This window comes from the organism of the source record quoted next, unplaced genomic scaffold, assembly GCF_019419815.1.
Source record: "Pyrus x bretschneideri cultivar Hongxiangsu unplaced genomic scaffold, Pyrus_bretschneideri_v1 Contig26, whole genome shotgun sequence".
In the NCBI taxonomy this organism is placed as follows: Eukaryota; Viridiplantae; Streptophyta; class Magnoliopsida; order Rosales; family Rosaceae; genus Pyrus; species Pyrus x bretschneideri.
The window spans coordinates 2,601,932-2,674,020 of NW_025999568.1; the positions used below are offsets into that span (position 1 = coordinate 2,601,932).

Sequence of the window (72,089 nt, forward strand, 5' to 3'; positions counted from 1 at the left end):
CAGGAGTAATCCGGATTAATCTTATGAGATGGAAATGATTTGAGACAGGGATCAAGTATAGATTCATTGTTATGCAGTGTCTTCCTCTTCTAGAAGTGAATCCTATGAACCGAGTAATCTGTCTTGCTCCACGCTAAGACAGATTGATTGGTTATTCGTCAGTGTACCGGACCATCCAACAGGGGCGTCTAAATCGTCCAACAAGGGTGGCACATCCTCCAGGGATGTTGACTCAACGTCTGTTAAGTACATCTATCCTTACAGGCATGTTTGTTGTTGGTATATGATCTCATCACTTTTAGCTAGATCAAAGGAATGCGTTTGGAGCAACATTCTGAAGCTAGAATTCATCGCATTTGCTTATCACACTTGTGCGGCATGGGGATCGAGATGAGACATAGTGGGTGACGTCCATGCAAATTTGCATCATTCTACAGGAATGTTGACATTCTTATCTCCCCCTAACGGCAGGAAAACTATCTCATTGAAGTGACAACCCGTAAATGAGCTGTAAAGAGATCGCATGCAAGGCCTCTAAGAGAGCTAGTGTGAAAGAGAATCATAATTGACAAAGATTCACATCCTTCTTTGAGGACCCATGTTGGTACGTTATGGCGGCACAACTTGGCACATGAAATGCACATCCAAATGCGCAAATACAAAAAAACGTCAGGTTCATACCCAATAACCAACTGTAACGTCAAAATGGTTGGGTGGCAACGGACCTCAAGGAAGACCAACATAACTGCGTACAAGATTGCATAGCCTTAGGCAGAAACTGAAAACTTGGTAAGTTTACCAAAATCCGGGTAATCATTGAAATTGCGCTTTATGATCGCTAGGCGAAGCTATTTAGGGTGAACATGAGAATTCAATGTTCAAATATAAACCCAAAAGACATGCAATACTTTATCGAAAACCGTCGATATAAACTCTCCGGCATTATGCAGTCTCTCAGACTTTATGGGATAAGTAGGATGGTGAGCCCTTAATCGGCTAGGGGGTTTAGCAACAATGTGTGTGGATAAATATGTGACTAGTTTCTCGATTCATCAACCAAAACCATAAGTATTTATATGGTTTGCATTTTGGTTGGATTAGTCCACATATATTCCCTTGTATCCACTGTGAAAAGATGGTCGTTTCGTATCTTTGCGAGGGATGAAATCAATTTCCCTAATGAGCAGGCTTGAAAAAGTGTGCTTGTAGGCACAAGATCCTTACTTCGGGTAAAAAGATGTGTTTTAGCACCATTGTTCAACCTAAGTGCCCCAAATAGTCGTGTCAAAGCAAGTAAAATGCTCAATCACCAAGCTCCAAGCCAAGTGGTAGAAGTGTATGTAGATTGTTGTGGCCTATTTTATATGGCAAGGGGAAGAGGATTGGCAGCAAGGAAGGATTGTAGAGAGAGATGTGTTTGTAGAATGTGCAAAGGGATGTGTGTAGATGATGTGTTATCCCCTTACGCAGTGCTTTTATTTATAGGAAAACTAATGAAAAAGGTTTGAAAACTTTGAGTTTTAATGATAAGGACAAAATAAAAGGTAAAGTGAATAGTAGCAGGATTGACTTTTTAGTGTAAAAATGTGGTTTTTCGTTAAAGTGAACAGTACCGTAAACTTTTCGTTAAAGTTCCCTTTATTTATAGTAATAAGAGGAAGAAGAAATCCTTCATCCTCAAGGAATACAAGTTCATATAAGAAAGAATAACTAGAATCAAATCTAATCTAGATGGTGTGTTCCCAATTAGGAGACAACCCATTGGCCCCAAATTAAAGCTTGAGGCTCATTTTTGGAGGTGGTGCAAAGATATTTCACTCTATTTTCTATAGTGGTTTCATTCATGATCATTGTCATCTCGAATATATCCTTAAGAAAACTTATTGATGTTCTTCCGGAATGGATAGAGTATAAGGTCTCTGACATGGTAATTCAATATCATTCATACAACGAGGAACGTGCCAATGCTCTTCATCAGGTTAGATAGACTTGAAGTCATTGCTAGAAATGTGATTTAGGTGTAAAGTTAGTGTGTGTAGTGTCGCATTCATCCAGACAACTAACTTTCCCCACATTCGTACCTAATCACGTGCTTAATTGAATTCAGTCACATAAAAACAAGAAACATGATTCAATTAACTCGTATTCGAGGACAATATCAATAAAATTATCCACAACGAAAACAAACACCAAACATGAATCCAAGAACATAGAAAAATGTTCACAAAGTAAATGGTTTACTAAGGGGATTCGACCAACAAGGCCATCCATGTCAAAATTCTGCTCTTCCAACAATGATCGGTGGAGCAAAATTAGTCTCACATATTGACTACGAGAATGGTACTCCTCAACGACATTGGTAGGGGCATAAACAGGTGCATAACCAATAATCTATTCCATCAAGACGGAAGTAGATTATGCAGGGTTAAGGTTCGGGAACACTATCCTTTATTCTTGAAGTTTTAGGTCTTAGGTGCCAAGGGTCACATTTCAGGCATGATGCCACACCTTGGCAGGCCCTGATTCTACCATATGTTGTAAAAAAATTAAAAAAAAAAACTCGAAATTGGATTATAAGAGACAAACCCAAAATTGGATTTAGTAGGCTCCAACTGAAGCTGAAGGGGTCTGTTCGGTAGGCCTCTGCCGAAGCAGAGAAGTACCATTCGGTGCACCTCTGCTGAAGTAGAGTATGCCCTTCAGTGCATCCATGCCGAAGTAGGGCATCATCGTTCTGTAGGCTTTGACCGACCTAGGTCAAGCCATTCGATAAACTTTAGCCGAATTTAGTCTATACCTTTCTCTCACGTTTGTGGTAGTAATCTGATCTGAGAATTTGGTAGACTTCCACTTTCTACACTGCTACTTCAGGAGTGAGTTGGAAACATGGAAGGATGAGAAAAGTATTCTCCAATCAAAATTCGATTGATTTATAAACTTTAGAATTGTACTTATTCAGGGACGTAATCATGGTGTGCTTCAGGCAATGTCTTTCATGATTAAACGGTATGTATGAGCAAGTCAAAAGGCCATGGAATCCTCGTTTGAGAGGTACTTCCGTTTGTAATGCTTCAAGCATAAGTTTTCGAATGAAGATCATGGCGGAAGCTGATTCAGCTCTTCCTTTCCATTGTTAGCTTTAATGGTTTCTCAGCTTCTTGATAGTCAAGTGAAGATTCATGTATTGTACCCCACATACAGTAGTTTATATTAGAAACGTCCAAATAAGGGAAATCGAACTTGTGACAGTTCGACAATCCACTGAATTAGAGGGAACAAGATTGTGATTGGTGCTATGGGAATGAATCATCCATAAGCATCAAAGTTAGAACACTCGGGTTCTAAGACATGGTTTACATGAAAAAGTCGGGTTTTCATGGGTGTATTGTTTTATGAAAACTTCGAGTTTCAAAGGCACTAAATTTGAAACTATAGGTTCAATTTAGTTTATGAACGTTTAGTTCATAAAAGAGAGGTTCCTGCAAGAACACATAATGCAATATGTTGATTTAAGTGTAGTGGATTTGAGTTGCTTTAGGAACTCAAGTGTGAGCGTTTCAGGACTACGAAAGGATGTCAACGGTTCAAATAATAGAAATAAATTATTGAATCGATAATGGCCAAAAGTGATCTTCAGATCAATAATTTTGGATTTTTTGTTAGATTAAGGGATTGCAGGTCACTTCTAATTAATTCAATAGATCGGGATCATTCGGGATCGATTGTAGAAGCAAAATAATGACATGTGAGTCTTATTAGCTTTAATTGGCGGCGGACCAAGTAACAATTGAATTATAGCTTAATTAGCGTTAACCAAAAATGTCCCAAAAAAATTATGTGTATGTTTATGAAACGCAGATGCCAATACATGGCATCGGGTTGAAGAAAAAATATAAAAGGACACAGTCCAACACGCTTGGGCTAGCTACAAAGTGATAGGTCAAGTCCTTACAGCTGTTGGGCCTTAGGAATATGGCTGCAAAGTAGCCCAACCTAACTGTAGGTCAGCGGGCTAGGGAAGGGGGTTAGAGCCCAGCACCCTAGGTTTGTTGGCTTTAGGCTAACGCGTGAAATAAGCCCAGCTTTCGCTGGCTTCTGGTTAACGCTGGAGCAGACCCAGTCAGCATAAGGCTTCTATCTTTGGGCCAAGATGATGGATTGCTTCAGGCGAGCCATATCATGGAGGAAACCCAGCAGAGCTGGTGTTGAATTTTGGGCCAGGAAACAGAAGCCCAATAGGGCTAGCTTCTGGTGAGGCATGCACAAATTGAGGCTGCAAGCCAAATCGTGAAGAACCCAAGCAATCGTTCATACATGGCTCAACGCAACTTCGAGCTGCAATGTTCCCATATTCTTTTCGAATTCTTAGGATTTGAAAAACCCTAATTACTTCTAATTTCTTTCAATTCTTTGACTCACATATTCCACATAGCAAAAATTGCATAATGCATGAAACATGTGTGTGTGTGTGTGTGTGTGTGTGTGTGTGTATTGACAAATATATGAAACATATACACAATATATATCGGAAGGTACATATAAATGTAAGGAGTTCATGCATCATGAGGAATGTTTTCATGCTTCATGGTCGTTTCAAATATCTTACTTTATTTTAAGCGTATATGATTGGTAGAAAACAACAAAATCCTTTGAATTTGTAGAAGATCCTTCTCGGAAAACTAGAATTGCATCTCTAATGTGTTGTATCACATTCAACACAGAAAAATTAAATTGAATCAATAGCATGTAGATCAATAATAAATTAATAAATTAATCATAAAAAGAATGATTAAAACGTAATACTCTAATTGAAGATCAAACTCTCTTTAGCGCAGCTTCAAGAGAGTGCTGATAACATGTTGTAGGCATAATTTACTAAATAATTATGAAGGCCTTAGAGAGAGGGGTGCGGTAATAGTAGAGAGAAAGAGAGAGATGTGTACTTGTGAGGTGTGTTATATTTCATCTCATTGTGCCTTTTATTTATAGTAGTAGGATAGGTAAAATCCTTATCCTTTTAGAATTACATCTCTAAGAGGAACTAGACTAATAAAAGGAATATAAAAGATATCCCTAGATACACTAGGATTTATACAATCACATTTCTAATCTAATAGGACTACAACAATAATAACTTAAATAAGTATATTGGCATAATGTTTTGTTTATACATGTTTTTTCATTTGATTAATTTTTTAAACTAAAACCAGAAATTATAATCACGAATAAATCCTTTTCAAAAAATGTAGGTTCTAGTAAAAATTATAAAAACGAGTTACCAAATGACAAGAAGACCGCATAGCGCAGTGGATTAGCGCGTTTGACTTCGGATCAAAAGGTCATGGGTTCGACTCCCACTGTGGTCGCTTCAAACAACACTTTATTTGGACATTTACTTAATTTTTTGTTTCATGGAAATAGCAGCTGCATGTCACTGTTTTTTAATAGCATTTTGTTGTAACCGTTGGATCAAAATTCAACGGCCGTGTTATTGGTTCAGAAGAATTCGAACCCCCTGCTCAGGAGAGGATCCAAATCCAACAACTCCAACCTGTGGTCGCTTCAAACAACACTTTATTTGTACATTTACTTAATTTTTTTGTTTCATGGAAATAGCAGCTGCATGTCACTTTTTTTTAATAGCATTTTGTTGTAACCGTTGGATCAAAATTCAACGGCCTGTGTTATTGGTTCAGAAGAATTCGAACCCCCTGCTCAGGAGAGGATCCAAATCCAACAACTCCAACCTTTGTTTTGTTTTATCTTCCACTAGAAGGGATCACTTTGCGTTATCTGTGTGCTTTTATTTTTTATTGGCTTTTTAGCCAAAATGATTTCAAAGATTTACCTAATTCCTCATTTTGATTTTTGAGATTTGAAATCAATAGAAGTGCTCTGAGATTGTCCATCATCAATCATTTTGGTCCCTCGTTGAAAAATTATGTTAAATAAGGATCAAAATGATAAAATTACCCTCAATATAATAAACAATGCCAAAATTATTTGACAAAAATTAAGGGTATTTTTGTCATTTTATTCTTATTTTATGGAGGTTTTTCATGGAATGACCAAAATGATTGATTATGGACAAACTCAGAGACCAATTATATCGATTTCAAATCTCAGGGACTAGAGTGAGGAGTTATGCAAATCTTAGGAACCATTTTGGCTAAAAAGCCTTTTTTATTTTTATTTTTTTTTGAATTTTTTTTTTTTACCCAAAATGGTATTTGAGATTGACATAACTCTTCATTTTGGCATGACAATGAAAATTGATAGGAATGTGCCTTGAGTTTGTCCATCGTAGAATATAACTTTCACTTTAGCATGACAATGAAAATTGATAGGAATGGTACTTGAGTTTGTCCATCGTAAATTATTTTGGTCATTTTGTTAAAAAATTGTTAATATCTTCATTAGGTAGAGGAGTTGGTTTGTCAAAAATACCCTGAAAAATGTGGTCATATGGTCGTTCACGGAAGGACTAAAATGATTTGCAGTGGACAAGCTCATAGGACCACTTCTATCTGTTTTTATTGTCAAATGACCAAAATAAGGAGTTATGCCAATCTTAAAAACCAATTTGGTAAATAACAAAAAAATATAAACTTTTGTGAATTACCTACAGTTCAGTTTAATCACCACCCACTTTATTCTCACATGATTCAATTTGTGGATGTAATTATTTCCATTGGATTTTAATTCCGTATCTCCAGAATCACAACACAGCAGAAACAGTTCGTAATTTTCTGGGGTTTGAGGCATTGAGCTGCCTAGTCTAGAGCATAATGTCAAATAAGGAAAAACGAAAACAAACAATCGTGCATTGGATGAGTAGGGTTGTGTAGGGATTTTCAAGTTAAACACAGATAATCCGAGAACCTCGTCCTCAAGTACAATCTATTCATACAGATACTCAATTAGAGATGCAGAAACTTGTAAGAACATATTGAATATTGAATCTTCTATAAATCCACTCAACTCCACGATCGATACTATACACTGAACATGTGTGTACAAGGAAACACATTCAGACTCAAGATCTGTGTTACATACAAATCAACTTCACTACTCCCTCAGCGTCCTACTTGTATAATGCATTTGATATCGGGGAAAATTTTTGAAGTCCAAGAGGAAGAGAGCCAAAGAACAACTGGCTTCAAAGGATGATGGTACAGGAAGATTCAAAATTATCGGGAAAAGAAGATTACCGCAATTAAAACAGTTCACTATCTTCACTCGGCAGCCTTTTTCCTCCTACCACCACGTCTTGGAGTAACAGTGACAGGCTCTTCAGCCTCTTCCGGTGGTTGCTGATTATTTACAAGATCTTTTGACAAATTCATTTGACTTCGTAGCCGCAATATTTCACCCTTGGCAGATGCCAATTCCTCTTCCAATTTTTTGCTTCTCTTCTCCAGACCCTCCCTTTCCTCGCCTAGTCTCATGACAAGATTATGGACATCTTCCATGTTTTCTCGGGCCTCTTTGGACGCAATCTTATGCTCTGTTAGGGAATTGTAAACCACCTCTTTCTCATCTTCAAGGCTAGAAATTAGAGAATTAGCCCTCTCTAAATCTTGGGAAAGCACCATTGCATTTCGGTTCATCTCATCCAGTGCTTTGGTAGCCTCTTCCAGGTCTGTTTCAAGAGATTTCCGAGACTCCTTATCCTTCAAAATCTGTTTCTCCAAAGCTTTAACTTCTTTTTTCAAAGAAGAAACTAGCTCCTTTTCTTCTTTTAGATCACTTGAAGCTCTTTCAGCTTTTTTGTAGACATCAACCAATTCCTCCTGCAGACTATCACGTTTTTCAGCAACAACTGTTAGTTCATGGGACAGAACTTGCAGCTCCTCATTTGTATTCTTCAGAAGTTCTTTTGCTGCAGAAAGCTCACCAGCAACCGCATCACCACTTAACGTCACCTCATCAAGGGTCCTCTGCAGCGATTCCCTAACTCCAGTAAACTCGGTCCGAACCCTAGAGATCTCAGCTTCAAGTTCCGTGTACAAAGTTTTTGACTGTTTTAATTGATTTTCCAGATTGGAAGCTTCACTTCTTGATTTTGCAAGAGCTTCCTGAGTGCTTTGGAGTTCATGTTTCAAATTCGTTTCAATTTCCAGTTCTCTATCCAGAAGTTCCTTCAAGTTTTCCTTCTCTCGGGTCAAATCAACAATTACTTTTTTGTTTCTACTTGTGTCATTCAGAGCAAGTTCAAGCTTTTCCTTTAGCTGCTGAAATTTCTCTTCCTTTTCTCCCAAAAGCTTAGCATCCAAATCTGCCTTTCTACAGGAGGATGTTTTCAGATTATTGTATTCCTCCTGAATAGCATCAAACTCCCTCTTCGAATCATCTAATTCAGAAGTTAAAGAACTAACTGTTGCATTCAGTTCATCGAGTGAGGAATTCTTCAATTCTAATTCCTTTTGATTTTTCAGGAGTTCATCTTTCAACATTTGACTATCTGAAAGTGCATTCGTTAGTTCATCCATCCTTTGATTGTAGGTAGCTTTCAAGTCCCTCAACTCCAAATCTTTTTCGGCTAGAGAAGAGCCAAGACTTCGGACATTATTTTCTTTATCCTTGATTTCTGAATTGAGCAAATCAATCCTTCCCTGTAAGACTTCAATTGAGTTTTGCTTTTCCTTCAAATTTTCTTCAAGTAATACCTTTTCTTCTCCGGCCTTGGAAAGGTTGGTTTTAAGACTGTCAATTTGAATTTTTAGCCCCTCAAGCAACTTCTTTTCACCATTTAACTCCTTTCCTAAGCTTGCAATTGTACTTTTTGCCAAACTCAGTTGGCTTCTTAGAGAGTTCTGCTCTTCCTTTGCCTTTGCGAGTTGCTTGCTCCGTTCTTCCTGTTCACCTAGTAACTTTGATTCATAGCTCTTCCCCAATGAAACAATAGCAGCTTCCTTTTCGTTCAGCTTGGTCTTCATCTGTGCATTTTCAACCAAATTAAATGTGGGTTAAATCAAACAAAGCATCTAAAAGTATTTACTTGAATAGAACACAAGATTGGGAAACAAGTTAAAAGACGCATTATTTTTTTTGTACATTTTGAAGTTCCTTTTCAAAGAGACTAGACTCCCGTCAGCATCTGTGGTATGTCTGTGTTGTCTCAGCATGTAAAGAAAAGCTTTTTCTGTGGAATTGAATAGGGACTTACAGATTCGACTTTGGCATCAGTGGCTTTCTTTTCTGACTGAGTCAATGCATAGAGCGCACCAAGGACACCAGAACTGAAAATACCAATGCCATTCAGGAGAGACAAAACGGGAATTGGTGCTGCATTTGTTTGAGGTGCTTCCTGTTCAATGAATAACTCACTTTAGAACATGAAGCCTTATAACAAACAATTAACAAAATAAAAAGGAAAGATATTAAATACAGATTTTTTTAGTGAGTCTAGTAGACATTCGTAGCTTCTTCGTACCTCTGTGTTTTTACTCCCGTCTGGTGTCTTTAGCTCACTTTCTTCTGGAAAAAAAAAGGAAATAAAGGAACTAATGCATAAACCGCATGAAACGAGATGGAAACTTGTCACAAAACATAATAATTTATAATAACACCCGTCCATGTTAAGGAAAAGAACTAAAAATGCAGCACATTGTAAGAATCTTCCTAAAAGGAATATATAAAGAGAAGGTTTTGTAAACACCCTAAACTACCTTTGAAATATTATTGCCTAATTAATAGGATCCGCACATATATCCCAACTTTGCATATTTAAAGGATATGAACTGTGTTTTGTGGAACTCTACTTAAATTCTGCTTGTCTGCATCCCCTTCCCTTAGTTTGGTTGGCAAAATGATGAACAAAGAAACTAAAAATCCAACATGACTACCCATACCAATCCACATATTGCAGACACTCGACATGAAAGATGTCTTTTAGGCCCATTAATGCCCCACTTAGTATTCAACCATTAAAGAAAATGGACTAAATTTGGGATATCATCGAATTCTCACTTAAATTACCTGGATGACTTGGGGCAGGACTTGTGCTGTGCCTAGCTAATCTGCCAAACTACGCAAATTCTGCTGCTATTTTGAGTTGCTAAAAGAAGAAACTGACTCGCAGAACAGCTGATCCGACAATAAATTTATGTAGCTGGCCTGGCATTAAGTTTAACTAACAAACTAAACAAGCTTTAAACAACCTAGAACATGTCAGATTTTCATTTTAGTCCTGATTAAGCATTCAAAGTCACGAATGATGGGTAGAACTTACCCTTACGAAACCATCTTCTAAGGGAAGGGTGTCCAAGGGCTTATAAACTATCCAACGATACACTATTTGTTTCAAACTTTCAATATGGCGCATTTGGGACGAGACAATCCATAACACTAATGCACCATACATCCTCGTTTACCTGTGTTTCTACACTCATCTACCACCCTAAACCCTAAACCCCAAGACAATCTTACAGATTACAATCACTTATGTTTACAAGTAGAAACTTCCCACTTGATACAGTGCAAAGGAAATACACCATAACCATTCTAGAATCTAGCTAGAATTGCCTAATCACAATCAGATTTTCAATCGTTATTGGCAATAGAAACCCTTAAACTTAAACTGCATTATCAAAACCCCTAATCCATTTACAGAATCTTGAGTCAACACTCACCAGTCACTTCGAACAGAAAAATAATATCCTTTTGTAAAGAATAAGAAGAACTCATTCAAATTCTAATAAGTTTCTTAAAAGACTATTTGCAACAAACCCAAATCTTTAAAATGGCAAACAATTAACAAACCCAATAAGCTTTTTGCCTTAAAAATACGATTACAATGAAAATTTTCCAATTTCCATTTCCCAAAAATTTTATATTCTCCAATCCCACCCATCAAGAAGAAAGAAACCAATTTGAATCACAATGACAGTTCAACTTACTAGTGGCCAAGCCTTCAAGAGCAGTGGCCCTGAGCTGCAAGAGTGGAAGAACTGAAATACCCACAAACAGAATAGCCCTCCTCATGCTACACACGCCGTCGTTCGAGTCCTCGTGGCGCAGGGACGCCATTGGTACCACCGTCCTCCTCCTTGTCTCTGCACTCCTAGAGGTGGAACACAGGAAAATGGGGTGAGAGGAAGAACAAGAAGAAGAGGGGAAAGGAGAGAGGGAGAGGGGAGAGTGCAAAAAGCAAGAGCTCCCCATCAGAAAGCCCATTGCTTTTGTTTCTTGATTGATTGATTTGTTTGCCTCTGGCCTGGTTGGATTAAAGGGATAGAATGTTGAGCACTCAGAGGCAGAGCTTTTGCTCTTTTTTATTTCAGTTTTTCGGTTTCAGGGGTGTCTTTATGGCTGATTTGTAAATTAAGTGAATTGCCACTAATATGAAATAAATACGTTAATTAACAATGAAGTAATAATCTAATCATCAACAATCACTTCATATTAGTTTATAAAATTCAATTTAAAAAGATGATTTTCCTAACATTACCCATTTTTAATTTTATTATCATTTTTTAATATAAAACAATAATTTTTAATTAGGCTTAAATGCTATAACGGTTCATGTGTTTTAGTCATTAAGTCAATTTAGTTCTTTTGTTTTCAATTTGGCCAATTTGGTCGGGAGCTTTACATATAGAGACAAAAACTTTTACTATATTTCAAGAAACTCCACTAGTTTTTCGAACATGTCAAGAAGAGACAAAAACATAAAAACAATTATAGCCTAACCCAATAACATAGAAACAATGTTTTAAAATATCAGTCATACCTCTAAGGCTTTAGGGCTATTAATAAAACTCAGTCCTCATAACTCCAACAAAATTAATGTGCCATAAGCTTAACTCGTCTTCGACTATTTCTGCAGAATCAGTTTTGAAATTATATGCAGAATCAGTTTGTATCCTTTAATACTATAATCAATTCAACCCATCCTCGACCATTTTTGCAAAATCAATTCAATCATTCATTGACCATTTTTGCATAATCAATTCAACATGTCATCAACCATATTTGTAGAATTAGTTCAACCCGTCGTCGACCATTTATGCAGAATCAGTTCAATTAGACCCGACGTTTTTGCAGAATCAGTTCAACTCATCTTCGACCGTTTTTGTAGTATCAATTCAACCCGTCCTCCTACAATTCAACCCATGCTCCTCCAATTCAACCCATCCTTGATCATTTTTGCAAAATCAGTTCAACCTGTCCTTGATTGTTTTTGGAGAACCAGTTCAACCCGTCATTGACCATCTTTTCAGAATTACTTCAACCCGTCCTTAACTGTTTTTGCAGAATTAGTTCAACGTAGTTCAACCCATCCTTAACCATTTTTGCTAAATTAGTTCAACCTGTCCTCCACCATTTTTTCAAAATCAGTTCAACGTTTTTGCAGAATCAGTTTACCTCGTCCTCGACCATTTTTGCTGAATCAGTTCAACGTTTCTACAAAATCAGTTTAACCCTTCCTCGATTATTTTGCAGAATCAATTCAACCCATCATCGACTGTTTTTTTAGAACAGTACCCATCTTTGACCATTTTTGACGAATCAGTTCAACTCGTCTTCGATAAATGTCAATGTTTACAAAATTTCCCTAATTCATCTTTTGGTTTATTAAGTCGTAGGTGTGTTCAATAAATTTTCATTTCCAAAATCCAGTTCTTGTATTATTTTTTTCATCTTACAAATTCAAATTTAAAGAAAGGTAAAAGGTCTTCTAATTTGTTTGATTTGAAACTCATCTTAAATTGGTCAATGGAAGGTTATTTGTGATAAATCGGTTTGATTTGAATATCATATACTATAAAGCAGCAAGAACATCCTTCAATCCAATTTCAAGGCACATTTAATTTGAAAAGAGAAAAAAGAAGGGAATTATACCTTGTCTATCAAATAATTAAAGCTAGATGGGAACTTTAATTGTCCAACTAGGAATGGGAATGAGATGGTAAACCAGGTAGAGGTCGTAGATCCACAAGTTCATTCATTCATTTGAATAATTAAATTGAATAATTAAATGGAACCAATATTCCTTGAAGAGAGAAATAGAGAGAAAGGAGGAATGGTTGAAGAGATATAAGTGTGAAAAAAAACTTTTTCCTGTAAAGGGTAATTTTGTAACCTACACTCTAGAGAAAAAAAAAAAGGCAATGGTATCATTTTTGGATTTGGATCATCGCCAGATCCCCTCCCTGGGAATCCTAGGGATCAACGCATGTGGACCGTTGATAAAAAATCGTGCGGTCACAATTTTGTTCTTTTTTATATTTTTCATGCAAAACGAGGCTAATTTACTTTTAAAAATATAAAAAGCATTTAATTGGGGCCACATGATTTTTGATCAACGGTTCACGTGTGTTGATCCCTAGAATCCCCAGGGAAAGGATCCGGCGAGGATCCAAATCCATCATTTTTCACATGTATTAACTTTGTCTCTCCTTAAAATGTGTAAAAAGTGTTGCCTCAATATACAATTAAGTATTAAAGGCATACTCTATGTGTAATTTTTCCTATTATAAACTTATTTGTTAGGTTATAATTTATTTGATTTAAAATATTTAAAATGAAATAAAATTAAAATTAAAAAAAAAATATTCTCCTTCCAATTCTCCAACTTCCTCCCTAACATTTTTACCCCCTCACTTTTCTATGCCACAACCTTAATCATTTTTCAGATTAGAAGTTTTATTTCTTATATGTATTATTTCTCATTGATTTGTATATTTCTATAAAGAGAAAGGGTAATTATTTCTTGACACACCCCAACCGAGGCCAGGGCATGCTGGCCGTCACGTGGAAGTGACGTAGCCATGTGCACAGTGCGGAAGCTAAAAACAGTAATGTAAAAGTACGAATAATTTAAAAACTAGCAAATAAAATGTAATAAAGTATGTGCTAGCGTAAGTAAGTCGCTGAATTCAGAGCCTAAAGTCTACAGCAGTCCAAAAGAAACGATACAACAATAGTGCACCGAAGGTGACCCTACATAGGTGAGTGTCTGTCAGAAATGCCGGGACGTCCCTTGGGAAAACCACCGAACCCGCTAAGCTACTAGAACCTGGAGGGGCGCAAAACAAAAGTGTGAGTGGGCAAAAACAAATTCTTTGAAAACCATTTCATAAAATATTCTAACCCCTCGCCGTAAAACCTGTATACTTCCCAGTAAATAACCATATACACGTATGTATAAATATGCCAATCATGTTTACTAATATGCCATGTCAAACCTCATAATGAAATGCAGGTGCTCAGGTATAAATCACATCAATATCATAACATCTGACAGCCGGAGTCCCCTAAGTGACCTGTACGGCTGATTCTAGAGCTCAAATCTCAAATTCCATAACTAAACCTGCTCACGAGTCGGAACCACCTAAAGTGGTCTGTACGACAGGCCTGGGTGTAAAACATATAAACGCTCTAGTGCTACGATCACGTGAAGGCTGTGCGAATAATCGCGGGTCACCTACGAGTCGGAACCACCTATAGTGGTCTGTACGACAAGACTGTGCACCTAACTTGGATTCAAGCTGAGCGTGTGGTGCGGGAGGTGAACAACACGTGAAGGACTGTGCCCTACTCTGGGCGGGAGCACTAACACCGGGGGTGCAGGTTATGAGCTCTCTAAGCATCTCTAACCACTATTTAATGCAATCGTTAAATAACGCTTACCTGGCACTTACCTATGCCTCCACAGCACCAGTATATATATATATATATATGACATATGCATAATTGAATATATAATTAAACGTATATGCCACTAATCATGCCTAACCACCAATTGAATAAAAGGAATGGCATATAACGAAGCATTTAAACTAATTTCTGGGAATTAATGTGTATATAGGTATATACGGAAAACAAAAGCCCACTCACTGGTATGTGGAAGGGTCGTAGCCCCCCTGCCTCGAGTGTGCACGCTCGTCCTCGGGATACGTGTCACCTATATGCGAATTAACTATAAAAACGTTAACTTTAAAGCACATAACCGTCCGTTCAAAATAACTTCTCATACATTGCTCAAAATGGACAAATGAATATACCAACATGATCTACACAACCTCAGGATCACAACCATATTTTTAAAATATTTTTTGGACCTCTCACGCGCCCCCACGCGCCAAAACAGGCACGGACCCACGCGCCCCCACGCGCGGCCACGTGCCATGCACACTGACGGCGTCAAGTGACGCCGTCAGGAATATTCCGTTAAACCAACGGAATATTCCATTAACCCTAACTGACGCCGTCACTGCCGTTAGGAATATTCCGTTAAACCTAAACGGAATATTCCTGTTTCTTCTCCGATCAGTCACCGTCGCCGGCGCCGTCGCCGGAAAACCTGCAAATCGCTATAACTCACTCGTTTTTCCACCTTTTTTCACGTTTCTTGCACCAAAATCAACCTTAGAACTAGTAGAACATGATCCTACAAGTTTTAAGGCCTAAAACTACAAGATTATACCTGTCCAAATCTCCAAAACTCGGCCAACTTCGAACCAAGCTTTCCCGACGTCCAAATTTGTCCAACGAAGCACTCCTAAGCTCCTGGGAACCTCACAAACACAACTACAAGCTTCAAAATCCCAAAAACAAGCTAGAATAACTTTGCATGAACAGTGTTCAAAACGGACATGGCGATATCGACGTGAAAACGTCGAAGTTCTTACTTGAAAATGGCACCACTGGACTCCTCTCAGCCTCACAAGCACGATGGTGGTCTTGGTTCCTTCGATCTGTGAAGATTTGGTGGGTTTTGGGTTTGGTCCGTACGTATATGGTGAAAAGGAAGGGGAAAGGGAGCACGAGAAAGAGAGAGAGAGAGAGAGAGAGACAGGGAATGACAGTGAGAGGGATAGGGATAGGGTGTGTGTGTGTGTGGTCCAACTCTGGCCAACACCACACAAAACAACCAAAAACATAACAAAAACAAACTAGGGGTAAAATGGTAATTTCACATGTACGTTTCGATAATTCCGGGACGGGATGTCACATTTCTCATATGATTTTTCTTATGAATTTTTTAAAAGAGATTGAATGAAATATCCTTCATTGGCTAATAGAGACAAACACGAGGACTAAATTAGCCAAATCGAAAACACGGGGATTAAATTTTCCATATAGCTATAACATAGGGAGCATTTTGACATTTAAGCCTTTTAATTATTTATTTATGACGACATAGTTAGTGTTATCGTCTAGAACTGTTCTTATTAACTATATGTGATTCTTGAACCATAAGAGGGTTTTTTTTTCTTTCCCCTTTCTCCCAATAAATAATGTATATCATGATAGAACATTTGCAATTGTAGTGATCTTGGGAGTTTATGTTAGTAAACAATCATGTAAGTTTTGTTTTGTTCATTTCCTTCTTCAGAAAAAGTAATAATTTGACAGCATTGTGTAACATCCCACATCGCCCAGGGAACTGATCCTTAAATGTATATTCCCATCCTACCTAGCACGAGGCCTTTTGGGAGCTCACTGGCTTCGGGTTCCGTAGGAACTCCGAAGTTAAGCGCGAAGGGGGCTAGAGCAATCCCATGATGGGTGACCCACAGGGAAGTTGCTCGTGAGTTCCCAAAAACAAAACCGTGAGGGAATGGTAAGCCCAAAGCGGACAATATCATGCTACGGTAGTGGAGCGAGCCCGGTAAGTAGTGCCACCCGGGCCGGGATGTGACATTGGTATCAGAGCCAATCCCTGGCCGGAAATGTGCCGACGAGGACGTCGGGCCCCTAAGGGGGGTGGATTGTAACATCCCACATCGCCCAGGGAACTGATCCTTAAATGTATATTCCCATTCTACCTAGCACGAGGCCTTTTGGGAGCTCACTGGCTTCGGGTTCCGTAGGAACTCCGAAGTTAAGCGAGAAGGGGGCTAGAGCAATCCCATGATGGGTGACCCACAGGGAAGTTGCTCGTGAGTTCCCAAAAACAAAACCGTGAGGGAATGGTAAGCCCAAAGCGGACAATATCGTGCTACGGTAGTGGAGCGGGCCCGGGAAGTAGTGCCACCCGGGGCGGGATGTGACAATTGCCTGCTGTAGTGCAGTGATAACAAGTTTGATCCTAATGAATTTTGAATTTTGCTATATTCTAGATGCAATAGTCTATCTCATGAAAAGTGAGGTTGGAAGTCCACCCGTTTTGTCATGATAAGTGACAAGGGAAGGCTAGGGTAGTTACTATTTACTTTGTAGGTGAACCGATGAGAAAATGCCAAGTAGGAAAATCTTCAATTCTGGCAACTAAATATTCAATATCTTCATTTCCTGTCACATAAGAGATTTTTTTTCTTTTGCGCACAGAACTACCAATGCGACTAGTAAGGGAGCACCCTCTCTTTGAATCGGATACAAGCAGCACCATTTTCAAAGAGAAACTGCAAATAAACTAGTTAGTGACCACTCCTATAAAGACTATGCACACAAAACTGCCAATGAATATGTCAAGTACATAGAGATAAGATCGCACCAACTTTATCATGAGACACCAACAAAAGACGTAAACCCACAAGAAAAAAATTTGACACGATTAAAAGTATCACTAACATCTAGAAAACCCACAGCTAAGCCATCCCTTTTCCAAACCTCGAGAAAATGACATTTTTTTTTTCCAAATTTCCGAAGTTGGGAAAAATTTCAAACCAAAAATGGGTAAAAATCAAAGGCATATTTGTCAATATGCCCCCTGAACTTGTATAGAGCTGTTAATTTTTCCCTTGAACTTTAATTTTAGCCGATTATCTCTCCGAACTTTTATAAATAGTCAATTCTCCCATTGACGCTAGATTTTAAAAAATTTCATCCAACTTTCCATCTATTTTCACCACGAGACAACACATGACAATTGTATTGGGGCAATAATGAAAAATTGGATGAAAATTTTTAAAATCTAACACTAGGGGAGAAATTGGTTATTTATAAAGTTTTAGGGGGTAATTGCCTGAAGTTAAAGTTCTATGAGAAATTGGCCAATTATAAAAGTTCAGTAAAAAATTAGCTAAAAGTAAAATTCTGAGAAAAAATTAACAACTCTATACTAGTTCGAAGAGAAACCGACGAATACCTCAAATCAAAATAATAACTTTACTCACAACTACAAGAAGCCCAAATCCGCAAGGCCCAGCCCACCTGAATACAACAATAACGGTTCTGCACCGCAGGAAAAATAACGTACCAGGCAGTCAGGCGTGCCGCGTGCAGATGCAGTGACCTTCTTTAATCCCCAAATCTTTTACTCCCCTTCTCTCTCTGCCTTCTTGTCTTTCCCTTCTTCCCATCCCAGTTTCCCCGAAAGAGACACAATTGATTGCAAATTTTTAGCAGATGTCGAGTTAAACCTCTTTAGGAAGCTTCAATTTGGCTTTCCACCCAACAAATTTCGGGGGAAGTTTGGAATTTGAGGTAAGAGCTAAGGGTTTCATTCATTTCTCGTTTTTGAAACTCCTGGAATTTGAATTTAGCTCAAGAATCTTTGAAAGTTGAATCGTGGGTTTGTTTTTGTTTTTAGATTTCATGCGTTTGGGAAAATAAATTAGGTATATTTTAACTAGAAGGTTGATGGGGTTTAGGTTTACTTCCCAATTTTGTTGACCTAAGTGTGTTATATATTCTCTGATTGTGAATTTCTTTGGGCAATAGGCTGTTTTGAGGAAGATTTTGATGTGGGGTTTGCTGTTTTCGTGTTTTTTTTAAACGAAATGCTGATTTGGAGCTAGTGGGGTTTGCTGTTTTCGTGTTTTTTTTAAAACGAATGCTGATTTGGAGCTAGTGGGGTTTGCTGTTTTCGTGTTTTTTTTTAAACGAATGCTGATTTGGAGCTAGTTTAGTTCTATGAAGGAGAAGTTGTTGGTTGGATTTAGAATCCAAAGGGGAAAAAGAATAATGGGGGTGTATGGAGCTTAATCCCGAAATGGCAAAACTGGTTGTTTCGAACTAGGAACTAGAGTCTTTCTAGGTTATCTTCTTTGTGGTTGTTTTGTTGTTAATCTTGAGTTCGTGCTGAAATGGATGACACCGAAGATGACACAAGGTATCCTCCAAACCTGTATGGTGGGAATCACCAGCAGGGCTATGGTTCTTCACAACGCCAAAAGCTTCCTGCTCGTGGTGGTGTTCCATATCCTAGGCCAGTCGGTAATGACTATGCCGATGATGAGGAGGAAGATGAGACTGATGACGATGAAGAATTGGGCGAGGAAGAAGAAGATAACAATGGTCAAAATGGCTATCCTTCTGTTCATAAAGGTGTTGGGGATGATGATCACGAGGATGATAGTGATGATGAAGAGGATGAGGATGATGAAGAGGATAATAAGATGATGGTTAGAAGGCTGGATGATGATGATTTGAAAACGCACCCAAAGAAGCGTAAGTTAAAGAGTTTGATTTCAAGTTATGAATTTGCTCCTCGTTTGCCAGCTCCTCCTCCTCCTGCTGCTGCACCCTCTGCTCCAAGACAATCAATTGGTGGTCGGAATGCGCTTACAGATTGGACTGAACGTGAGACTTTTGTGTTACTAGATGCTTGGGGTGACCGGTTCCTTCAACGTGGAAAAAAGAGCCTTCGCTCTGAGGAGTGGCAAGAGGTTGCAGAGAAAGTATCAGAGGTGTCCAAGATTGAAAGGACAGACACACAATGCCGCAATCGGTTGGATACATTGAAGAAAAAGTACAAGAAGGAGAGGGCCAAGTTCGCAGAGTCTGGTGGTGCCACTAGTAAGTGGGTTTACTTCACAAAGATGGATATGTTGATGTCATCGCTACAACAGCAAGCCGGCCTCTCGTGTGGTTTGGACTCAGGGGAGTATGTTTTCATGAACCCTAAAGTGTATTTAAACCGTGCAAATGGGTTGGATGAGATGAGGGATAGTCCAGAGAATTCTGAATCATCTGAGGGAGGGGATGACGATTCAGATGGGCTACCACCCAAGAAGAGAAGGTATGGAAGGGAGAATGGTGATCGGGGTTCCTTTAGATTGCTTGCTGATTCCATTCAAAAGTTCAGCGACATATATGAGAAGATTGAAAAGAGTAAAAGGAAGCAGATGGCGGAACTAGAGAAGATGAGGATGGATTTCCACAGAGACTTGGAACTGCAGAAGAGGCAGATTATGGAGAGAGCGCAGGCTGAGATAGCGAAAATACAGCAGGGCGATGACGAGGAGAATGATAACTCTGCCGAAAATGCTAGCGGGTAATATCGGTATCTATCCGTAATATTAATGGGTTATGTTAACTGCAAGCTGTTGTTGTATCAATTGGGGAAGACTTTATCCCCTTGTATTTCTTTTGAGGAAATAAGTTGTTGATTTTGTAACAGATATGGTAATTAGAAACTAAATATTTCGAGTTACTACTGGGTTGCCTCCTTTGTTTCCCTTTTGTTCCAGTTTGAGTTGGAAATCATGGGATTGGAGTGATATGATAAGTGCCCATCGAATAACAATATCGTTTTTAATTTTTAATTTTTAGTTTTCATTCGTGTTATAGATACATGGGAGAGAGAGTGACGGTGAAAAAATGTGAAGGGAACGTGTATGTAATGACGCGAAAAATTGAAAACAACTCATTCTCGAGTGTTCGTTTTCATATAATGTCTTTCATTTCTCCCCTTCACCACCTCCCGGCCTGTTCTTCTTACACTCCTCGGGCAGCCGGCTGCACTCCACGCTTGTGAGAGCACAAAAAATTGTAAACATTTAGTTGGGAGTGTAGATAGCTGGAATACGAAATTGCAAATACTCGGTTCGGAACGTTAGATGGCTTGATGAGGAACATCAAAATTGCTACCCTTTTCAGCAGTAATGGGCTGAATTTGTCCAGCTCCTGGATACTCATTTGCAGAGGAAGAGAGACGAAAGGTCAATCAAGAAGCTATATATACTTGGCAGATGGAGCTCTGGGAAAATCTAAACGGACGTGGGGTTTTGCGACGTGGCCTCCCTCTAAAAATATAATTTACCTGCTCCTCTTAAGAAAGTCGCTACTAGAAAAGCTAAAATTACCGAAATGAAATTTTCTGCACTTATTTTGTATGTTACCCGCTCCTTTTATGAAAGTCGCTACTAGTAATGAGATCATATTCAAATCCTTTCGAATCCCTTTCATCAGCTTTGCAGCCTCTTCAAGCAAACCAGCTCGGCTTAGACGACCAAGAATAGTGTTATAAGTAACCGCATCCGGTTCGATCTTAGAATGCTTCGTTTTGGCAAACATTTCCAAAGCCTGATTTGGGCCACCCGTCCTAGCCATGCCGTTAAAATGTTATTATGTGAGTTTAGGTCGGGAATGCAGCTGTTTTTCTTCCATGACTGCAAGCAAGGAATGTGCTTCATCTGTCATATCAGCCCTCATCATCCCTGACATGAGTGCATTATAAGCATACACGTCTGGAGTGCATCCGATTTTCTTCACCTCGTGAAAAAGATCCATCAAGACGCCCACATTTCCCAAAATGTTTAATCATCACACCATACACCCTAGCACTTGAACGACCACAGTTTTCGTTCAATTGTTGGAATAACTCATTTGCACCTTCATACCGCTTTGCTTTTCCAAGACTGTTGATCAGGCTGCAATAGGCAGCTGGACAAGGAGGAAAACCCTTCTCAGCCATCTCTTCGAGAAGCAAAAACGCGTTCTCAACTCTATTTGTTTTGCAAAAATCGTCAATAAGAATTGAATAGGTAAACGAACTGGGAGCAATGCTATTAAACCTTCATCTTCTCAAACCATGTAGCTGCCTCCGAAGCTGGAGCTCTGGATTCAAATAATGCTTTGATTACAGTGTTATAAGTCACCACATTAGGTGTGCAATGCAAAGATGACATCTCGTTGAAAATCTTAATAGCATCTTCTATACGACCTTCCTTTCCCAAACTGTTTATCAAATTGTTCATGAGCACAACATCAGGCTTACAACCCTTCTCTCAGAAGGTTTTTGTATATAGCATAAGCATCGCCTACCCTCCCCACTCTGCCCAGCCCCTTTATCACTTCCGTATAAATAAAAACAGTAGGCGGACACCCCTTCTCTTTCATATCCTGAGCTAGGCTTAAGGTGGACACCCCTTCTCTTTCACTTCCGTATAAGTAAAAACAGTAGGCGGACACCCCTTCTCTTCCCAGCCCACTTGAAAAACCGAACCTTAACATTCACTTCCACATCAATCTGGAGGACCGCAAGAACCAATCGATGATCCACTCTGAGCTTCAGAACTTCCAGCGCCTTTTCTGCATCAGGTCCCCACTTGAAAAGTTTCAAAATCTTTGTGAAACTGAAGGGTCTTTCCTTGACATGTTTCTACTTCATGGGAAAGTTTCGCTCTTCCCCAGATGCTGCTCTAGGCAACTGGAACATTTTAACTATCTCACTTTCTGCTTAATCACAACACAGAAACAGGTTATCACACAACATTCAGTAAGTGTATTCAATCAAAACCCAGTTGCACCAAAGTTCAAATCCCCCTCCTCGTATTTTAAATGAATTTAGAGTAGACTATTCCATCGTTTGTAAAAACAAAACCCAGATGCTAATTTAGAGTAGACGAATTCGCAACCAATTTTACCATAATGCACGATGTTTTGCAGCCAAATTTACACCTCCGGATCAGAGTGGATGATTCTACTCATGCTAACTAGTGCAATGATTCGTGTAAAATAATGTTGTTCCGGACGGCCTTCAAACGAAAATCTTGCGACAGGAGCTGCGGTTTCGGAGTTACAGGAAAGTAGCAATTGCGCCGGTGTCGTTTGAACAAGGACAAGAGAAGGACGGAGGAGGTAGGAAGGAGTGAAAGCAGAGAACGGAAGAGACAGGAGAGGGAGAGCGCCAAGACAAGACAATGGGAACTGCCGTTGCTTTTACCTTTGCTGCCGCTCTCTAGTCCCAAATTACTTTTAAAGTGATTTCAATAGTGTTATGCAACGGTAGATCACTACCACCATCACACCATCACCACCCCCTGGACCACCATCTTTGACACCACCACCTCCCCACCACCGTTGTCGTACTACCATAACCGCCATCCCTCTAGCCAGCATAGCCCGTCACCACCATATCCACCATCTTAGCATGGCCACCATAACACGTACCTCCGCCACCACCATCATCACCCCCCATACTATCTACTCCACCACCACCATCATCACCCCCCATACTATCTACTGCCTTAACCCGCCACCATAGTCATCACCACTTCCACCGTCTCACCATTGTAGCCACCACTGCTGTCACCATCTCGCACCACCATCACCAGATTCACCCATTACCCTCAACATGACCGCTACCACCTCCGCCATCATCCCCACCTCTCAACCAGTATTTTTACAACCATCCCTTATAATCATTGTTAATACAACCACCATCTACCGCTATAATAGTTGAGTTTCAGAATGAGCGTTCCAATTGTATAGGTAGCCCTGTCTCTATTATAGAAGTGTGATCACCGACTTTTGATTAAACCTACTTGTAACGATGAATCTTATCTCTATCACTAGCATCCACTACGTGCTCCATCTTCAAAGTTCCCGTTACAATTCTAATCTCGTCACTCAGTACTACAGAAATCATCTTTGCCGGTGAGAATGGAAATCCAAAAGCCAGGCTCAGACCTAAACCTACACTTCCACCAGGCGACAACGAAAGCGCACTGAAGGTTGCATCGAAGAGAACCTTGACGCACATATTCGCATGCCAACAAAATACCACCATAAATTTCAAAACCTGTCCGCAAGAGCATCAATGCAAAATTCGCAGAACAAAATCGAGCAATTTTGGAGATAAATTCAAAGATATAGGAAGAAAGAGTATCAATGACACATGAAAAACAAGATTAGAATGAAAAAGTATAAGGTCTAATGGTCTCCATCCCATCATAAGAGGCGAAAGAGACCCCGAGGGTAAAATTTCTCTTCAAAACCCTTCACAAAAAATCCGGAATTCTAGAGACCAATTGTACGGTACAATAAATAAAAACTGACAGACCACAAGCAGATAAAAGGCTTTACACCTAGAGGTATATCATCCATTTAGCACACCACGGGCCTCTCCCTCTCCGTCCAAACTGCGTTTTAAGGCTCAAAATGGAAGTGTATTATGCTAAAGAATCAAATCCTGAAACGCCATAAAAACCATAGAAAGGCAGGTACTCTACAGAACTACGCAGAACTTTGGGGAGCTTCTGGCTTGTCGGTTTCCATTGGTTCTGTAGAAGCCTGTGGCACCTCATTGTCGCCGTCAGCAGGATTCTCTGTGGGGCCCGGATTGGCATTTGCATCTCCGCCCTGAGGTTGCTCACTTCCCTGAGGAGGTGGGGTTGGCGGAGTTTCAGGAGCAGCTGGCTTGGCTGGTGCTGGTTTGGGTTTCGTCATTATCGGTCTGCAGAACCTGTCAACAAAAGCGGATAAAAGAAAAGGTTACCACTGTCAGATATCCCAAAGGCTTCCAAAAGACTTTATGAATAAGCAATAGGCTCTTGTTGTCTAAGACAAACAGTTCGTCAACTAACCAAAGAAAACAAATATATCAATGCAAGATATAGTACCTGTCAACTGCTTCAGCCTTCCGTCTCACATCAGCTGATAAGAGTACTGGGTTGGCATATTTGGGAAGCAAATCCTGTTGCTGCTTTTTCTCTCTTAACCAGGCCTCGGCTTCAACACACTCATTCAATACCTAAACAACACAGAAAGAATATTGTCAGTTGAAATGGTGGAGACTGGGGCAAGGGGAAGTCGAGTCCATTACCTTCTGTTTATCAGCCAGATCTATGTGTTCAAATTTTGCATCATTTGATGCTGCAGCTTCTCTGTAACTATTGACACAGTAAGCAAGTTGATCAATCACTGTTCCCCTCTCCGCGTGCTCCTTGACCCGCTCTTCAATGGGGTCACCTTGCTGCAATTTGAAAAAATCACCAATGCTCAAAAGAATCAAAACCAACAACATCAAGTTGGACAAGAGAAAACAGAGAACTTCTCACCAAAACACATTAAAAGAAGAAAATCCTCACCTTCTTCAGATCCTCAAGTTTGGCAATGTAAACTCCTTTGGTTTCGTCTTCACCATCTTCATACAGCCAGTCCTCCACCTCCTGAAGTCTAGCAATAAACGCTTCCCTCTCGGATTCAGTGACAAATTCATGATACTTGTCATTGAGCTGGCAATACAAAAGAGAAATTTAGCAAAAAAATATGGTAAAATAAAAATGAAAATGCATCACGAACATACAAGCAAACTACCTTGCTTCTCATGTTATACACGTATGCCTCAACAGCATTTTTCTTGTCTTTTGTTTCTTCCATAACACGGTCTTGTAAGGCCATTTCAAACTCCTTCTCAATTGCCTTCTGCAATTCATTTGGTGGCATCCCTCCATAAACTAACTCTGTCACAGGAATGTTTGTTTTCCTTACCTTTATCTTTTTAGCATCAGCCTGCATCGCAAAAACCAAGACATTAAGAGTGCAGTCCCCACAAACAGAACCAAATAAAACCACTGATAGTATTTAACCATTCCAAAACTGAATTTTTAAACAACACTTAGTACAGTCCATCATCCCTTCTCTTCTCTGTAGTGACATTAAATGTAGATTATACGAGTTAAAAGATTATGATGACTTTTGAAAACCCTTCCCCATAGTTAACGTAATTGAACATGAAAAGAATGTTCACCCAAAAGCTTAGCACAAGTAGACTATATCAAAGCAAAGCATAGAAAGTTAGGCATAAGTTATTCATCTCCTTAGTCCACATATAGCTGACTCAAATTGGGTAGCTAAACACTATTGCCCTCCCACGGTCCAGGAAAATAACAAATAACAAATGGAATAAACACATGTGAATCATGACGACTGACCTTCGCATCAGTTTCCATTTGCGCAGGCTTGTCCCCGGACTCGGGAACACCAGTTTCAGCACCCGGAGCATCAGCAGTGTCCTTAGCATCTTGCATGTTCACATCAGTCTCTTTGGTACTTGGGGGAGCCGCATCACTGGGTGCCTCATCAGTCTCCATCTTAGCAGCCTCCTTTGTTTGCTCTTTTGTGACAGGAACCTCAATTTCTTCTTCTTCCAAAAGCTACAGCATGTGAAGAAAAGCAAATAGAATTAGAAAGAAGATAATCAACCAAAGACATCTAGAAGCACAAAATGCTTTTAACTTTTAACAATCTTACAGTTGCTGAGTCTACAGACACAATCCCATGCAGGTTTAGGCGAGCTTTAACCTTTAGTTTTGCCCGCTCACTTTTAACGGACTGGAAAGGACCAATCTGCACATGTATAGTGTAGTAGAATGTTAGGAAATATCTGGCAGATAACCTAATAGCGTTGAGAGAAATTAGAGCGCACAAGTTTAAGATCCAATATTCAATTTGCCACTCACCGTATATGTGCTGATTTTTGCAGGTGCCTGCAAATCACTAACATCAGCATACTGCACATCAACTGAAAAAGTGCCCGATCTGTAAAATGTAAGGGCCTTGATACTCGGGATAGGATTTCCCTTGGGGAAAACAAGGGTATTTTGGTTGTTCTCAGCTGCTCCGTTCTGAGCGTCTGGACCAGAACCTTTCCAGGACAAGGAAATTGAAAATGGGAAGCTCTCATTAACCTTCATATTAAATGGGATAGCATTAGTTAATAACAAAACATAATTTTTTGCAAAAGCCAGCAGGTTAGACAACATACAGATTGGTTCTACTAATGGAAACAAATTCACATACAAAGCAAGAGTTAAACTCACCTGAAACTCTCTAACTTTGAATGTTGGACTAAGAATTGCACATTGCAAAGCACAACCCCTGGCAACGCACTCACTTGCATTCATAGTTCGCCTAGGCTCCTTGTTGAAGAAATCTGTCAATATCTTGATTATAGCAGGAACACGAGAGCCTGAACCGACAACCTCAACTGTGTGAATGTCCTCTATTGAAAGCTGTGCATCAAGAAGGGCCTTCTCCAAAGGTCCCTTCACACGTTCCAAAATAGGAATACTGATCTGCTCAAATTCATCCCGCTTAATAATTCCCCTAACATCCTTCTCTTCCATTAAACACTCTATATTCAAAGGTACCACAGGATTTGCACTAAGCATCTTCTTCAACTTCTCACAAGCGGTACGAAGGCGAAGGCATGCCCTTGCATTCTGTAAAACATCAATTTTGTACTCTTCCTTGAATTTTGCTGCAAAATGGTGGAACAGTACTTCATCAAAGTCCCTACCTCCCAAAGACTGGTCAAAGGAATGAGCCAATATTTTCAGCTGCCCCTTCTTAAAACCAGCAATGCAAACTTGCATGCTAGCATGCCCAATATCAACAAAGGCAACATTCAATTGGTCATTTTCTGGTAAATCCGTCTTGTAAATACCATAAGCCAAAGCAGTCGCTGTAGTTTCATGGAACAAGCGAAGAGGGTTCAATCCAGCAATTTTTGCTGCATCCATAACAGCTCTTCTTTGGAGATCAGTGAAATACACTGGAATCCCAATACAGCAATCGACAACAGCTGCATTGAGATTCTTCTCGGCTATGATTTTCAGATCAGAAAACAGCATTCCAAGAACTTGGGTAGGTGTAAATGTCTTTGCTTCTCCCAGATAACGGGCATGAATCAATGGATATCCATCAGGCCCTTCAGAAACAGCAAAGGGCAATGATTTGATATCCCTCTGCAACACAGGATCAGAGAATTGCTTACCAATCAAGCGCTTAATCTGGGAAATTGTGTTCTTAGGGTTCATCAATGCTGAAGCAGCCCCAGCTGTCCCAATGAACCGCTGCTTCTCACCAAAACAAACAAGGGCCGGAGTTTCACGCTTGGACTCATCATTGAGCACAACGTCAATACCCCTCTGCCTGGCTACGGCCACAATGCCGCTCTCATTGCCAAAATCAAATCCCACCACGCTCATCCTTGCAGAATTTTAAATCTGGAAAATAAGTAAGACCCACATTTAGTAAACAACCGAAACTAAAATTCAAAATCAAGTAAGAACCCACATTCACTAAAAACAACTGAAACTGAAATTCCAAATCAAGCAAGAACCCACATACACTAAACAACTGAAACTCGTGGAATCAACAACACCAGTTCAAACAAAGCACAAGGGAAACCACCATTCAATCATAGAAACAACCAAAAATCGGATGATGAATATCTTCACCGTCCTCACGGTGATTACAGTATCAGAAATAAATAATACAGTAGCTAAAGGAAACAGAAAAATAAGTCCGCAAATTACACCTCCGCAAATCTTGGATAAAAAAACCCTCCATCCCCATTCAAACTGCATAACATACAAAACAATAATCTTTAAAAAAATTAAAATTAACCGATCCTAATTGCAAATTCCAACCAACGCTAATCAACCAAGCAGTCAATAAACCCCATGATTATCTAATCACCTGAATCTGCTCAAACTAGTGTAATCGTACATTCACCGAATCTAGCTCAAACCCAAAAATAGACACCCTAAAAGATATAAGCAAAAAATTGAATCGCAGCAGAAAGTGAGGCAGTTCAACACTTAAATTAATCAAAACCCCTTAAACCACCATTCAATCATAGAAACAACCAAAAATCGGAAGATGAATATCTTCACCGTCCTCATGGTGATTACAGTATCACAAATAAATAATACAGTAGCTAAAGGAAACAGAAAAATAAGTCCGCAAATTACACCTCCGCAAATCTTGGATAAAAAAACCCTCCGTCCCCATTCAAATTGCATAACATTAAAAACAATAATCTTTAAAACAATTAAAATTAACCGATCCTAATTGCAAATTCCAACCAACGCTAATCACCCAAGCAGTCAATAAACCCCATGATTATCTAATCACCAGAATCTGCTCAAACTAGTGTAATCGTATATTCACCGAATCTAGCTCAAACCCAAAAATAGACACCCTAAAAGATATAAGCAAAAAATTGAATCGCAGCAGAAAGTGAGGCAGTTCAACACTTAAATTAATCAAAACCCCACCGAGGCTAAACCCAGCGTAAAATATCCAAATCGGGAAACGGTAAAATCTACATCAGATCTAACAGCATTTTCACATAGAGATCTGATCCGATGCAAAGTCTAGGGTTTTAGGGAACGTACCTCGAGGGAGATCCACAGAGAGTCTAAGGACGGGAGGAGTGAGAAGGAGGAGAGAGAGAGAGAGAGAGAGCTTCGGTAGGGTTTCTCGAAGCCTCTGCGGGAACGCTTTTGTGGAGAAACAGAGAAGGTTGCAAGAGAGACCTAATGAGGTTTTTTTTTGTTTGTATAATTTTCGCATGTTATATATATATACTTTTTTTTTTTAATTTAATTTAATTTAATTTAATTTATTTTTTAATGTTAGGAAGGTGCTGGAGGCGTTTAGAGAGATACTTCTTGTTCTTCTAGAAAGTTCTTTTGGACTAGCGAAATTAGAGAGAAAGGTAGAGGAGTATTCTCTCTGTATCGTTGTGGGAAGTGTCATGTATGCACGTACTTGTGGCAGATCAGACATCAGTTTTGCAGTTGAATCCAAGATGGATCACTCGAAAGCTGCAAATAAAGTGATGCTATATTTGCACGGAACAAAATACTATATGATCACATATCGGAAATCTAATAACTTACAAGTTATCGGTTATTCATATTCAGCTTTTGTTACATGTGTTGATAGATCAACTCTTGGTTACTTGTTCCTCTTAGTTGGAGGAGTGATTTCTTGGAAGAGGACATTAGCACATAAGCACAATGCATGACTACAAATCCATTGACAAAATGATTGGGGCCAAAGACATTTAATGATCATGTTGAAAGAATGGGTCTAGGTAACCATGATGATTGTCATATTTTATTTTGTTGTGAAGATTTGTTGTAGTGACAATATTTTGGTTCCAACATACAACTATAGAGCTTGTTTAATCCTTCTGTAACTCCTTCTGAGAAGTTCATTGGCACCTGGGCGATTGAATTCATGCACCAGCATTAGAGGTCAGAGAGGCACTTCAAGTAAGAAAGGACGAAGAGAGTTTGAGAATTAGTTTCTTTTCGTTACTTTTTTCAAGTTCTTACATGAGCATATATATTAAAGCTCTCTAACTAACTTAGATCATTAACGTTTAATTGAATACAAGGTCCCCTCACCTGTGCAGGTTGCCCAATCTTTATAATGGCTTGATGTGAATTTAGAACGACCACAATGAAGAACACGAATGAGAAGAAAAATGGAGAGCAGACAAGTATCTCCTGCTTACTTGGTTCTCCCTATTATCTCCATGAGTGAAAATCGACGTAGACGCGAGTTAGAAATAAAACTCAGGGGTGTCAAGAGCCGATATTATGGAAAATTCATTGCTGGGATGAACAGGGCACTAATAACTTATTCAACATCTCAGCAAATGAAGGAATACAAGTGTCTTTTGTTTCATTTGCTTCTTTCTTCCTTGTGGGCACTTTGTTGCGCTAGATTAATAAAATAGCTCATGGAACGGAAGGTTAATTACTCACTGCTAGCCAGTAGCTCAATTAACCTTCTTTGCACTCAGTTATAATTAAACAATTATCTATCACTATTATGTTATTCCTTAGGAGTGCTTTTGATATGATCTAATGCTTAAGAACCTTCTCATCTTTGAGGAGTTAAGCTCAAGTTTTAATTTCATCAATTTTTTGTTGATAGTGTGCAAGTAAACCTCATGTCATTTAATATATACCAAAATGGGTCACCCGCGCATTGCCAGAGGTTTGAAAATTGTATTTAACACTGTGTTTGAAAGTTGTAAAAATTGTATCACAAAACATTAACATTATTGAGAACATAAAGGTTGGAAAAGGTTTATAGATGAAATGTTTAATTTGTACAATTTAAACATAAAAGGTTGCAAGCTTTTTGTTTATAGACATACAAAAAATATTACAACCATCCATTGCACTTAGCAGTTGCATCCACTTTTCAAGTGGAACCAACATTTAGATACAAAAAGTTAGCAAATGTTGGTGTTGGTTCATTGATGAGCCAATATTATATTATATATTTTACCCTATTCTTAGTATGTTTTGGTAATTATTTTGATAGAATTTTGATACTGTGTTTTATATTTCCAATATAGAACATTAGGCTTCCTTTGGAGCAAAACATGATCAAACAGACGAATTTTGGAGTGATTCAAATTAAAGGACGTTCGTATCAAAATTTGGGATTTTTCTACCAAGCAGTTACTTTCTAGCGATGGAATAAATGAGCAGTGTGCAGTGCTGGAAAGTGACGTTTCTAGGCTGAAATTGCGTTTTTGGAGCCCAAGATGACCTCTGATGGGTTCATGGCATTCTGGAGAAGTGTTCAAAATATTCCAAACTTCAAATCCAGCTAAATTGGGCAGGTTTTGGAGCAGTTTAGGGGCCCAAAACGTGACTGTCCAGATTTTAGGCAAGTTTTACCATTTAATTTAGGGATATGTTTCCTATTTTACTTTAGTTATTTAGTTTCCTAGTTCAATTGGAAGACCTTTTCTTATGAGGATTTAATTTTTACTAGGTTAAATAAGCTTGGCCGGCCCTAATTATGAACTACTTCTTCTCCATGCGTTCTTTGGGAGAGGAAATTGGCCAAGTGTAGAGATTTTCAGACTTTTTCATTCAACGAGTTTCCGATCTTTTATTATTTCAATAAAGAACTTTGTGATTTTTATTATGAATATGCATAACTAATTCTTTTTTTGCTAGGGCGAGGCCACGAGCCTTAATAAGAATATATAGTTTCTTTTTAATTTGTTTATCATTATATGCATATAGATTTTCGAGTTATTAATCACCGATTTATATTGTCTAAGTGTCTTGATGATTCGCGACCATTAGGATGTTTAGAAAAGGAATTTGATGCAATTTTGGTCGGAGGTCGGTCCCTAAAATTGACGAAGGTTTCTTGTGATTAATATGTGCAAGTTCACTTAGGATGAATACCATGTCTTAAGGGTTGCATGGTTTGTCAAAAGGTTTCACAAATATATATATTTTACCCTATTCTTAGTATGTTTTGGCAATTATTTTGGTAGAATTTTGATACTCTGTTTTATATTTCCAATATAGAACATTCGACTTCATCTGGAGCAAAACATGATCAAACAAAAGAATTTTGGAGTGATTCAAATTGAAGGACGTTCGTGTGTCTTTTGGCGTGTTCGTATCAAAATTTGGGATTTTTCTACCAAGCGGTTACTTTCTGACGATCGAATAAATGAACAGTGCTCGGTGCTGGAAAGTGATGTTTCTGGACTGAAATTGCGTTTTTGGAGCTCAAGATGACCTCTGATGGGTTCGTGGCATTCTGGAGAAGTGTTCAAAATATTCCAAACTTTAAATCCATCTAAATTGGGCTGTTTTGGAGCAATTTAGAGGCCCAAAACGTAGCTGTGCAAATTTTAGGCGAGTTTTACCATTTAATTTAAGGATATGTTTCCTATTTTACTTTAGTTATTTAGTTTCCTAGTTTGATTGGAAGACCTTTTCTTACAAGGATTTAATTTTTACTAGGTTAAATAAGCTTGGCCGGCCCTAATTATGAACTACTTCTTCTCCATGCCTTCTTTGGGAGAGGAAATTGGCCAAGCGTAGAGATTTTCAGACTTTTTCATTCAACGAGTTTTTGATCTTTTATTATTTCAATAAAGAACTTTGTGATTTTTATTATGAATATGCATAACTAATTCTCTTTTTGCTAGGGTGAGGCCACGAGCCTTAACAAGAATATATAGTTTCTTTTCAATTTGCTTATCATTATATGCATATAGATTTTCGAGTTATTAATCACCGATTTATACTGTCTAAGTGTCTTGATGATTCGCGACCATTAGGATGTTTAGAAAAGGAATTTGATGCAATTTTGGTCGGAGGTCGATCCCTGAAATTGACGAAGGTTTCTTGTGATTAATATGTGCAAGTTCACTTAGGATGAATACCATGTCTTAAGGGTTGCATGGTTTGTCAAAAGGTTTCACAAAACTTAATGAATTGCGCATGTTAAGATTTGATCTGAATACCACAAACGGATTGCATGTTTGATGTAGCTCTATATTGGGGGTCAAAGTAGGCATATATTAGGAAAACCTAACCTTTGAAATATGCATATATAGGTCATAAGAAATTGGGAGAACTATATAGGATTGTTAAGGTGATGGTGGATCCCTAGTGCTTTCTTAACTTGATTTTTCTTTTTTTTTCCTCATCTTTAATATTGCAGATTTTTCTACTTCCATTAATTAAATTCGTTTTATTAAATTAGATCATAAAAATCAATCATCTCAAATTTCCATATTACAATAATTAATTAGAATTTGGTTTGCTTCGAATTATTTAATAATTCCTATGGAGAACGACCTTGCGAGAATCATTTATACTACAATATCCTTGTCATTCTTGTAAGTATTATAGGAGTTTTTTACCCTTTTGCATGTGTGGTAAAATACTGATCAAGAAATTGGTGTAGTTGTTGGGGATTATTTAAAATAATATGTTCTAATCAGATTTTGAATTAGTTATTGCTGTATATAAAAAATATTTATAAAAAAAAAAATTCGATTTTATTGTTTTCTACATATTGCAGCAATGCAGTGCATATTACAACAATATGTGCATTGTTAGCACCTGTTCAGCAAGGCAGAAATTGTTTCCATTTGATCTAGAACCTGAGCAGTATTTAAGAAGGAGACGCAGAGAGCAAAATTTACAGTAGGTTCCTTCCCTGCAGGGGACTTTTCTGCAGTCTTTATTTTCTAGGGATCTGCACAACAAAGAAACAATGACTTTTGTTATTCTATAGGCTGGATAGCCTTTAGGTGATTCATTGACAGCATATGCCACTCACATACCAAGTTGCATTAGTTATCCGGAAGTTGAGGAAGGTTCTACATTCGAAATAAAGCATCACATGTTGAATATTCTACCTACATTTCATAGGTTACCTACCGACGATCCTAACATGCACATTACAGAATTTTTAATAGGATGCAATAATATTTTAGTGAGAGGATTTTCAGCCGAATCTATTAAGCATCGTTTATTTACTTGCACTTTGAAAGATCAAGCAAGGAGATGGCTCCTCACACTTCCATCTAGAAGCATTAGCACTTGGGACCAGCTCAAGTGAACTTACCTCTTTTAGATGGCATAAAACAAGTGCCCAAGTATGCAAAATTCCTTAAAGATCTTTGTACGAACAAGAGAAGATTCAATGATCAAGAAACTGTGGCATTAAGCGAAGAAGTATCAGCTGTTTTGCAGAGAAAGCTACCACCAAAGGTGAAGGATGCCGGTAGCTTTACCATTCCATGTGTAATTGGAGGGAAAGAGTTTGGGAGAGCATTGTGTGATTTGGGGGCATCCATCAATTTGATGCCATATTCAGTGTATGAATCACTAAACCTTGGAGACTTGAAGGAAACAAAGGTAGTAATCCAGTTGGCAGATCGTTCAAATAGATATCCCAAAGGCTTATTGGAGGATGTACTTGTGCAAGTGAATGAACTTATTTTTCCCGCTGATTTTTTTGTTCTTGAGATGGAACATGACCCTATGCCTATTGCACTTCCTCTTATATTGGGAAAACCATTCCTTAGAATGGCACGTACGAAGATTGATGTCTGCGATGGTACTTTAACCATGGAAATTGATGGAGAAAGTGTCAAGTTCAAAATCTTCAATGCTATAAGGTACCCTAGTGATTTTGAATCTTGTTTGTCTATTGATGCGTTTAACTATTTTGTGCAGGATTGTTTTAAAGAAGGTGTGGGACAAGACAATTTAGAGAATTCGTTAGTTCATAGCATTACACATGAAAAACTTAATTATTCTGAGCACATTGAAGAAGAATTAATCCAGACAGTGGCAGCCCTTGAGTCTCTTTCACCAATTCATGGTAAGTCTTCTTCCTATTTTATTTCTCTTCCTACTTCTAACGAAAAAATTCTTCATTCTGTGATTCAGGCACCCAAATTGGAGCTTAAACCGATTCCTGAACATTTAAAGTATGCATTTTTGGGAGATGATGAAACATTACCGGTCATCATATCGTCACAATTCATAGCAGAAAAAAGGGAGAAACTGATCCGAGTACTGAAGGATCACAAAACTGCCATAGCTTGGAGCATTGCAGATATCAAAGATATAAATCCAGCTACATGTATGCATAGGATTCTGCTGGAAGAAGGTGCAAAACCTACAAGGGAAGCTCAACGCTATTTGAACCCACTTATAATGGAGGTCGTCAAGAAAGAGGTTATCAAGCTTCTTGATGTTGGCATCATATATCCTATCTCGGACAGCAAGTGGGTGAGCCCTGTTCAAGTAGTTCCGAAGCGATCCAGAGTCACAGTTGTTAAGAATGAAGCTAGTGAGCTAGTGCCTACACGTGTGCAAAATAGTTGGAGAGTTTGTACAGATTATCGGAAGATAAACAACACCACACGCAAGGATCACTTTCCAGTTCCATTCATTGATCAGATGTTAGAAAGGTTAGTTGGTCATTCTCATTATTGTTTTCTTGATGGATATTCTGGATATAATCAGATTGCAATTGCTCTGGAGGATCAAGAAAAGACGACTTTCACATGTCCATTTGGCACATTTGCATACCGGAGGATGCCGTTTGGACTTTGCAACGCCCCCGCCACATTTCAAAGGTGTACGGTAAGTATCTTTTCTGATATGATTGAGAAAATAATTGAAGTGTTCATGGATGATTTTTCAGTTTATGTTGATTCTTTTGATATATGTCTACATAATCTGTCCCTAGTTTTAAAATGTCAAGAAACTAATCTGGTCTTAAATTGGGAAAAATTTCATTTCATGGTTTCGCATGGATTAGTTCTAGGGCATATCATATCTGAAAATGGAATTGAAGTTGATAAATCTAAAGTAGAACTTGTTAGTTCTTTACATCTCCCTATTACTGTCAGGGAGGTTCGTTCTTTTCTTGGACATGCAGGTTTCTATCGTAGGTTTATGAAGGACTTCTCAATGATTTCTAGACCCTTGTGTTGTTTGCTTCAAAAGGATGTAACATTTGATATGAATGAAGAGTGTGTGTTAGCATTCAACAAACTTAAGGAGTTGTTATCCACGGCTCTTGTGATCATGCCACCAGATTGGAGTTTACCTTTTGAGTTAATGTGCGATGCTTCAGACTATGATGTTGGTGCAGTTCTAGGACAGTGTGTCAACAAAGTGCCACATGTCATCTATTATGCATCACAAACACTCAATGATGCACAGTTGAATTATTCAACAACAGAGAAGGAGCTTATAGTTGTTGTATTTACTTTAGAAAAATTTAGATCTTATTTGATTGGAACTAAAGTTATTGTGTTTTCTGACCATGCAGCTTTGAAGTACTTACTCACAAAAAAAGATGCAAAACCGCGACTCATTCGATGGATACTTCTGCTTCAAGAGTTTTGACTTGGAGATCAAGGATAAGAAAGGGAGTGAGAATGTTGTAGCAGATCATCTTAGCAGACTTGTGCACTCAAACTCAGAGGAAGATCTCATCCCTTTACGTGAAAGTTTTCCGGATGAGCAATTGTTTTCATTAAAGGTTACTGACTCTTGGTATGTAGATATTATCAATTACGAGGTCACCAAAAAGATTCTGGATGATTTTACACGTGCTCAGAAAGATAAGCTTGTCAAAACCGCCAAATACTACGAGTGGGATGATCCTTATTTGTGAAAATATTGCCCTGATCAATTGATTAGAAGGTGCATCCCTGAATTTGAGTTTAAATCTATTCTAACTTTTTGTCGTTCTTATGCATGTGGCGCCTGTGAACACGAAAAATTAATGTTCACCGAAATTTCGATGTCTACAGCGCCCATTTAGGAGTAAAGAGGACAGCCCTTAAGGTGTTAGAGAGTGGTTTTTATTAGTCTAATTTGTTTAAGGATGCGTACGAGTTTTGTGTAACATGTGATCGTTGTTAACGAACAGGTAACTTGGGCCCAAGAAATCAAATGCCATAAACCCCTATTTTGATTGTTGAGATCTTTGATGTGTGGGGCATTGATTTCATGGGACCTTTTCCATCTTCAAATGTTTTTCTTTACATTTTATTGGCTATGGATTATGTTTCTAAATGGGTGGAAGCAAAAGCCACCAAAACTAATGATTCAAAAGTTGTTTCAGATTTTATTAAGACTGACATCTTTGTAAGATTTGGGACACCTAGAGCAATCATTAGCGATGAAGGGAGTCACTTTTGTAATAGAACATTTGAAGCGTTGCTTAGGAAGTACAATGTCACATATAAGGTGTCTACACCTTATCATCCGCAAACTAATGGTCAAGCAGAAGTATCAAACCGTGAGGTGAAGCAAATTTTGGAGAAAACTATGAGTCCTAGTAGGAAGGATTGGAGCATGCGTTTGAACGATGCATTGTGGACATATAGGACTGCTTATAAGACTCCTATTGGAATGTCCCCATTTCGGTTAGTTTATGGGAAACCATGCCGTCTTCCAGTAGAATTAGAACACAAAGCTTATTGGGCGATCAAAGCCTATAACATGGACATGAGTGTTACCGGACAGCAGAGGAAGCTTCAATTGAATGAGTTAGATGAAATCCGGAATGATGCATACGAGTCTAGTCGAATATACAAGCGAAATCAAAGGCATTTCATGACAAGATGATATCAAGGAAGAGCTTTGCCATTGGACAGAAAGTTCTTCTATTTAATTCTCGCCTTCGGTTATTTCCAGGTAAGCTTCGTTCTCGATGGGTTGGTCCATTTGTTATAACTAATATTTTTCCTTATGGTGCAGTGGAAATCCAAAGTGCAAAGACTAGAAATGTGTTCAAAGTGAATGGATATAGACTCAAACCATATTACGAGTTTTTTGCATAGCATGATGTGGAGGTTGTACCCCTCCAAGAACAGCTTCCCTTGAATGATTACTCTTGGTACCGTCCAGCTGCGGACGTAAAAGCAAACGCTTATGGGAGGTGACCCAATATTTCTATTCATTGTCTTTTTATGTCATTTTCAATTTTTCGTTTGTTTTTTTTTTTCTGAGTTTTCTTGCGTGCTAAACTGAATTATTTCTTTTCTTTGTAGGAATATTTGGTTATGTCCACCCTTGGAGTTTATTGCAGAATTGAAGTTTGGGGGTCATCGTTTGATTTTACTGCAAATTGGGGAAGTTTTCAGTCCAAATGCTTTATTTTGTTTCTTATGATTTTATTTTTATTTTATGCATTATTGTGTTTTCTGACATTGGAGACAATGTCCAGTTTAAGTTTGGGGGTAAGGATTAAAAAAAATTGAAAATTTGAACTGGTTTGATTTGTTTCCTTGTTGTTGCTTTTTGTTTTCTTAATTAGTTTTGTTAACTCTAAAAAAAAAAAAAACCCAAAAAAAGAGAGAAAATTATGAAAATGAAAAAATCCAAAAATAGTCTTATTTTCTTTATTGTTTTGAATTAGATTTTTGTTAGTTTCCCGACCCAATAATATAATTGGATTGAATTTGAACCACGGTGATCAAGAACTTAGTAAGCATGTATTGTCTGAAATTCCTTATTCTCTTGTTAGTTTTGTACATGTTTAATCATCTTTGAAAAACCAAAAGCACATAACCTTGTTGATGTGAAACTAAAGCATGATTTAAAGCTTCGTATGTGAACATAGTGACCATATACAACCTATGTGAGTTTTTGAGCCTATTGAAAGTTTGTGCATTTTTCATACACTCCTATTCTTTCATGTGTGATGAATTTATGTGACTTACATCTCTAGAACTTGCGTAATGATCTTTCGAAATGTTTGTCATTGATTGCATGAACTTGAAAAGGATAGAGGCATTAGGTTTATCACCATGGCCCAAATAAGCATGTTTCCTAAAGAAAAATGATATCATTAGATTGCCAATCTGAGCTGTATATGTTGAGCCTTTTATTTCTTATCACCAGATATGTCTACCCTTATACCTTAAACATATTTCCTTACCCTTTCCAAACTAGCTAGTGAGCAATGTGAGATTGTCATATGAGAAATGTTTGTGAAGTACTTTGAAGGAGTTTGGCAAAAGAATAAGTGTGGGGGTATTTCATGTTTATATTTAGTTATGTGCAAAAATTGGTTCAAAAAAAAAAGAAGAAAAAAAAAAAAAAAAAAAAAAAAATTGTATACGAAGCAAATAAACAGTTTTTTTAAGTTTCAATTCAAGGGTGTGGTTGGAGGTATTAGTAGAGTGGCTGGAGAGCTTGAGTTCTTATAAATCTCAACAAGAGAATTGTTTGCAATGTAGCTTGGAACTTGTGTTTACCTATCCTTTCATTTCTATAACTCTCCTAAGCCTCATTATATCCAATAAAAGTACTCTTGATTTTAGTTTTGCAATTATGATTGTGGAGATGACATCTTTATGCAAGCTTATGGTAGATCTTTCACATTTGATTCTTTGAGCGAAACACTTTAAACTAAACATATGTGTGATTGAGTGTATGTCTTGTGAGAAGGTCACTAGTTTGCATGTGGTGTTTTAAAACAAAACTTGAAATTGCATTAGCATGGCTACTACACACACTACACTTCAAGGATGATTAAAAGGTAGTTGTTAACATTTGAATAAGGAAGATGAGCTTGGATTAGCTTGTTTGATGCTAGCTAAGGTTCTTGATGATTTGTTTTCTTGAATGAAATTCTATGAGGTTCACATGGTGGGGAACTAATGTTTTTCATGTTGCTATTTTTTCTTGTTTTCTTTGTTTTGCTCGAGGACTAGCAAAAGCTAAGTGTGGGGGTATTTAATAAGCTCATATTTATATAAATTTTACATCAAATTCACTTGTCTTTTCTTAGTTAGTTCCTTATATTTTTGAGCTCTTTACTTTGTTTTTGTGTTTTGTAGGATTTGTCAAGCAAAGAAAAGAAAAATAGCACAAGTGGAATTTTAAGTAACAAATTCGTCAAAACTGCCTGTGCAGCTCAGCTGACTTTGGAAGCAAGTTGCGGACATCTCAGAATGAATTAGAGAATGAGCCTTATATTCTTGGAAAGCTACGGATGTCTATTTTCTGGAGCATTTCGCGGATTGTTAATATCATTTTTCTAGAAGAAGTTATGGCCGTTTTAACACTGAAAGGTTCCCAAGAGGCTGAGCAGTTTGTAACTGACAAGAAAGCATTGAAAGCAATAAATCCAATAAAACTAACAGCCAAAACTGATGCAGCCAAGAACAAGACAGCTAACTCCTATTCAAATATCAGAGGAAATGGAAAATTAAGTGAGAGTAATGGGCATAAAGGCTGCCCAAAGAGTTACAATTGTTTTAGCATTTCCTCTCACTTATTGTCATCACTAAATGGCTGTTAGTGGGGTGAGTTATGGAGAAAAAAACTGTGGCAGCAGAAAAGAAGAAAAGGGCTACAGGTTGCAGCGGCAAAGGGTGGAAAAAAAGGTGAAAGAAAAAGATAGAAAAAAAAAAGCAAGGAAAAAAGAAGGCTACTGCGTTGGGGAAGGAAGGAAAGGAAGGAGGAAATCTTGGCATTCTCTTCTTTCGGTTTTATCTTCTCAAACTCATGTCTTTCTTTTGGTTTAATTTGAGAATTATGTGTAACTAATTTTTAGTAGTTAGGGGCTGTTTTGAAGCCCCGAATATGATTGCAAGTTTGTTATGATATTTCGTTTGAATTACTTTTATGAATAGATGAAAATTGGTTCACTACTTGTCTCATTGATGAATTCTTTGTGTTTTCTATAGATGCATACTTAGTAAGCATATCTAGGATTCTAATGCTATGAATATGTGTGTGCCTGCCCTTGTCGAATGAGGACCTACATATGTTCTAGAGTAGTACTTGTTAATTGCGATTAACATGTGAATCAATTTCTAGGATAAGTAAGACAACGCTAGTATTTACAATGCCATGTGATGACTCAAACTCTTTTCGTTCTTAATGATTTCTACTTGTTAAATCTATGAACACACCATTCTAGATTGCATGTTAGGGACTAAGTTGAGTTAAAAATGCCATTCTCTTAACATACTACATAAGAAAGAGTAATAGGCTAAGTTCTAACATTGAGCCAACTTGAGCATCTTCATCCGAAAATGAAAGGAATTTGAATGAAACATAACATGTTTGCATGATTATTTGGTGGTGGATAGCAATTCCCCTAACTCGTTTTTCTTAATTTGTGAACTACTTAAAAATCTGTTTCTGTTCTGTTTTTGTTCGATTTAATTTAAATAGCAAATCAACTCCATAAATCCCAAAAATTTGTGTGAGTGTAGCTCTGTGTGTCTAGTGTCTTCATGTAAAATTTCGTAGACTTTAGATAAGTGTAAGTCGGTCTAATAATTATTTTTCGGTGACTGGTCAGTAGGGATACAACACAGTTTTTGTGACATTTTATGTAGTTAGATAAAACAATCTTCTGCGGGAAAGACCCTTATTTTCATATGCTACAATTGACAAATCTTAGTGTTAATAAGGAAAATCAATAGGACATTTGTGTGCTACTTTGTGGTGTGCTTTTAATCATATCACCGCCCAGAGTAGGGCACAGTCCTTCACGTGATATTCACCTCCCGCACCACACGCTCATCTTGGATCCAAGTTAGGTGCACAGTCCTGTCGTACAGACCACTTTTGGTGGTTCGGACTCGTAGGTGACCCGCGATTATTCGCCCAGTCTTCACGTGATCGTAGCACTTGAGCGTATTTATTTACACCAGTCCTGTCGTACAGACCACTTTAGGTGGTTCAGACTCGTGTGTAGGTATCGTTAGTGAGTTGGGGATTTGAGCTCTAGATTCAGCCATACAGGCCATGTTAGGTGACTTCGGTTGACATGTTACTTGCATTGATTGGTATTACCTGGTTTACTTACATTTTATGTGGAGGCATTCGACATGGCATATTTCTGAGCATGTTTTCTATATATGTGTATATTCTATTTTTTGGGAAACTATACAGGTTTTACGGCAAGGGGTTAGAACTTTTCATAATGAAATGATTTTGAACAGCTTTGTTTTTGCCCACTCACACTTTCTGTTTTGCGCCCCTCCAGGTTCTAGTTTGGATTGCTCTTTTGGTGGCTCACGAGGAATTCATGGCATATCTGACAGATTTTCACCAATGTAGGACCCCCTCTGGGTGTGTTTAGTTAGTATTTGTTCCTTTGGACTGCACTAAGTTTTTTGTGCTCTGAATATTGTTTTTCACACTTACGCTTGCACATGTATGTTAACTACTCTGTATGCAGTTTGGTTTTTATTTGTACGTACTTTTATTATTATTCTTAGCTTCCGCACTGTGCACATGGTTACGTCAGTCTCACGTGACGGCCAGCATGCCTTGATTTCGGTCAGAGTCTATCATTTACAATTGGAAAACCAACAGGTTTTAAAACATTATATTGCTTCAGCAGTTTTATAAAAATAGGATTTGCTTTCATACAAGTACAACAAATCTAGAAAAGATAGTGAAAAAAAAGTATAAAGAAAACATTAACAAACACTTTTAATTACACTAACAAAGTTTAAAAATGAAATACAAATTCTGATGCATACAATTGCAAGTTTGTTTTAACAGTTGGGTCATTCTATCAGAGAAAGTGTAGAACAAACGTCATCCCTGGAATACGAATGCCCTTCTTCTTGAAACTTTTGACAAACTCCTAACGCAATTAGTCCTACCATGTGGTCTGTAGGAAGATAACTCACAGTCATTTATAACATAGTTTTAATTATTTTCTAGTTGTTAATCGAAAACCACCCACACCTAAATCAATTTAATACATAGAGTTAAACAAAAAGGAAAATAAAGTAGAAAAATGATTAATAGTAATCATTGATCACAAATATATTCAGATATTTGCCAGTTAATTGGTTAGGAAGGACACAAACATAGAATGACAAATTACAACAAGCAAATATGATAAATTCTACAATGACAAAGAATTAGAACAATTTAAATGGACCAGTATTTAAACACAAAAAAATAAAGATATGAAAAATTAGTTTTTAATTAAACCAAGTACCTAGGAAGAACTTGACTTTTAAACTTATGAAAACAATAACGATTGGTAGGGATAATGCTTCTATTGACAAAGAAGAAAAAGTCTGCAACATCTGCCCATAATGTAACCATTAGTTCTTTTTTTATGTGGATAAAGCAAATGATGTATAAATATTTAAATTTTATACAATGTCAATACACCAAGTATTGAAAACAATTTATAATGACAGTAATAAGAAGGAATAAATAACCTTATATTTTGAATCAGTATATCACACTTGTATGCAATCCTTTGATTAATTTGTTTTGGTTCTAGACGCTTCACTTACATGATCAATGACATCTTGCAATTTAAAAGATAAATATAGGCAAATTGTTAAATCTATTTTAAAAAATAAATATAAATATTTTTATTGTATGTATATATACATACATATTAATAGTACTCATAAGGATCTCAAGTTTATTTAGGCAAGGATAAACCATGTTATAATCTTGTAGAAATAACCGATGTCTAGGGATGGGTGGAAACACACTTGCCAGTTTTTAGAAGTTGTTTTCTATCACATCCTGGCCTAGGGTCCACTGCATTCCAGGCCCGCTCCACCACCGTAGCACGATATTGTCCGCTTTGGGCCTTGACTACGCCTTCACAGTTTTGTTTCTGGGAACTCACACAAGCACTTCCCAGTGGTTCACCCATCATGGGATTGCTCTCGCGCGCTTCTGGTTTAACTTCAGAGTTCCCATGGAACCCGAAGGCAGTAAGCTCCTAAAAGGCCTCGTGCTAGGTAGAGATGGGAATACACATATAAGGCTTACAGGATCCACTCCCCTGGACGATGTGGGATGTTACATTTTCATAGTGAATACAACTCAAGTATCATGCACACGACTTTATATTGTCCTCTGATTCTGATGGTGTGAAAATCGTTGCTTTCGTAGCAGCCACTAGGTTCAATTTTTGAAGTCATAACATCGTGGTCAATATCTATTGTACAGGCCTCAACCGCATGTTGCTTCACAATTCATTATGCCAAAAAAGTGAATAACACAAAAAATAGTATATATATTGATTGTTACCATGAGCAAATATAATGAATGAAAACAGTTAAATTATTTGAACTAATATTTAAAAAATATTCAATAAATATAAAAAAATTTACCATAAAAAATATAATACCTTAATTATAACCCAAGAAAGTAAAAAAATGGAGGGAAAAAAAATTACAGAACACCTATCTATACATTTTGTTCACCTAAATATATTTAAGTTTTATTATTTGGCTAGTTAATTATTATTATTGTCACCATCTTGGATTAAAATAATTAAACAATGATTTTTCATCGTTTCATCAAGTAGTATACAATGTAGAGTTGTATATTTTTGAACAGTCCCTAGAATTATTGATTCCCATATCTTGCAGATCCAAATTTTTATTTTCTCTGCTTACTTGTATAATTTCAATTGTGCTTACTTGTATTATTTCAACTGATGGATAGGAGTCGACTGTATGTTTTTCCTTTATCTTGTTATGATGCAATTTCCATGATATGTCACATCCCAGACTAGCTCCGTCATAGCATGATATTGTCCCCTTTGGGCTTACCATTCCCTCACAGTTTTGTTTCTGGGAACTCATGAGCAACTTCCTGATGGGTCACCCATCCTGGGATTGCTCTCGCCCAATCTCGCTTAACTTCGGAGTTCTGATGGAACCTGAAGCCAATGAGTCCCCAAAAGGCCTCATGTTATAGGAGGTGGGTATGTACATATAAGGCACATCACCCCTCTCCGTTGGTCGATGTGGGATGTTACAATCCACCCCCTTAGGGGCCCAACGTCCTCGTCGGCACACTCACACCACACAGCAGAGTGGCTCTGATATGATATCTCACAAGCTTGTTCAAAACTAAAAAAAGGAAAAAAAAAAAAACATAAACCAATGGTTCATCCATGTTTTCAGATGGAGAGATTCATCGCTTAGTTGATATCAAGATTGACCACAGTTGGAAGACAGAAACTGTGAACCCATAATCCATAAGAAAAACAAATGGTCAAAATTCGTAAACCCAGAATGAACATCCAAACACATAACCAAAGCCCTCAAAATCACCAAAAAGAAAACAAAAGAAAAGCTAAAATTTAAACAGAAGGTGAGTCCACAATTTATTCCACCCCTAAATACCCCAAGGTAAAAATTTTCACTTGGCTTCTTACTCATGGAGAACTTTATACTAGGATGAGATTGAGTAAAATCATTCACAATATTAACAAATTGTGCCCTGCATGTGGCAATGAATGACACACCCCGACCCAGAAAGTCCAATTGGACCCTGAATCGAGCTGTGCTGGTTGACACCTGAAAGGTGACGAAGCCATAAAATGTGATAGTGTGTAGAAAAATGTGAATAATTTGAACCTAAAAATTTTAAATACCAGAGTGCGTTGTGAGCGGGAGCAAACCCATTTCACACACGACATCAGAGCATAAGTAAGGTACAGAAGTGTGGGGTAAGAATCATACCCTCAAAAGTATCCATCAATACTAAGATTCGCCACAGATCCTTGTCGATACAAACTCAGCAACTAAAACCTGAAGGGCACCAAATAGAGAGTGTGAGTGAGAAATAAAACCAAGCTTCCCAAAGTTATTACCTCTCTAAAAGTAATGCCCTTCAATTTAAAACCCGTATCGTTTTCCATAAGACAATACAACATATATACATATATTCAAACCATACTCAAAAATGGCCAAAACCACGGTTTGCCATGTCCATCAACTCCACCATGCATTAATAAGTAGGCCAAAGGAACTTAATCAATACAAAATGATATATCAGTCGGAGTCATCTAATGTGACTTGTACGACTGCACCCATATCTCATCAATCAATGCTAGCACATAAGTCAGAGTCACCTTTAGTGACCTGTACGACTTATCCATATCTCATCAATCATGGCTAGCATATAAGTCGGTGTCACCTATAGTGACTTGTACGACTTATCCATATCTCATCACATATCTCATCAATCATGCTAGCCAATAACTCAATAACATGCTAGCCAATAGCTTAATAAGTATACCTGCGCACGAGTCGGAAATGCCTAAAGTGGTTTGTACGACAAGAATATGCGTAAATAAATACGCTCAAGTACTACGATCACGTGAAGACTATGCGAATAATTATGGGTCACCTAGAGTCGGAACCACCTAAAGTGGTCTGTACGACAAGACTGTGCACTTACCTTGGATCCAAGGTGAGCGTAAGGTGCGGAAGGTGAACATCACATGAAGGATTGTGCCCTGACCACGGGCAGGAGCACTAACACCGAGGTGCAGGTTTATGAGCTATAATATATCTCAACACAATCTCACATTATCATCAACATGTACTCACCTAAAGCTTACCTGGGCGTCCGTGGCGTCATTTAGCACTTCAAAGCATTCACAATAGTTAGGTTCATGTAATATCCGTATGAATATGCTATGATGCAATCTAAACCCAAACATTTCATGATATTCCCAAAATATATAATATGGCGTAACATGTATAATCAATAACACCCTACTCCCAAACTATTTACTTTTGAGAGTAATCATCAGTGATAAGTCTAATTAGACACTATTTAAATTAACTATCATTACTTACCTTTCCTTCAATTTCTTGATTCATCACGCATTGATTTATGATCAACATTTAATCACCAAGTCATAAAGCTAAATCTCACACTTCCCACCAATGTCCCTCACATTGCTCAATTCACTAAACAAGGCTATTGTCTCAATTATTTAATCTCATTTATTATATGGCTGCATCTAACGTCTTGTTAGACTGCCTACGTATCCTAAACAGGGATCAAGCCATTCGTAGTTCGCAATGATTAATTGTAGGTAACAAGCATAGCTCACTTTAGCAGTGTTTGTGGAACTATCAATTATATGCCTACAAAAGAAAAAGACCCACTCACCTAGAGTCCACGCTATGATTATCTTGCACGCACATCGAGACATCATGATCTATCGTCGCCTGTGGCCAATTATCAAATCACGTCTCAAAGTTCTTACGCATAGAATACATAATTTACATAAAACATATCCTCAAGGACCTTTAAGAATAATTTGAGACCCATTGACCAAAAGTCAACCGTCAATCTTTGATCGACGGTAAGGTCTACAACCCTATATAACTCAATTCGAAAGATCCGTATATCAGATTTCCAATCCGTAACTTCCAAAGATCCATATTATGCTTCTAGAAAAACATACTAAAATTTTATTACAATCCAACGGTTGGATCCTCGCCAATTCCCAAAACTAATTAGCGGTTAACATTTTATTTAATGAACTTACAAATCCATTTGGGAAAGATCTACACGTTGGATTCCCAATCCATAAGTTCCTACATTCTTCAAATATTATGCACTACAATGTAGCAAAGCTTGGTGATGATCCAACGGTTAGATCGTCGATTCACATAAATACCTATTAACGTATCGTAGAGAATTTAGGTTCCAACGATCGACTTACGTCATTCATATATCAAGACTAAATTCAAGACATCTAACATAGCCAAAAAATAGCATTAGCGGCCCACTGGCCACGCGCCGCCGTGGGTGGTGGTCGGCCGCCCCGACTCGTCGGAATATCCAACTATTTCCAAAAATTACCAAAATTTACAGGAATGAAGATCTCAAAGAGAGGAACAACTTTCATACCTGCCTCAAAGTCCAAAAGTGGACGGAAGGGGGTCAATTTTCCCACAAAGCCAGTGGGTGGCTAAAACGTCCCGACGTCGATTCGTCGCCTACGATGGTCCAACGGGGTCAAGGTTGGTTGGGATTTTCTCCTGGGATGATGGGCTATAAAGCCCAAGTGGTTTCATCGGCCATCGCTTTGCCGATTTGCCGAAAATTTGAAAAAGGTGGTCAGAGTACTATTGATTTTTGTCGACTTTCGTGGCCTCAAACCGCCACATACTATGGTTAATCAAGTGGTTCATGGGTGGATTTTGTAGAGGGGAATGAGAGCTTCAAGATGGTGGTGGTGGCGTCGAAAATCTCCACCGGAGTTGGTCGGAATCGACCTTGGAAAATGGGAGCTCGCGGTGGGTGTGGGTCGACGGGAAGGCTACTCCCCCCCCCCCCCTTTTTTTTTTCCTCTTTCTTTTATGATTTCTCATTGGTCCTCCATCCCTTTTAATTTGATTGGTCCCTTTTTCTCTTTACTTATGGCTGATTAGTTAGTCTTCCCACAAGGTGGGCGTTCAAATAATTTAACTACCTTTAAATAACCAACTTCAAATGACCGTAACTATACCATTATAATTCAGACTCGCAAACGGCTTTTGCCTATGTGTTCGTAGTGGCAATTACTATGAGGATATGCTAAAAGAATAAGTCATACATCACTCTAACCGATTATCAACGGAATTCAATGTCCTTGCCTCTAGGGCATTTTCGAAAATTCACGCTTCTAAAATTAATAAAAATGTAAAATTTGGGACGGGTTATCACAATGATGATGAGACTTAAAATCACATTTTTTTAATCTTAAAATCACATTTTTCTTAATTGCGATCATGCTAAAGAAATATGAAAGCTTTCTCTAGTAAGTCTTTGGAAGAATAATTTGAATCAGTTTAATAATGTGTGTAGATTGGATGGAATTAATTAACAATACTGAGTGCAATGATTTGAGTGATCTTAGTAAAGCTCTTGCGAACTGTTGGCAAATGTGGAATGATATAAATAATAAAGTTTATAGAAGTGTGCCTCCTAGTCCAGCTAGGAGTATCTCCATTGTCGCAAGTGTAGGCTTATATTTTTTCAAGGTTAATTGTAAGAAGATTTCTAGGAGTGATCCTTGCCACCAACACCCTATTTGCTGGTATCCTCCTCCTCATGGTTATGTGAAATTAAACTTTGATGGGTCAGTTAGTTCGGATTGTTCTACAGTTGCTTTTGTTATTAGAAATGAAAAGGGGCAACATGTTTGTGCTGGGGCATTGAACCTTGATGGTGCCACCATTTTGGTTGCGGAGGCTGTTACTTTAAAGGGAGGGCTTTTGTTCGCCAGGTGCAAAGGTGTGAAGAAGCTGAGGGTGGAAGGGATTCTAAGCTAGTCATCCAGGTGCTGCAAGATGTTTGGATGCCCCTTTTGCATCTTAAACCTATCATAGAGGATATCAAATGGTTGCCTTCTGGATTCAGCATATCAGTTGGAACAAATTTTGGTGGCAGACACATTACCTCATATGGGTCTCATTGTTGCCAACCCTCATTTTTGAGATTATTGCCTTCTGATTTCGACTATGGAGGCATTTAATTTTGATTGTATTGAACATCATTGTAATAAAGGTTTTAAGCTATAATAAATTTCTTCTTCATAAAAAAAAGTTTACATAAACTTCATATCCTACAATGTGATCCCCTCTCACCACAATTGGAAGACACAATTCATAAATTTAGAATTCATAAGAAAAATAAATAACCTAAAATTTATAACAAAAACAGATAATAAGCTGACAATAATGTTAGATAGCAATATCAGGTCTCTCTCTCTTAACAACTTTAATATACTAACAGCATTAGCTGCTGGGCTTCCTGTCTCTCGGCTGTGACCTGCAGCTCACTCTCGATGCCTTTTTTTGGGCCCTGCCTTTTACTCAAGGCACCCAACCCAAGCCCAATTATTTTTGGGGCAATATTTTTTCGACCCGATAATATTATTTTACTATTATTTAGCTTCTATGATTGACCCTGAATGGTCTTGATCTATTGAATTAATTAAAAGTGACCTGCAGTCCATTAATCTGATAATGAATCCAAAATTATTGGCCTGAAGATCACTTTTGGACAGTAACGATTCAATATTTTATTTCTTTTCTTTGAACCGTTGACATCTTTTCGTAGTCCCAAAGCGCTCACACTTAAGTTCTCGAAGAACCTCAAAGGCACTAAAATAAGGACCTGAAGATTGAAACAAGAACCTCAAAGGACCTGAAGATCCACTACACTTAAATCAGCATATTGCATTCTGTGTTTTTGCAGGAACCTCTCTTTTATGAACTTAACATTCATAAACTAAATTGAACCTGTAGTTTCAAATTTAGTGCCTTTAAAACCCAAAGTTTTCATAAAACAATACACCCATGAAAACCCGACGTTTTTCATGAAAATCATGTCTTAGAACTCAAATGTTCTAACTTTGATTCTTATGGATGATTCCTTCACATAGCACCAATCACAATCTTGTGCCCTCCATTCAGTGGATTGTCGTACTGTAACAAGTTTGATTTTCCTAATTTGAACGTTTCTAATAAAAACCAGTTCATGTGGGGTACAAGGCGTGAATCTTCACTTAACTATCAAGAAGCTGAGAAACCATTGAAGCCAACAATGGCAAGGAAATGCTGAATAAGCCTCTGCCATGATCTTTATTCGAAGACTTATGCCCGAAGCATTATGAATGGAAATACCTCTCGAACGAGGATTCTATGGCTCTTTGGCTTGCTCCTACAAACCGTGTGATCATACGACATATTGCCCGAAGTACACCATGATTACGTCCATGAATGAGTACAATTCTAAAGTTTATAAATCCGATCGGATTTTGACTGGAGAATATTTTTCTCGTCCTTCCATGTTTCTAACTCGCCCCTGAAGCAGCAGTGTAGAAAGCGGAAGTTTACCACATTCTCGGATCTAATTACTACCACAAACATATGGTAGAATTAGGGCCTGCCAAGGTGTGGCATCATGCCCAAAGCGTGATCCTTGGCACCTAAGACCTAAAACTTCAAGAATAAGGGATACTATTCCCGAACTTCAACCCTGCAAAATCTACTTCCATATCGATGGAATAGAGCATTGGTTATGCACATGTTCGTGCCCCTAACAATGTTGTTGAGGAGTACCATTCTAGTAGTCAATATGTGAGACTAATTTTGCTCCAACAAACATTGTTGGAAAAGCAGAATTTTGACATGGATGGCCTTGTTGGTCGAATCCCCTTAGCAAACCATTTACTTTGTGAACATTTTTCCATGTTCTTGGATTCAAGTTTGGTGTATGTTTTACTTATGGATAATCTTATTGATATTGTCCTCGAATATGAGTTAATTGAATCATGTTTCTTAATACATGTGACCAATTCAATTAAACACATGATTAAGTAGGAATGTGGGAAAGTTAGTTGTCTGGATGAATGCATACTACGCACACTAACTTTGCACCTAAATCACATCTCTAACAACGACTTCAAGTCTATCCAACTTGATTAAGAGCATTGGCACGCTCCTCATTGTATGAATGGTACTGCATCACCATTTAAGGGACCTTAAATTCTCCTTGACGTTGAGTTTTTAAGAATATTCAAGATGACAATGATCATAAATGAAACCATTGAAGACAATAGAATGAAATATCTTTGCACCACCTCCAAATATGAGCCTGAAGCTTTGATTTGGGGCCAATGGGTTGTCTCCCAACTGGGAATACACCGCATGTGGCCGGCCTAGAGCCTGGTGATTGAGCAGTTTACTTGTTTTGGCACGACCTTTTGGGACACTTAGGTCATCTCCTTATCTGAAGTAAGGATATTATACCTACAAGCACACTTTGCCAAGCCTGCTCATTAGGGAAATTGATTTTCTATATCATTTCTCGCAAAGATACGAAATCACCCATTTTCATAGTGGATTCAAGGGAATATATATGGACTAATCCAACCCAAACGTGGACCATATAAATACTTATGGTTTTGGTTGATTAATCGATAGACTGGTCATATGTTTGTCCACACACATTGCTGCTAAACCTCATGGACGATTAAGGGCTCACCACCCTACTTATCCCTTAAGGTCCGGGAGACTGGATAATGCTGGAGAGTTTATATCAACGGTTTTTTTTATAAAGTATTGCATATGTTTTGGGTTTATAATTTGAACATCGAATTCCCATGTTCACCCCAAATAACCTCGCCTAGCGATCATAAAGCGCAATTTAAATGATCGGCCGATGATAGGAGCATATTCATGCGACTTAATTAGCTTGTTCTCGTGCATTTATGTTGTGTTTATTTAGCTATTTTAGTGTTTAAGGCCACTTTTGTGTATTTTCAGATTATAAGGCCAAAGTGTGCAAGAAGATGCAAATTGGAGTCTTTTGGAGCGAAAGAGGAACGAATGAGTTGAAGACTTGAAGAAACGACGAAATCCTACTCCAACGATGAATTCTTACCAAAACAAGGAATCCTACTCAAACAAGGTTTCCTATTTTAGGAAAGTTAACCCTAAGTTTCCCGTTTTGGTAACCATTCCTAATCTTAAATGTCCGTATTTTCTAGCCACTATCCCATTTATTTTCTGACCTAAGCCGTGGCCTTCCATTGAATTATCACCCTAATTAGCCACTATCCCATTATTCATCCCTTTTGTGCATTCTACCATAACCATAATACAATAATTCCACCATTCCATTTCAGCCGTGGCACCCCCCCATTTCCCATTTATTCCATGTTTATTAATTAGCCACCATCCCATCATTCATCCCTTTCGTGCATTACCTCCACCATTCCAAAATTCTCCCATTATTCTTTCCCATATTCTAATCCTAAAACCGTGCAAATTCATTAAGCCATATTGGCTCATTAATCCCACCATTCCTTGAAGCCGTGGCCCTAGGTGTGATTGTTCCATTAACCTTAATTCCTCCATATTCTAATCAACCACAACATCCACCACACCTTTTCCCTTCCACCAATTTCCCATTATTCATTCAACCGTGCATTTGATTCACCCATTATCACATCCACCACACCTTTTTCCATCCACTATCCCATTTACATCCTCTAATCCGTGCATTCCCATTAAGCCACCATTCCACTCACCCTAATGATTCAGCCACCATAATTCCATTTTCTCCTTTGTGCCGTATCCACCATCACCAAAAACCCATTGATGCCATTTTTTTAATTCAGCCACCATCTACATTTTTATTCCACTTTTTCCCATATATATCCCATTCATTCTTCAGGCCAGAGGATTCTATCATTAACCCTAATTCTTTCTCACAAAAGAAACCCGTGCATAACATCACCAAACAACCAACAGCCGCAACACCAATTCCAGCTTTTCCTTCTCTGCCGCAGCACCACCATCCATTCTCCTTCCATTCCACACCTCCACACACCTCCACACACCCTTGCCGTACCACCCAACCTCCCTAAATCCATTCCCAAATCAGAAAAACCTCCAGAAATTCCATAGACCATCTCTGCCGCAAGAAAGGAGAAGAGGAAAGAGGAGCTTCGACGCGCACCAATTCACGAGGATTCGTTGGGCGTTCTAGGTGTAATCAATCCTTTGTGCTTTATGTTTAAATTCATTTGTAATTCTCTTTTTGTGACCATGAGAGGCTAAATCCCCCTAGTTAGCTAGGGGGTGATTCGAAACCATGTTTATGCTTGCAATATGAATTGATTATATTTGGTTGGAATTTCATGAATGGTGAATTCAATTTGTTTAACTGCTTGATCGATAACTTATTTATGTATGTTGATTGAGAGTGCACGCTTAATTTTCATGCATGAATATGATGCTAGAATATAAGTGAGTTTCACCTAATAGTTATGAACTTATATTCACAAGTAGTGGAGGTTGCTTATAAACAATCGCGTTAAATGAATTCTTGGCACTAGTTTCATGCTCATCATAGTAACGAATGCCTCGTCAACACTTATAGTTTTCATGTTGCTTAATGATCTTTGATTGTATCTTTATTGTGCTTTTCACGTAAAGGACTTTTGGAGAATGTTTTGAATTGCGTTGCGCTAACCCATCCAATTCATTAACTTAAGGAAAACTTGACGGTTAATTTAAGCGGACCTAATTAACCCGGGGTGTTGAGTTTCATAATTTATCGAAAGACCAACTAAAAGTCATTTTGTATGCAAGTGTGACATGTGTGGAGAAGAACCTTCTAGCTAGCATTCATTCCATATTTCATCACATTCATATTTAAATTCTGCTTTTAAGTTACAATTTGTGCATTTAATTTATTTTCGTCAAAACCTCAATCCCCCTTTACCTTAGTGTCTAATTTAGTTAGAAAGTGTCTTAATTTGTGTTTATAAGTGTTTTGAATTCTTTGAGTCTTTTGATTTGTTTGAGTGTTTTTATTGTTAGTTTTGCATTCTTTGAGTCTAGTTTAGTGTTTCAAACTTTATTTTACGTTTTTGAGTCAGTTTCCAAGTGATTTTGCAATCCCTCCTAATCCCCGGTTAAGAACGATCCCTACTTATTTATATACTACAATTGTCAAACGAGGGTTTAATTTGAGTGTCAAGTAATTTTCGCATCAAATTTTGGCGCCGTTGCCGGGGATTAGCAACTTTGCTAATCCCTTGGTTCTTTTCTTTTTGGTTTAGTTGTTTTCATTTTAGTTTCTAACTTAGTGTTGTTTTCTTTGTTTGTTGTTACTTTTGATATTTGATTTAGTTCTCTTTCTTTGATTTTAGGAACTAGAGAAGTAAGATATGGATTTTGCTAGCATTCAAGCTCAATTGGCAAATCTTACTTCTCAATTGTCGCCGTATGCCGAAAGGACCACAATGCAGAGTGTCCCTACATTTGGTGCTTCATATAGGCAAGGATTTCAAGCCAATCAATGTCCACAAAGAGATTGGAGGGATCATTCAAACTCTATGTGGTGGGAAGCTCAACAAGTTCAACGTGAAGCATATTGGCAGCCATATGAGGAGTTCTATTCAAGACCTATGCAGCCACCACAACTTCATATGCAATATGCTCAATTAAACTCAAATTCGTCAATAGATTATAATCAAATTCTTAATGAATTAAACTCTTTGGTGCAGGGTTCACAAAATCAAGCTAAGGAGACTCACCAAGAAACATATTGGCAACCATATGAGGATTCATATGCACCACCACAGCCTTCCCCTCAATCTTCACATCCAAATTCAGGTATATCAAATTATTATAAGGAAGTTATTCAACAACTCAATTCTGTGGAGCAGGGCAGGGAAGCTCAACCATTTCAACAAGACGCATTTTGGCGACAAATTGAGGATTTCTATCAAGCAAAAAAGTTGGCTGAGTGGAACAGTCAATTTAGGCAGAATGCAGAATGCATGGAACAAATTCAAGAACAAATGGTTGAAGATGAGCCCATGGATGAATTGCTACTGCTCGAAGAGGAGGAGGATGCACAAGTCACGGCAAGGGAAGAACAACCCTTGCCGCAACCTCCCAATATTCCTACACCACCCCATTCAAGTAAGGTTGTTCCAAATTTAATTATTTCTAACTTTGTTCCCCCAAATGCACCCTTCCCTGGCAGGTTCATACAATCCATGAAAGATGAGGGGAAGAAAGACATCTTGGACACCTTTCCAACAATTCACGAGGAAAAAGTGGTTGAGGCGCATCTTGAATTCATCAAGGAGGAAATTGGAGTGGATCACACAGCCACAACCTTCAAAATGTCCAATCTGAATGAAAACATCCCTTGTGCATTTGTTGAATGTGCTGCGACTTTAGAGCCAATATTGCAGCCCATAGGTAAGCCACCAACTCAAAATCCAATTCCCACTTCAATTAATCGTGTGTTACATTCTTCATTGCAGGCACCTACTCAAATCCAATTTGGTGAAAGAGTTTACATGGATCTTAGGACATATCTCTATTCCACTCCATACAAAGATCCAATTCTTGAATGTTTTGAGAAGCATTTCGTGGAGGATGTACTTAAGTTCTTATTGGAGCATGTAGGTAAGCCACGAACTCAAAATCCAAAGTCGTTTTTGACTAATATGTTGTTGATGTCAATGATTAGGGCACCCACTCTTGAAATTCAACCATTGCCGGAACATTTCAAGTATCATCATCCATTCAATGATCAACTCCATGCCGTGGGTTCCATTAAGGCATGATTGTGTTCTTTGTCCGGCTACAAGACGTAAAAGAAAGCGCTTCGTGGGAGGCAACCCATGCATCCGAATAGAGAAGAACTTGGAAACCCCTTTAAGAGACTTATTTTTATTCCTTTCCTTTTCTTTACTGCCTTTACTTTGCTTTCTTTATTGTATTTGTTTATTTGCTTGCTCTTTTGTGACTTTCTACTTAAAACATTGAGGACAATGTTTGATTTAAGTGTGGGGGGGTAAACAATTTGTTTTTGCATGAATTTCGTGGGATTTATTCACCTATCACTTAGAATGTTGTTTCTTGCTGTTTTAAGCGTTTTTAGAGTGTTTTAGTGTGTTTTATAGTGTCTTGGCATAAAACTTCGAAAATTTGATAAAAATTTGAAAAAAAAATTCTTTTGAAAAACCCAAAAAGATGTGTTTTTAGAATCATTTGAGTCATTTTGGTGTTTGTTTGTGCTTTAGCGCTACTTGGGAGGCAACCCAATACAGTAAATAAAACTTTTGCTTGTTCATTGATTTTTTCGAAAAATTACAATTGTATCTAAACATGGCAGAAAGATGGAGCCTTTACAAAGGTTGTGTACGTGAGGCCCCACTACGTGGCAACACTCTCGGAGCAAGAGGTCTCGGAGCAGGAGGTCTCGAAGCAGGAGGTCTCGGAGCAGAAGGCATTGGACTAGGAGAGGAAGGCATCGGAGCAGGAGGCATAGGAGCGGGAGGCACCGAAGATAGATCATTCAAAGCCCCAAACCTTGGTGGAACGCTGGATGACCCAGGAAAGAGGTGCCTCTGGAAGAAAGCTGCAAACCGTTGACGGTCATCAAGCTCATCAAGCTTCCTCTTCATGCCTGTTGAATAATTGTTGGCAAGCACGTGCAAACTTCGGTTCTCGTACTTAAGCTGTTTGATCTCCTGCTTAAGACTCTCCACCTCCGCCATCAAGGATTCAACCTGTCGGGAGCGAGCAAGAAGGCGTTGGCCCATGTTGGACACAGAGCCAGTGCACTGAACGCTAAGAGCCAAGGACTCTTGAACGGCCAACTCATCGGACCGTCCAGAAAGCAGCTGACTGTCTTTGGGAGTGAGGAGGTTCCGAGCCACTATCGTAGCCGTTGTGGGATCCGTCATCACAGAGTCCTCATCTGTAAGAGGGCCATGGGAAGATAAGAAAGACGGGCACCATACCTTACCCTGACGAGACGCGACCGGATCACTGCTTAGACTTAAATCTAAGCAAAGGTTCGATGGGTTGGATGAGCTAGCCATTGTTCACGAAGTTAAAAGAGAAGGGGTGGACGAAGTAGATTTTCAAACGGGCCGGAGACGATTTCTGGGCAATTTTCAAGTGTGCATGCTAGAGGTGATCAATCACCTCTATTAAAGGAGAGGCGTTCACCAATTCAGAATGAAGAGACACCACTCTTCAAAACCGGAATTTCCGGCGTAAAGATCGACAGCTCGTCAGACGCAATCCCAGCTTTTCAGAAGACGCGTGGAAGGCAAGAAATCAGCTGCACACTTTAGCCGACAAATGTGGGAGACAAAGCCGAAAGCTCCCGGCTTTCCAGAAAGCGTGTGCATATTTGTCGAAAACTCCCGACTTTGCAGAAAACGCGTGCCACTTGTCAAAAGATCTCAGACAGAGCCGCATCCGCGCTACTACGTGTCGTTCAGAAAGCGAAGGGCATCGTTCAGAAATCGAAGGGGCGACTGTTCAGAAATCGAAGAGGCAAATTCAAAGATCGAAGAGTCGTCACTATTTCAAAAAGCCGGATTTGCGGGATCAAAATGTTTGTCGACAACGGTAAAATAACAGTATCACCACTTGCTATTGAATTCCCTATATATGTCGACCTTCATTTTTTTTTGGCAAGACAGAACTGAAGAAAATGCCCAACTCTTTTTCACCTCTGAGGGCGCACTCCCAGCAAAGCCTTTTGAAATACTCCATTCTTTCTTCTTCCCCAAAGATGTTACCAGATGCCTGGAGTACAGATGACCCAGGAGGAAACAGCACCACAAATACATGTGCTGATTCATTCACCGCTTCTTCAAAAGCAAAGGTATCTCATATCATCAAGGGCAAAAGCAAAGGTATCTCATATCATGCTCTTTCCCTGTCTTTTCCTTTGTCCTTGATATTACTTGCATGGCAAAGTGAAAGAAGCAATCAGCCGGCACTTGGAGTCTATCTGGACTCTATTCCCTGGTTGCTTACCTAGCTTTGCCGAGCTATCCTCTAACCCTCTTCAATACGAATTGGAGAGATTGAACAAAGAAACAGATAAAAGGAGGAAGCTCAGACCTTCGGGGGAGACCAAAGGAAGCCTGCTACCCAGTTCAAGAGTAGCACAAAGGAAAATCAACGATGGGAGCAGCGCATTTCAAGAGTAAGCCTGTGGAATCACTCAAGATGAAGTCTCACTGTAATCACCAAGGAGAAGATGGAATTTACACTCCATAACCAGATTTGCATCTCTAAAACTCTTCTCTTTGTTAGATACATTCTGCCATGTTTAGTATGTTTAGTTGCTGTTTTATATGTTTTCTTTTGTTTGGTGTGTTTTAAGCTTAAAACATTGAGGACAATGTTTGATTTAAGTGTGGGGGGTAACTAAGTATGTTGATGCAAATTTGTTGGATTTTATCACCCATAACTTCAAGTGTTGTTCCTTGCTGTTTTAAAATGTTTTTAAACTGTTTTAGTGTATTTTGACTTAAAAATTCGAAAATCCCATAAAAATTTGAAAAATTGTTTTGAAAAATCCAAAAAAGAGTTGTTTTAAAGTTGTTTTTGTGTGTTTGTGTCGTAGGTCACCTTCCAACGCAATGATGAGGATTTGGTTTTTAATTGCATGATGGTTAAAGAAAGTTACAAACATGGAAGGACATTTGATATACTCTTTGGTTTATGCTTGGTTGTCGTTATAGTTTACGAATTCACATGTAATCACAAATGATAAAAATTAGTTTTTGTAACATGCTTGAAGGAATGAACTTAAACAAACGCTACATCCCTGTGAGACTTGAGCTTAAACGTTATTTGGAGAGTTAACATCTGTGCATTAATGTTTTCTAAAGTCGTTGCATGATTTCATTATTCTTTGCTTGGTTACTACTTAGAAGGCGTTTCATCACTTAGTTCCAAATGCTAGAACTCATGCCCATTTCATTCAAAGCATGTCATTAATTTGCATAACACATATTCAAGATGAAGTTGTGTAGTGAACACCATAGCCAAATTGCCATATTTGCCTTTTCATTTGTTTTGTAGGATTTAACCCCGTTGAGCCTTGTGTAGCCTATGTTCTTTGTTAACCCACATTCTCCTCGCCTAGCTTAGATTAGGACCATCCTTACCCTTGTTCTTGAAGCATAGTAAGCAATGAATTCCTTTTGATCAATGTGTTGCAGAAAATAAGTGTGGGGGAAGGATTATGGATGTGAGTTTTTGTGTCATAGGCACGGTTAAAAAAAAAAAAAAAAAAAAAAAAAAAAAAAAAAAAAAAAAAAGAGAAAGAAAGAAAAGAAAAAAAAAATGAAAGAAAAAAAATTGAAAAGTATTGGTTGTTGAAGTAAGGGCCCAAAACAATGAATTAGGCCCTAAGAGTTGTTTGTGTTTCCCCTATTTGTCTAAAAGTTGATTTTTGCATTCTAAGGGAATTCTAGATCTTAATTTCATTGCTTTACTTGCTATTGCTTAAAGAACTTTTGTTTATCCCTACCTTCCCTTGTGAGCCAATACCCCAAGCCCCGTTACAACCCTTGACTTCTATCTTGAGTGTTGTGCATTTCAATTGTGGAGTTTGAATTTGGTATGAGCATATGGTGTCACTGGTTCTCGCATCTAAGTAATAGCATTCCATTCATGAGATCATATCCAAACACGTTTAATTACTCTAGAAATTGCTTTCTTGGTTATAACATATGTGAGTACTAGTCTTTCATGTTTACACCAATCTTCTCACATATGACTAGTGTAGGGTGTGTAGTCAGAAAATCTGAGTGAAAATTGAGTGCATAACTAGTGAGGAATTGAGGGAATTCTCTAAGGCATGTTACTACATTCAAAATGTGTTTTATTTGATTAAATGCGAACTAGTGAATGGGGACTATGATTAAGTATGTGATTGAGGGGAAGGAAGACTAAAAGCTATGTGAGTAATGATCTTTGACATGTCATGTTTCATTGGAAATCCCTGAGGCAAACGTTGGAAGGTTTAGGTTATGTTTTGTTTATTTTGTTTCGTTTTGTTTACTTTAGTTGTTTTGTTTTGCTCGAGGACTAGCAAAAGTTAAGTGTGGGGGAATTTGATAGGAGCATATTCATGCGACTTAATTAGCTTGTTCTCGTGCATTTATGTTGTGTTTATTTAGCTATTTTAGTGTTTAAGGCCACTTTTGTGTATTTTCAGATTATAAGGCCAAAGTGTGCAAGAAGATGCAAATTGGAGTCTTTTGGAGCGAAAGAGGAACGAATGAGTTGAAGACTTGAAGAAACGACGAAATCCTACTCCAACGATGAATTCTTACCAAAACAAGGAATCCTACTCAAACAAGGTTTCCTATTTTAGGAAAGTTAACCCTAAGTTTCCCGTTTTGGTAACCATTCCTAATCTTAAATGTCCGTATTTTCTAGCCACTATCCCATTTATTTTCTGACCTAAGCCGTGGCCTTCCATTGAATTATCACCCTAATTAGCCACTATCCCATTATTCATCCCTTTTGTGCATTCTACCATAACCATAATACAATAATTCCACCATTCCATTTCAGCCGTGGCACCCCCCCATTTCCCATTTATTCCATGTTTATTAATTAGCCACCATCCCATCATTCATCCCTTTCGTGCATTACCTCCACCATTCCAAAATTCTCCCATTATTCTTTCCCATATTCTAATCCTAAAACCGTGCAAATTCATTAAGCCATATTGGCTCATTAATCCCACCATTCCTTGAAGCCGTGGCCCTAGGTGTGATTGTTCCATTAACCTTAATTCCTCCATATTCTAATCAACCACAACATCCACCACACCTTTTCCCTTCCACCAATTTCCCATTATTCATTCAACCGTGCATTTGATTCACCCATTATCACATCCACCACACCTTTTTCCATCCACTATCCCATTTACATCCTCTAATCCGTGCATTCCCATTAAGCCACCATTCCACTCACCCTAATGATTCAGCCACCATAATTCCATTTTCTCCTTTGTGCCGTATCCACCATCACCAAAAACCCATTGATGCCATTTTTTTAATTCAGCCACCATCTACATTTTTATTCTACTTTTTCCCATATATATCCCATTCATTCTTCAGGCCAGAGGATTCTATCATTAACCCTAATTCTTTCTCACAAAAGAAACCCGTGCATAACATCACCAAACAACCAACAGCCGTAACACCAATTCCAGCTTTTCCTTCTCTGCCGCAGCACCACCATCCATTCTCCTTCCATTCCACACCTCCACACACCTCCACACACCCTTGCCGTACCACCCAACCTCCCTAAATCCATTCCCAAATCAGAAAAACCTCCAGAAATTCCATAGACCATCTCTGCCGCAAGAAAGGAGAAGAGGAAAGAGGAGCTTCGACGCGCACCAATTCACGAGGATTCGTTGGGCGTTCTAGGTGTAATCAATCCTTTGTGCTTTATGTTTAAATTCATTTGTATTTCTCTTTTTGCGAACATGAGAGGCTAAATCCCCCTAGTTAGCTAGGGGGTGATTCGAAACCATGTTTATGCTTGCAATATGAATTGATTATATTTGGTTGGAATTTCATGAATGGTGAATTCAATTTGTTTAACTGCTTGATCGATAACTTATTTATGTATGTTGATTGAGAGTGCACGCTTAATTTTCATGCATGAATATGATGCTAGAATATAAGTGAGTTTCACCTAATAGTTATGAACTTATATTCACAAGTAGTGGAGGTTGCTTATAAACAATCGCGTTAAATGAATTCTTGGCACTAGTTTCATGCTCATCATAGTAACGAATGCCTCGTCAACACTTATAGTTTTCATGTTGCTTAATGATCTTTGATTGTATCTTTATTGTGCTTTTCACGTAAAGGACTTTTGGAGAATGTTTTGAATTGCGTTGCGCTAACCCATCCAATTCATTAACTTAAGGAAAACTTGACGGTTAATTTAAGCGGACCTAATTAACCCGGGGTGTTGAGTTTCATAATTTATCGAAAGACCAACTAAAAGTCATTTTGTATGCAAGTGTGACATGTGTGGAGAAGAACCTTCTAGCTAGCATTCATTCCATATTTCATCACATTCATATTTAAATTCTGCTTTTAAGTTACAATTTGTGCATTTAATTTATTTTCGTCAAAACCTCAATCCCCCTTTACCTTAGTGTCTAATTTAGTTAGAAAGTGTCTTAATTTGTGTTTATAAGTGTTTTGAATTCTTTGAGTCTTTTGATTTGTTTGAGTGTTTTTATTGTTAGTTTTGCATTCTTTGAGTCTAGTTTAGTGTTTCAAACTTTATTTTACGTTTTTGAGTCAGTTTCCAAGTGATTTTGCAATCCCTCCTAATCCCCGGTTAAGAACGATCCCTACTTATTTATATACTACAATTGTCAAACGAGGGTTTAATTTGAGTGTCAAGTAATTTTCGCATCAGCCGAATTTTGGTAAATGTATCAAGTTTTCGGTTTTTGCCTAGGGCTATGCAATCTTGTACGCAGCTATGTTGGTCCGCCTTGAGGCCTATTGCCACCTAACCTTATATGATGTTACAGATGGTTACTGGGTACGAACCTGACAATTTTCGTATTTACGCATTTGGGTGTGCATTCCTTATGCCAAGTTGTGCCGCCGTAACGTACCACCATGGGTCCTCAAAGAAGGATGTGTATCTTTTGTCGATCATGATTCTTCTTCACACTAGCTCTCTTAGAGCCCTTGCATGCGATCTCTTTACCGCTCATTTGCAGGTTGTCACTTTAATGAGACAGTTTTCCCGCCGTTAGGGGAAGTTAAGAACTTCAATGTTCCTGTAGAACAGCACGAAGTTGCGTGGACGTTACCCACTATGTCTCATCTTGATCCTCATACCGCACAAGTGTGATAAGCAAGTGCGATGAATTCTAGTTTTTAGAACATTGCTCAAAACACATTCCTCTGATCTAGCTAAAGTGATGATATCATATACCAGCTGCAAATATGCCTGCAAGGATAGACGTACTTAACGAACATTGAGTCAACATCCCTGGAGGGTGTGCCGCCCCTGTTGGACAGTTCGGTACACCGGTGGATAGCCATTCAATCTGTCTTGGCCTGGAGCACGACAGATCACTCGATTCATAGGATTTACTTCCCTAGAAGTAGAAGAAGAAGGCATGACACACAATGAATCTAAACTTGATCGCTGTCTCAAATCATTTCCATCTCATGTGATTAATCCGGATTTCTCCCGAGACTTAAAGTTCTTGGTCCAGTATACTAGTTTGGATGAGCTAAATGGAATTGAAATGAGATTATCAGGGATGATGTTTTCACTTATATGGTAGTTACAAACATAAATGAAAAGCGATGATATCGAACCGTGTTCCGTTGATTAAGTGACAATGTAGAAATGATTAGACAACTAAAGTTACAATCTAGGTCAAATTTCTTACCAAAGTGTGTACTGGACCTGCTGTTCCTACACTGCTCAAGGTAACCCTGTTGTGTTACAAGTGGGAAAGGAAGCGTTATGAGATGAATGAAATAGTGCGATATGATGCACGCTTTACGGCGCAAGGTTTCTCTCAAACGTCTTATGATTGATAGCAGCATTATGAAATGTGGTTAGTGTTTTCTCCATGGGGATATAAATACAGAGATTTACATGTAAGTTCTTGAAGAATTATATGGACTATTTCAAATAGTTCCAAAACCACGGAACACCCTCTTAACTTGTTTTGAGGTGTTCATTTATGGATTGAAAAATCTGACGGATGTGGTATACCCGTCTACGTGATTATTTGATCAGTCAGGTATGAATTATGCCCTTGCGTGTTAAACTATAAAGCCTTATTCCAAATTGCTAGAATTACAGTTTATGTCGTTAACACGAATCTCACTAAGACTTTGGAAGAGTTGAGAGAACTGCCTCGCACCTGAAGATGGAATTTGAGATGAAGGATCTTGGGAAACTTGTTTATGCCTTAACCTGAAGTTGGAGCATTGTTTTGACAGTATTTTGGTCTACTAGTCAAACTACACTCCGAATGTGTCACCTTTAAATATACCTTTGATTGTCCATACGTTATATGCAAATGAGACTCTTGAAGAGGTTATGAAATCCAAAATTCCATATCTAAGTTCAACATTGCGCTTCGTTGTACTTAGTTCATTGTATTTAGACAGGACATCTCCCTCGTCGTTGATCTTACTAAAGATGCAGCACCACGCCTACACACAACCCTTGAATTAGTATTAAAGACGCACCCTGATGGTACTACATGGGCAATCCCAAAGCATCTCAAGCGAATCCAACCCCCTAATCCTCGAAATGATGCTTGCCTTGTTTATTATGTTGATGTTGGTTCCTTATCAAACCCGCATAAGGCAAAATCCCTGAATGGTTATGTTTTGACTGTTAGGGATATTGCAATATCTTGGAGGTCCACGATATGACCTTAGTTGTGAAATCTTTGAATCGTTCCAAGACTCACCTTACTTCACTATACCACAAGTGAGACATGGTTAGAAGTTCTTGTTGAGCATATTTGAAGTACTTGCTATGTTTTCACCCATCATTGAGTCCCAACAATGATCTATGAAGATTATGTCACATGTATCGACCTGACCAAGCCATGATACATCAACAAAGTCAACGCTAAGACATATTGCGTCTACATCTACATCAGTAAAGCATCAGGAGATTGAAGTCATGCAAGCTGATCCTAGACAACCTTGCCGACCTCTACACGACGTCACTGCCGAAGTCAACCTTCCAGAAGCTTGTTCGAGGAATTGGTATGCCTAACTATCATATGCAATGCTTGTAGTTCTCATTTGGAAGTTATGTCAAACTCAGGGGGAATATCCAGAAGTATACTCACTTGATCTTAATAAACTATTTTTCCCTACGATTAGGAGCATTTTTCTGATAGGAGCATATTCATGCGACTTAAATGACTTGTTCTCGTGCATTTACGTTATGTTTCTCTAGTTATTTTAGTCCTTTATGCTTCTTTTGTGTGTTTTCAGGTTCTAAGGGCAAGGTATGCAAAAGGATGCCTTTTGGAGCCTTTTGGAGCAAATTAGAGATTGGAATGGATATCATATGCTTGGAGCCAAGAGGATGGACGAAATTAAAGACTTGAAGTAGGAAAGTTAAATCCTAAAAGACCTCATGTTTAAGCATCATTGAAAACTCCTACGCATTTTAGAACACAAAAACAACATTCCTTGCAACCTTAGGACATTGTCGTGTGTTTCCTTGTGTCTCCGTTCCTTGCCATGCAAGGAAGGGTTTTGTTCCCTATTTTTAAACACTTAAAGCATTCACTTATCATATCATTCACTTAACATATCATTCAATTATCATATCATACATTTATCACTTATCACTTCCATTCACTTATCACTCACCACATATCATTCATTTATCACCACATATCATTCATTTATCACTTATCAAACCATTCACTTATCATAACATACACTTATCACTTATCACTTCCATTCACTTATCACTCACCACATATCATTCATTTACCACTTAACATATCATTCACCATTCACTTATCATAACCATACATTTATCACTTATCATACTCATAATTATCTACACATTTCAACCATTTAAACATATGCATTTCAAGTCACATGCATTTCCACCTTCCTACTTCATCATTTCACCACATTCTCCCTCTTTAATTCCACATGCATTCACTTCATCATTCCACCATTCATTCTTTATTCCACAAACAAGTCACATGCATTTCCACCTTCCTACTTCATCATTTCACCACATTCTCCCTCTTTAACTCATTTCATTATTTATTCACTTTGCATTCATCACTTCCACCCCACATGCACCCTTTATTCTTCATCATTGCAACCATGGCACATTTACACCAACAAAACAACTCCCATGCCATGGCCTACTCATATTCCCATTTCCTTTCCAACATCTCACATGCATTTCCACCTTCCTACTTCATCATTTCACCACATTTTCCCTTTTATTTCCACATGCAATTCTTCATCATTGCACCACCAATTCACCCACATGCATTTCCAACCATTCACACCCCTTTAATCATTCTCCTAGCTATCATTCACATGCTCTCCCATCCATTCTCTCCCTATATGTTCCCTCCACTACTCCTATAAATACCCTTGCATTCATTCATTCATGGAACATCTCATTTCATACACAAACACATCCATTCTTTCTCTCTAGCCGTGAGTTTCTCTCCATTAGAATCCAAAAACCATCTTCCATTTCCATCACTCCCCACTCCATTCCACACTTCCATCCCCCCAACCAACTATCCCTAGACCTTATGCTACAATAAAGAGGAAGATAAGAGGGCCTAAACGTTCATACAATTCAAGTTTGAGTTGTTGGAATGTTTAGGTGTTTCTTTGATTTCAATGTTTAAATTCAATTCTCTTTGTTTTGTACGGAAGAGAAGAGTGCCTAAACGTTCATACAATTCAAGTTGAGTTGTTGGAATGTTTAGGTGTTTCTTTGATTTCAAAGTTATGAGGAACTAAACCCCCTTTAGCTAGGGGGTGATTCGAAACTATGTTTATGTTTGCAATATGAATTGATTAACTTTCGTTGGAATTTCATAAGTTGTGTATTCAATTTGTTTAACTGTTTGATTGATAACTTATTTATGTATGTTTATTAAGAATGCGCGCTTAATTTTCATGCATGAATATGACGCTAGAATATAAGTGAATTTCACCTAATTGTTATGAACTTATATTCACAAGTAGTGGAGGTTGCTTATAAACAATCGCGTTAAACAAATTCTTGGCATAAGTTTCATGCAATCATAGTAACGAATGCCTCGTCAACACTTATAGTTTTCATTGAACGTAATGATCTTTGATTGTATCTTTATTATGATGTCATGTAAGGAACTTTTGAAGAATGCTTTGGGTTGTCGTATGATGTCATCCAATTCATTAACTTAAGGAAAACTTGACGGTTAATTTAAGCGGACCTAATTAACCCGGGGTGTTGAGAAATCATAATTTATCGAAAGACCAACTGAGAATCAATCTTGTATGCAAGTGTAACATGTGTGGAGAAGAACCCCTTGGCTATTCCATCATCCATATTTTCATCTCATTCATATTTACGTTTTGCCTTTAATTACAATTTGTCCATTTAATTTAATCTCATCCAAACATAATCCCCCCTTTACTTTATTGTCAAATTAGTTAGAAATCAATTTAGTTTGTGTTTTTAAAGCATTTTGAGTCTTTTGGTTTGTCTTAATGTTTTAACGTTTAGTTTCACATTCTTTGAGTCTAGTTTAGTGTTTTATATTGTTTTTACGTTTTTGAGTCAAAATCCAAGTGATTAACAATCCCTCCTAATCCCCGGTCCAGAACGATCCCTACTTATACTTATACTACAATTGTCAAAAAGAGGGTTTAATTTGTGCGCGTATAATTCTCGCATCAAATTTTGGCGCCGTTGCCGGGGATTAGCAACTTTGCTAATCTCTTGGATTGTTTTATTTTCGTTTGTGTGTATATATTTTTAGTTTTATTCCATTGATTTTAGAAGCACAACATGGCACTTGATAATGCTTATCTTTTGTCACAACTCATGGAAAGGTCCCAAATGCAAAACGTTGATATATTTGATCTTCAATCAAGGAATAACGTGTTTTCCAATACTTACAATTCGGATTGGAGTGATCATTCAACTTCTATGTGGTGGGAACCTCAAAATGTTCAACAAGAAAGATATTGGGAGCCACCTCATATTCAATATGCCCAACCAAACTCAAATTCGTCAATAGATTATAATCAAAAGCTTAATGAATTAATTTGTTTGGTGCAGGGCTCACAAAATCAAGACAATGAGGCTCAACAAGAAGGATATTGGCAGCCATATGAGGAGTTCTATTCAACGCCTATGCAGCCACCACAACTTGCCCAACAACCTTCGGCATCATCTCATTCAGGTACGTCCTTGGAAAGTGATCAAGCTATGCAATTACTAACCTCTATTTCGCAGGGGTTGCAAAATCAAAACAACCGGATAGCAAATAACGAGAAGGAGATGATGGATATGAAGAAACAAATAGGGCAGATGATAGGAGCATATTTATGCGCCTTAGTTAGCTAGTTCTTATGCATTTTTGTTATGTTTTCTTCGTTAAAGTAGTCTTTTAAGCTACGTTCATGTGTTTTCAGGTTTAAAGGACATATTACATGAAATGATGCAATTTGGAGCAAAACTGAGCTGGAATGTGGTGTATGCAAATAGAGCACGAGGAATGGACGTCCAAAACAATGCATCACACAATCTTCCTCCTAAGCCGTGCATCCCACCATTCCTATCTATCATCCATAAACCCTAATTCCCTTTAATCCATAGCCTTCCATTTAATCCACCCATTGATCTATGAAACCATCTCATCCATTCATCCTATTAACCCTAGTTAAACATTTAATCCACCCATTGATAATTCCCACCTACATCCGCATATCCCATTCATTCTCCATTTTCTTATTCTCCATTATCTCCTAATTCCTCCATAATTCTAATCAAACCGTGCATATCATCCATTCATCCTATTAACCCTAATGAGCCACCCCACCATTCCACCATCCGCACTTCCCTTTATTATCCCACCCAAAACCATGCATTCCACCTAATTGTCCACTATATCCCATTCAAACCGTCACTTCCCATATAACTCCATAATTATCCCATAATCTCCAATATTGCCGTGCATCCATATCCATTATTTTAATTCCATAACATTAAACAATCCATATCCCATTATGCTAACTCCATAATCAGAGCATTCTCACATTCAATTCCATTTTTCATCCGTAGCTTCCCATTTCCATTTTTTTACTTCCCATTATTCTCCCCCTAAGCCGCAAGCCATTCCCTCATTTTCAGAAATCAATCCGTGCCATTCCCCTACCATACCAACCTTCCTCCATCACCTTACACACCTTTCTACACCACCAATCCTCCCTAACCCAAAATAAAATCCAAATCATCCATTTAACCTCACTGCCGCAGAAGGAGAAGAGGAAAGAGGAGCTTCGACGCGCACCAATTCACGTGGATTCGTTGGGCGTTCTAGGTGTAATCAATCCTTTGTGCTTTATGTTTAAATTCATTTGTAATTCTCTTTTTGTGAACATGAGAGGCTAAATCCCCCTAGTTAGCTAGGGGGTGATTCGAAACCATGGTTATACTTGCAATATGAATTGATTACTTTTGGTTGGGATTTCATGAATGTTGGATTCAATTTGTTTAACCGTTTGATTGATAACTTATTTATGAATGTTTATTAAGAATGCGCGCTTAATTTTCATGCATAAATCTGACGCTAGAATATAAGTGAATTTCACCTAATCGTTATGAACTTATATTCACAAGTAGTGGAGGTTGCTTATAAACAATCGCGTTAAATGAATTCTTGGCAAGAGTATCATGCTTTTCATAGTTACAAATGCCTTGTCGATGCTTATAATTTCCAAAGAACGTAATGATTCTAACTTGTATCTTTATCATGCTGTTCATATAGAGAACTTGTTAGGAATAATTTGTTTGCGATGCATATTCATCCAATTCAATGATTCTAGGGAAATTTGAAGGTTAATTTAAGCGTACCTAATTTGTTGGAGTGTCGAGTTCCATAATTCATCGAAAGACCAACTGAAAATCAAAGTGTATGCAAGTGTAACATGTGTGGAGAAGAACCCCTTGGCTATTCCATCATCCATATTTTCATCTCATTCATATTTACGTTTTGCCTTTAATTACAATTTGTTTTATTTCCAAGTTTGCATTTTTAGTTTAAAGTCGTCCAAATCCAATCCCCCTTTACTTTATTGTTCAATTTAGTTAGAAATCAATTTAGTTTGTGTTTTTAAAGCATTTTGAGTCTTTTGGTTTGTCTTAGTGTTTTAAAGTTTAGTTTCACATTCTTTGAGTCTAGTTTAGTGTTTTATCTTGTTTTTACGTTTTTGAGTCAAAAATCCAAGTGATTAACAATCCCTCCTAATCCCCGGTCCAGAACGATCCCTACTTATACTTATACTACAATTGTCAAAAAGAGGGTTTAATTTGTGCGCGTATAATTGTCGCATCAAATTTTGGCGCCGTTGCCGGGGATTAGCAACTTTGCTAATCCCTTGGATTGTTTTATTTTCGTTTGTTTTTATTTTTCTAGATTCTTAAATTTGTTTTGTTTCTTGTTTTAGGTACTAGTTCATGACTCGGAGTTCTCATCCGATTCGTGAACATATCCTGGAGTGATTGGGTTCATCGTCCGGCTGTACGACGTTAAAGCAAGCGCTACTTGGGAGGCAACCCAATACAGTGAATAAAGCTTGTTTATTGATTTCCGAGTGATGAAAAAAAAAAAAAAAAAAAAAAAAAAAAAAAAAACATGGCAGAAAGATGGAGTCTTCACAAAGGTTGTGTACGTGAGGCCCCACTACGTGGCAACACTCTCGGAGCAGGAGGCATCGGAACAGGAGGTCTCGGAGCAGAAGGCATAGGAGCAGGAGGCATCGGAGCGGGAGGCACCGAAGATAGATCATTCAAGGCCTCAAACCTTGGTGGAACGCTGGATGACCCAGGAAAGAGGTGCCTCTGGAAGAAAGCTGCAAACCGTTGACGGTCATCAAGCTCGTCAAGTTTCCTCTTCATGCCTGACGAATAATTGTTGGCAAGCACGTGCAAACTTCGGTTCTCGTACTTAAGCTGTTTGATCTCCTGCTTAAGACTCTCCACCTCCGCCATCAAGGATTCAACCTGACGGGAACGAGCAAGAAGGCGTTGGCCCATGTTGGACACAGAGCCAGCGCACTGAACGCTAAGAGCCAAGGACTCTTGAACGGCCAACTCATCGGACCGTCCAGAAAGCAGCTGACTGTCTTTGGGAGTGAGGAGGTTCCGAGCCACTATCGTAGCCGTTGTGGGATCCGTCATCACAGAGTCCTCATCTGTAAGAGGGCCATGGGAAGATAAGAAAGACGGGCACCATACCTTACCCTGACGAGACGCGATCGGATCACTGCTTAGACTCAAATCTAAGCAAAGGTTCGATGGGTTGGATGAGCTAGCCATTGTTCACGAAGTTAAAAGAGAAGGGGTGGACGGAGTAGATTTTCAAACGGGCCGGAGAAGATTTCTGGGCAATTTTCAAGTGTGCATGCTAAAGGTGATCAATTACCTCTATTAAAGGAGAGGCGTTCACAAATTCAGAATGAAGAGACACCACTCTTCTCGTCAGACGCAATCCCAGCTTTTCAGAAGACGCGTGGAAGGCGAGAAATCAGCTGCACACTTTAGCTGACAAATGTGGGAGACAAAGCCGAAAGCTCCCGGCTTTCCAGAAAGCGTGTGCATATTTGTCGAAAACTCCCGGCTTTGCAGAAAACGCGTGCCACTTGTCAAAAGATCTCAGACAGAGCCGCATCCGCGCTGCTACGTGTCGTTCAGAAAACGAAGGGCATCGTTCAGAAATCGAAGGGGCGACTGCTCAGAAATCGAAGAGGCAAATTCAAATATCGAAGAGTCGTCACTATTTCAAAAAGCCGGATTTGCGGGATCAAAACGTTTGTCGACAACGGTAAAAGAACAGTACCACCACTTGCTATTGAATTCCCTATATATGTCGACCTTCATTTTTTGGCAAAGCAGAACTGAAGAAAATGCCCAACTCTTTCTCACCTCTGAGGGCGCACTCCCAGCAAAGCCTTTCAAAATACTCGATTCTTTCTTCTTTCCCAAAGATGATACCAGATGCCTGGAGTACAGATGACCCAGGAGGAAACAGCACCACAAATACATGTGCTGATTCATTCACCGCTTCTTCAAAAGCAAAGGTATCTCATATCATCAAGGTCAAAAGCAAAAGTATCTCATATCATGCTCTTTCCCTGTCCTTTTCTTTGTCCTTGTTATT

General features: G+C 38.3%; 5 protein-coding genes and 1 non-coding gene across 7 annotated transcripts; 3 read left to right on the forward strand and 3 right to left on the reverse strand.

Annotated features, from left to right (window-relative positions):
• The first annotated feature begins 5,292 nt into the window (after positions 1 to 5,292).
• On the forward strand, positions 5,293 to 5,366 carry TRNAR-UCG. Its single transcript has one exon. It is a non-coding gene; the product is annotated as a tRNA-Arg (tRNA).
• A 1,561-nt stretch (positions 5,367 to 6,927) lies between these two features.
• On the reverse strand, positions 6,928 to 11,284 carry LOC103948845 (MAR-binding filament-like protein 1-1). Of its 2 annotated transcripts, none has more exons than XM_009359920.3 (4): positions 10,902 to 11,284; positions 9,437 to 9,477; positions 9,170 to 9,310; positions 6,928 to 8,939 (listed from the first exon to the last, which is right to left on the reverse strand). In XM_009359920.3, the coding sequence occupies exons 1-4, from the start codon at positions 11,176 to 11,178 to the stop codon at positions 7,236 to 7,238; spliced, it is 2,163 nt and encodes a 720-aa protein (XP_009358195.2). In that variant the 5' UTR covers positions 11,179 to 11,284; the 3' UTR covers positions 6,928 to 7,235. The 2 variants fall into 2 exon arrangements, with proteins under 2 accessions (XP_009358195.2, XP_009358194.2); XM_009359919.3 differs by having other exon boundaries at positions 9,437 to 9,480.
• Positions 11,285 to 18,139: 6,855 nt separating this feature from the next.
• Positions 18,140 to 20,329, forward strand: LOC125478719 (trihelix transcription factor ASIL1-like). Its single transcript, XM_048587190.1, has one exon. It carries the CDS (start codon positions 18,981 to 18,983, stop codon positions 20,172 to 20,174), a length of 1,194 nt encoding a protein of 397 aa, XP_048443147.1. The 5' UTR covers positions 18,140 to 18,980; the 3' UTR covers positions 20,175 to 20,329.
• A 508-nt stretch (positions 20,330 to 20,837) lies between these two features.
• LOC103948877 (pentatricopeptide repeat-containing protein At3g16010) lies at positions 20,838 to 22,489 on the reverse strand. The gene is given in 7 exon segments (XM_048587265.1): positions 20,838 to 21,078; positions 21,081 to 21,236; positions 21,239 to 21,275; positions 21,277 to 21,409; positions 21,411 to 21,688; positions 21,690 to 21,893; positions 21,895 to 22,489. Coding segments are annotated over 7 exon segments (1,110 nt in total). The 5' UTR covers positions 22,132 to 22,489; the 3' UTR covers positions 20,838 to 21,013.
• A 1,302-nt stretch (positions 22,490 to 23,791) lies between these two features.
• LOC103948842 (heat shock 70 kDa protein 15) lies at positions 23,792 to 29,250 on the reverse strand. The gene is made up of 10 exons (XM_009359916.2): positions 29,088 to 29,250; positions 26,724 to 27,911; positions 26,364 to 26,591; positions 26,155 to 26,250; positions 25,836 to 26,057; positions 25,219 to 25,413; positions 24,990 to 25,136; positions 24,725 to 24,874; positions 24,522 to 24,652; positions 23,792 to 24,364 (listed from the first exon to the last, which is right to left on the reverse strand). The coding sequence occupies exons 2-10, from the start codon at positions 27,891 to 27,893 to the stop codon at positions 24,136 to 24,138; spliced, it is 2,568 nt and encodes an 855-aa protein (XP_009358191.2). The 5' UTR covers positions 27,894 to 27,911; positions 29,088 to 29,250; the 3' UTR covers positions 23,792 to 24,135.
• A 912-nt stretch (positions 29,251 to 30,162) lies between these two features.
• LOC103931906 lies at positions 30,163 to 37,643 on the forward strand. Its single transcript, XM_048587135.1, has 5 exons — positions 30,163 to 30,202; positions 34,120 to 35,384; positions 35,523 to 35,642; positions 36,009 to 36,166; positions 37,166 to 37,643. Exons 1-5 carry the CDS (start codon positions 30,163 to 30,165, stop codon positions 37,641 to 37,643), a joined length of 2,061 nt encoding a protein of 686 aa, XP_048443092.1.
• The last annotated feature ends 34,446 nt before the right edge of the window (positions 37,644 to 72,089 follow it).

Coding starts and splice junctions, on each gene's coding strand:
- LOC103931906 (XM_048587135.1), top strand. CDS start 30,163: ATGAAGAACACGAATGAGAAGAAAAATGGAGAGCAGACAA. Junction 35,385..35,522: donor GTGTGCAAAATAGTTGGAGA/GTTTGTACAGAT, acceptor GGATATAATCAG/ATTGCAATTGCTCTGGAGGA. Junction 35,643..36,008: donor CCACATTTCAAAGGTGTACG/GTAAGTATCTTT, acceptor TTGCTTCAAAAG/GATGTAACATTTGATATGAA.
- LOC125478719 (XM_048587190.1), top strand. CDS start 18,981: ATGGATGACACCGAAGATGACACAAGGTATCCTCCAAACCTGTATGGT.
- LOC103948842 (XM_009359916.2), bottom strand. CDS start 27,893: ATGAGCGTGGTGGGATTTGATTTTGGCAATGAGAGCGGCATTGTGGCC. Junction 25,414..25,835: donor AAATGGAAACTGATGCGAAG/GTCAGTCGTCAT, acceptor TTTGCGATGCAG/GCTGATGCTAAAAAGATAAA. Junction 24,365..24,521: donor AAGGCTGAAGCAGTTGACAG/GTACTATATCTT, acceptor TTTTGTTGACAG/GTTCTGCAGACCGATAATGA.
- LOC103948845 (XM_009359919.3), bottom strand. CDS start 11,178: ATGGGCTTTCTGATGGGGAGCTCTTGCTTTTTGCACTCTCCCCTCTCC. Junction 9,481..10,901: donor TCTTGAAGGCTTGGCCACTA/GTAAGTTGAACT, acceptor TTTTTTTTCCAG/AAGAAAGTGAGCTAAAGACA. Junction 8,940..9,169: donor CTGATGCCAAAGTCGAATCT/GTAAGTCCCTAT, acceptor GAAAATGCACAG/ATGAAGACCAAGCTGAACGA.